This window comes from Thalassophryne amazonica, chromosome 8, assembly GCF_902500255.1.
Source record: "Thalassophryne amazonica chromosome 8, fThaAma1.1, whole genome shotgun sequence".
In the NCBI taxonomy this organism is placed as follows: Eukaryota; Metazoa; Chordata; class Actinopteri; order Batrachoidiformes; family Batrachoididae; genus Thalassophryne; species Thalassophryne amazonica.
The window spans coordinates 36,405,957-36,478,045 of NC_047110.1; the positions used below are offsets into that span (position 1 = coordinate 36,405,957).

General features: G+C 41.2%; 1 long non-coding RNA gene across 1 annotated transcript; it reads right to left on the reverse strand.

Moving 5' to 3' along the window:
• Positions 1-27,757: 27,757 nt before the first annotated feature.
• On the reverse strand, positions 27,758-34,573 carry LOC117515065. The gene is made up of 3 exons (XR_004562026.1): positions 34,453-34,573; positions 31,916-31,918; positions 27,758-27,768 (listed from the first exon to the last, which is right to left on the reverse strand). It is a non-coding gene; the product is annotated as an uncharacterized LOC117515065 (long non-coding RNA).
• Positions 34,574-72,089: the final 37,516 nt, after the last annotated feature.

Here is a 72,089-nt window from a genome sequence, read left to right on the forward strand (position 1 = left end):
CTTTGTGAACCCTTGGGAAATTGAGTTCCAGCAGCATTGTATAGCAGCACACAGAGTATCAAAAGTGAAAGTAAAAAAGAAAAACAGTTTGCAACATAAATACACAATATAAATACCAGACATATTGATCAATACTGGTTTACTGGCTTCTACTGTTCCTCTCATTCCAGGCCTCTGTCTTCCTGTTACTCTTCCTCCCCCTGAGTGAGACGTTTTACAGTCTGATGGCCTGACGGACAAAGGAGGTTTTCAGTCTGTTGGTCCTGCACTTGGGAAGGAGCAGTCTGTGGCTGAAGAGGCTCCTCTGGTTGATGATGACAGTGTGCAGAGGGTGACTGGCATCGTCCATAATGTCCAGCAGTTTGTCCATTGTCTCTGTCACTGTCATCAGAGAGTCCAGCTTCATACCAACCACAGAGCCAGCCCTCCTGATCAGTTTGTCCAGCCTGGATGTGTCCTTCTTGGATGCCACCCCCCCCCCCCCCCAAAAAAAAACCACCACATTGTAAAATACGATGCTGGCTACTACGGACTGGTAGAACATCCTCAGGAGTTTCCTGCAGATGTTAAACAGTCGCAACCTCCTCAGAAACTACAGCCTGTTCTGTCCTTTCCTGTACAGATGGTTGGTGTGGGTTAACCAATCCAGTTTGTTGTCCTTCGACAGCAAGAGGAACTTGTAAGAATCCACACCCTCCACCTCAACTCCCTCGATCAGAACTGGTCAAGGACTTGGTCTTGACTTCCTAAAGTCAATGCTTATGTCCTCCTCGCAATGTGTCAATTTTGCATACTGGATTGGTGCATAAGCCTCAACATGAACAAACAAATGTTTTTGAATAGTACACTTTATTTAAAAATTTTTAACTGTGTTAAATTTAGCGGAACTAAATTTAGTGGAAGCTAGCATTTTCAAGCATCACTGAAAAACTAATCTGCTGAAAAAAGTTAGCTTCACTAATGAACTGTACTATTTTCTGACATGGCTCGTTTGAGCATCAAGGGTCTCCAACTGATTCAGAGTTCTACCACTAGGTTATTAAGAAATATATGTCGGCATTGACTCATAGTCTCTGGCCCCCTCCCCTCTTGGGGAAATAACGAGATGTTTAGCAGACTGATATCTTTGAATAGGTGGCTGGCGCAGTTTTGCAGACAGCAAGGTTTTAGTTTTATTGATAACTGGCCCTCTTTCTAGGGTCGCCGTGGCTTTCTGATGCCAGGTAGGCTTCAGTCTACTTAGGAAGGTGCTGCCATCTCATCTGCGAACACAGAGTTCTATAGGAAAGGTAACACTCGGACTCTATAACAGGCCACGGAGTGGGTGATAAGAGAACCTGCAGGGACTCATATTAAACCTTAGCGGAGAAACTAGCACAGGAAATCCACTATGGTGACAGTGCGGTTTATGTGCCAGGGGGAAATTTTTCAAGTTGAGACCCTGGCATGTTTCCACAGAGATACAGTGGGGTAAAAAAAAGTATTTAGTCAGTCCCTGATTGTGCAAGTTCTCCTACTTAGAAAGATGAGAGAGGTCTGTAATTTTCAGCATAGGTACACTTCAACTATGAGAGACAAAATGAGAAAAAAAAATCCAGGAAATCACATTGTAGGAGTTTTAATGAATTTATTTGTAAATCATGGTGGAAAATAAGTATTTGATCACTCACAAACAAGCAAGCTTTCTGGATCTCACAGACCTGTAACTACTTATTTAAGAAGCTCTTCTGTCCTCCACCTGTTACCTGTATTAATGGCATCTGTTGGAACTCGTTATCTGTATAAAAGACACCCGTCCACAGCCTCAAACAGTCAGACTCCAAATTCAACCATGGCCAAAAGACCAAAGAGCTGTCGAAGGACACCAGGAAGAAAACTGTAGATGTGCACCAGGCTGGGAAGAGTGAATCTACAATAGTCAAGCAGGCTGGTGTGAATAAATCAACTGTGGGAGCAATTGTAAGAAAATGGAAAACATACACGACCATTGATAATCATGTGGTCAGATGAAACCAAAATAGAACTTTTTGGTAAAAACTCAACTTGTCGTGTTTGGAGGAAGAAGAATGCTGAGTTGCATTTCAAGAACACCATACCTACTGTGAAGCACGGGGGTGGAAACATCATGCTTTGGGGCTGTTTTTCTGCAAAGGGGACAGTACGACTCATCTGTGTTAAGGGAAGAATGAACGTGGCCATGTATTATGAGATTTTAAGCCAAAACCTCCTTCAATCAGTGAGAGCATTGAAGAACGTGGCTAGGTCTTCCAGCATGATAATGATCCTAAACACACCGCTCAGGCAACGAAGGAGTAGCTCCGTAAAAAGCATTTCAAGGTCCTGGAGTGGCCAAGCCAGTCTCCAGACGTCAACCCCATCGAAAATTTGTTGAGGGAGTTGACAGTCCATGTTGCCCAGTGACAGCCCCTAAACATCACTGCTCTAGAGGAGATCTGCATGGAGGAATGGGCCAAAATACAAGCTACAGTGTGTGCAAACCTGGTGAAGACTTACAGGAAATGTTTGACCTCCGTCATTGGCAACAAAGATTATGTTACACAGTATTGAGTTGAATTATTATTGATCAAATACTTATTTTCCACCATAATTTACAAATAAATTCTTTAAAAATTGTACAATGTGATTTCCTGGAGGCCGGAGGTGTTGCTTTTATTCATAAAACTGGGTTTAGCTTACTAACTCTTGGGGATCTAAAATATAACTCATTTGAACATTTGACCCTCTGCTCTGCTCAGGATGCCACATATAACCAAGGTCTGAGGAGTAAAACTGAAACATTTTACTTTGTCACCGTATATAGGCCCCCAGGCCCATATTCTGAATTCCTAGATGAATTTGGTGAGTTTATCTCTAATCTGGGAACAAGTGCCGATAACATTTTCATTGTTAGTGACCAACATTCATGTAAACAAACCTTCTGACCCCCTCTGCAAATCATTCATGGACATTATACGGTGCATCCAAAAACTACTCACAGCGCTTCACTTTATCCACATTTTATGTTATGGCCTTATTCCAAAATGGAGTAAATTCATCTTCCCCCTCAAATTTCTACTCACAACACACCATAATGACAACATGACTTTTTTTGTTTGCAAATGAATTAAATATAAAAACTCAGAAATAACATGTACGTAAGTATTCACATCCTTTGCTCAATACTTTGTTGATGCACTTTTGTCAACAATTGCGGCCTCAAGACTTTTTGAATCAAGCTTGGCGCACCTATCTTTGGGCAGTTTTGCCCATTCCTCTTTGCAGAACCTCTCAACCTCCATCACGCTGGATGGGGAGCGCCGGTGCACAGCCATTTTAAGATCTCTCCAGAGATGTTTGATCGAATTCAGGTCTGGGCTCTGGCTGGTGCGCTAACGAAACTTGTAGCTTTTGCCAGATGAACAAACTGTCCTTTTGACGTTATACAAATGAAAACGGTTTAAGGACCTGTGGCCTACATTTGGGCCTACTGTAATGGAAATTACTAACTTGTCATTAACCTCAGGATGTGTTCCGAAATATTTCAAATCTGCAGTTATTAAACTAATACTTCAGAAATCTAACCTTTATCCCAGTCTACTGAAAATCATTTTGTTCTAAAATTCTTGATAAGTGGTTTCTCTGCAGCTTGTGGACCACCTTTCTGAAAATAACCTTTTTGAGCCAGTGCAGTCTGCATTTATAATGCACCATTCCATGGAGACAGGTTTTACGAAAGTGATGAATAATGTCTTGTTTGCAGTGGACTCTGACAGCACCATGGTTCTATTACTGTTAAATTTTAGTGCTGTGTCCAATGCGGATCATTGTATTCTACTCGATAGGTGGAAGAATTACTTTAGGGTGCTGGGAATGCCCTTGCATGGTTAACATCCTACCCAAACCAGTTGTTCTCACTGTGTCCTGTATAATAATGTCACCTCAAACCTTGCTGCCATGAAACATGGGGTTATACAAGGGTCCGTCTTGGGCCCCCAGCTTTTCTTGCTTTATGTATCTCCTCTTGGGCATATACTGTGACGTTATGGGATCACTTTTCACTGCTATGCTGATGATACTCAGTTGTACATGCCAATAACTGCTGATAATCCCATAAACATAAAGACTTTAGAGAATTGCTTTGCGTCAGTAAAAAAAACTGGATGTCTATCAATTTCTTACTTTTAATTTGGGGAAAAATAAAATTGTGGCCCTTGGTCCAGTGAGGCATTGACATCAGTTTGACCAGCTAATTCTTAACTTAGTCTTGTGCATCATACATCACACTGTATTGTGTATGGGGTGACTTTTGATCCGATGTTGTCCTTTGACCTAAACATAAGAGAGATCACAAGCACTGCTTTCTTCTATCTTTGTAACATAGTGAAGATTTGTCCCATCCTGTCTATGGCTGATACAGAGACTCTGATCCATGCATTTGTCTCTTCTAGACTGGATTATGTCAATGTCCTATTCTCTGGCTGACCTCAGTCCAGCATTAAGTGTCTCCAAATGTTTCAAAATGCTGCTGCCAGAATTTTGACAAGAAGCAGAAGGTTTAACCACATTACACTGATTTTGGCCCCCTTCATTGGCTTGCTGTCTCTGTGAAGCCTGATTTTAATGTTCTGTTACTCATTTATAACATTATTCATGGATTAGTGCCTACATACTGAGGTGACCTAATTACACTGGCCCGTTCAGCCTGTCTTGTGGCATGACCTCCCCATGGGGATAAAACAGTCAGATTCCATAGAGACAATCAAGTCCAGACTAAGAACTCATCTATTCTCCCTCTTGTATGACTAACATATCAGTCTAGTATGGAACTATGTTTCCCCTTCTTTAATTCATATTATTTGCAACCAAACATGTTTCGGCCTTATTACATCTAAATTCTGGGTCTGTTAGTGAAGCACAGGGCTAGCTACCAGCAACCACCTTAGTAATATCTCTGCTTCCCTGTTGATTTACTGCTAGTGAAGAAATCCCTTATGGGCCTTTCACACTGGAAGCATCAGTCCGACGTGTCAACACCCCCCAACGCACTGTAACGTCAGAGGCTTCGCTTCCAAAGTGGCAAGGGGGCGGAGATTGAGGCCATGTCACACTTGCTGTTTTCACAACCCGGAAAAAGTCAAAGAGATTGGCATCTTGCATTTGCATATGTAGAACCACAAAAAAAAGCTTTACAAAACAGCAGTAGAATGATTCTCCTATCACCCTGCTGGGAGAAGCTTTGTTTCAGCTACTTTTAGGAGTGACGCCGACCGAGGGAGGACTGACGACTTGGTGGGATATCGATCGAACTGCGACAGTGGGCCGACCTGCAGGGAGAAGCCGGGCTTCGGCATCGTCCCTGGGCAGAGCGAGGCAGGCAGCCGGGGTGACAGGGCAGACCCACTCAGAGCAAAATTTCCCACTTTTTGGATATATGCGAAGTCCCAGTTTGACCAACGGAGTTCAGTTCTGCAGCATATTCGAGGTGAGAATAATATAAAAATAAAACTTGACATTTGCACTGCTGTGAAGGTTTAATGATCGGCTAATTTTAGCTTAGCCTTTTAGCACAGTCGATCTGAGTGAACACTTTAATTTTAAATGGTTCAGTTTTTTTAGTTTTTACCAAATAAAGCTACAGCTTTTTTCAGAGAGCATAAAAGCTCAACTTTAAAAAGTGTCTTCAGCAATACCACCAGAGGTCAAAGCTGCAGAAGAGACCTTCATCTGGTCCCGAGAATCCAGCATAACATCACCTGCTTCTAAATAAAAGGCTCTTTCAACAGCAACTATTTTATTATTTTTTAAAAAAGCTGTTTCATTTTATATTTTAACAATAAATGAATGGATCGTTAAAAATGTCCACGAAATCAAAGTCAAAGGACATTTGCACAGGTCAAAACTCTCCCCTTATTGTGCACAATTTTAAAACATTCACAGTCACTAGTCAAATTCATATACATTAAAGGCAGTCAAAAGTTTTGATGTAAATACAAGTTGAAATGACTCAATTAAAAAAAATAATCATGAGATTTATGTCACAGAAATCCTACTTTACAATCACACTGCAGTCATTCTTAAATTATCTCCTGTTGCATTTAAAATAAACATTTGTACTTATTTGCAGTTTCTGTTTTTCTGGTTGAAATGAGATATAAATAATCTACCAGACTTTTAAAAAAATGTACAAATATCCATGTTGTTTTATTTGTCTAAAAATAAATGTCCAAGGTTACAGGTGGTTTTAATTTACAGATGAAGAAAGGTTTCTAAAGAACCTTTTATTAATTTATTTAGCTATTTTAATTACAAGTGTTTTGTACAGATCAGTGGTTTCTGTTTCCGTGTTTTGGCTCAACGCGTCCTTCCTATTGGGCAGCGCGAAGCGACGTCACAGCTCAGAGTGGCGAAAGTTGGATTGGGTTGAACCATGACCGCCTCAGCTTGTCAACAAGCGGCAATGCGCGCTCCCATCAGAAGCGTCACTTTAGCTCGGCTTTTGATGCGACACTTCTAACGCCTCTAAAAAGCAATGCGTCTCAATGAAAATAATGCTTTTTAGACCGATTCGTGATGCCTCTGACGCTTCCGACGCGTTCGGTGTTAAAGGCCCTTAAGGAGCAGTTATTTCCAGCCGACTGATTGTGCTGTTTTTCTCTCTGTCAACTTTGACAGATCCTGGCTCTGCACCCCAGGGCTCTGGACTGAGATCAGGAGGCCCTGCCTGTTGCAGCAATGACTGGAAGCCATTCTTCCTATGGACCGGCCTGTGCTGAAAATGGGGACATGTGGATTAAAGATTGTTTTCTTGCTGTTGTTTCAATTAAGGACTCTGTTTTTGTTGCTCTTCTGTTTTTTTTTTTTTGTTGTTGTTGTTCTGTTCTTGTTTTCCGTTTCTTCTATTTGTTCAGAAATCCTTGCAAAATTTGTAAAAACCTTGTAACTGTTAGAATGGCCTAAGCAGTGGGTCAATCCTCTGAGTCTAGCCTGCTTGAGGTTTCTTCCTCATTTTCCTTACCACTGTTGCCTGTGTGTGTATGGTAAGGTTAAACCTTACTCATGTGAAGTGTCTTGAGGCAGCCTGTTATGATTTGGTGTAATACAAATAAAATTTATTTAATTGAACTAGGGCAGTACGGTGGCTTAGTGGTTAGCACTGTTGCCTCACAGTAAGTGTTGTGTGTTGGGGGGGGGGGTTTGGCTGGACAAGGATGGGTTGTTTTGTGTTTATTTTCCTTCCCAGGTGATTTGGGGCTGTTCTCTGAGGAAAATGTGCTGCAGAAGAGTCTCTCTCCTCTGTTACGATGATTGGCTGCACCTGTTGCATTCTCGTGCGGCTCTGTATCAGGACAGTCCACGACACCTGTGATGTTCACGTGCAGATCTGAGGACTTCCAGCTGGTACCAATGTAGTGATGAAGAACTACATTTAAACCAGCAGTGAGTTGGATAAGATTGCCGGAGAATACGACCTTGTGACGACTGTGTGGAGACGCTGAGGGCCGTTTCAGAGTCTGACATCGCGCCTGTGAAGGAGGACGAGGGTGAGAGGCAAACGTTGTCAGCACACGACAGAGGTGAATATTCTGAAAAGTTTATCCGTGAATGTAAATTGGCGTTTATACGCAGCTATAAGTAATTATTGGTGGAAATTGTTTGCCGTGCTCCTCACAGCAGTGGCGTGCGGATTAATGATCCTCCACTAGCTGTGAGCAGCAGCCTCTTTGAACTAAGTTTTGAAACCAGACCTAAACGTGTAGCTGATAAGTTTGCCTCTAAACAATATTTCGTAGGAATAAGTGTTGAATAATCTCATCTCTGTTCCTCCTTCGCAGAGTACAATCTGGGAAAATCACCTGGGGGGCGGTGTTGGCGGAACTCCTGAGTCCTGAACGTTCGGACTCCGACTGTTGAGATGCTGAGAGAGCGCGCCGCCTTTTCACCTCACCAGAACTGTAATTATTTAGTATTTCATGTATAGCACAAAGGGAGAAAATAAATGTGTTTTCTTTTTGGAACTGCTTCTGATTATTTCATGCTGGGTTCAGTCAGATACTGGACCGCTCCTCATTCCGCGTCTTATCCATAACAGTAAGAAGGCCATGGGATCAATTCCCACCTGTGGCCTTTCTGTGTATTTGCGTGGGTTCCCTCCGAGTGCCCTGGCTTTCACCCACTTCCAAAGACATGCAGGTTAGGTGAACTGGAAACTTTAAATTGTCTTTAGGTGTGTGTGCAAGTTCAAATGTGTTTGTTTGTCTATATGTGGCTCTGCAACAGACTGGCGTCCTCTCCAGGGTGTACTCCACCTCACAACCTGTGACTGCTGGGATAGGCTCCAGTACCCCTGTGACCCTGTATGGACAAAAGATGGGTGGATGGATGAACTGAATTGAAAGAAAGATTGATCACATTACTCTAGTTGTGGATTCCCTTCACTAGCTTCTTGTTGATGTGAGGTCTGACTTTAAGGTTTGTTATTGTTAAGGTAAAATTCTTCATGGAATAGCACCCTCATATTTGCTTTATTTATTTACACCATATGTAGCTGGTCGAGCTGTGGGTTTATTGTGCATTCTGAGGGTGAAGAAGTAGTCAGCTAATTATAGGACCTTTTCTTATCAGGCACCTTTTCTATGGAACAGTTTGCCAATTGTGATAAATCTAGATTGATGACTTACCTGTTTTCTGTTTGTTATAATTGGCACAGTGGTTTTGATTTGCATTTTACTCTTTATTTTAATTGTTTGAATTGTATTTTATTGAATTTTATTGTTATTTTTGCTTGTTTATTTGATTTGATTTTTTTTTTTCAGTTTTGCTTCACTGCTGTCAGTTGTAATCAAATCTTTTGTATTTTGTATCTCTTTCTGTTGATATTTTATAGTTATAGTTATAGTTTGGAGGTGAAATTATATACACACATGCATGTACACAGAGCTTTTGGTCTTTTCTGCATTCTGCCACAAGCAGGTGCTTTTATTTTTACACACCCACAAACAGAGACGGTGGCAAAAGACATCAAGCGCCCTACACTTTTCACTCATGGTAACGGCAACATGACACTTAACGAAACTAAACCAATTGAAATACAAAACACAATAAATCAGTAACACTAACAACACTGTTAAACTAACATGAGCCACAACAACAACAACATTTAAAACCACAAAACCTCAAACTCTTATGCCCATTGTTCTCTGTTGAAGCTAATATCGCTAATTTCTCAAAAAATATTAGTCCTATCAACTTTCTGTTTTCACTGCGTTCATCCTTGACCCAAAATACATTAGCATAACAAATGGCAACAGTTGTTCCCAGTTTCTCCGTGAGCAAAGCCATATTCACAAACGCACACAGAGGCCACTTGGCTATTATAATGCAGATGTTGGGGAGGTGATGGTCTAGTGGTTAAGGTGTTGGGCTTGAGTTCAGAAGATCATGGGTTCAAATCCCCACCTGACTGGAAAATCACTAAGGGCCCTTGGGCAAGGCCTTTAATCCCCTATTGCTCCCGGTGTGTAGTGAGCGCCTTGTATGGCAGCACCCTGACATCGGGGTGAATGTGAGGCATAATTGTAAAGTGCTTTGAGCGTCTGATGCAGATGGAAAAGCGCTATATAAATGCAGTCCATTTACCATTTATTTACCATTTATGTTGGATGAAGAAAACTATTTTTCACTTTCTCTTCCTCCAGCCCCCATTAGTTCCCCATTAGTTCAAACTTATAATGAGTACACCACATTGATGACACAACAAAGTATATATCTCCCTATACAGTATTTCAAAGAGAAATGTTGTAGAATTTGGTAAATTGCCCAAAACAAGGAATTAAACTCTGAGTTGCAGAAAGTGCTAATTAATACCAAAATATTCTCTCCTTAACCATCACATTTTATGTTTAGTGAAAAAGAGAGAAAATGACAGCTGGCGAGCACACTAAGCAAAGGGATTTGGTGTCTTCAGAGCATCTTCCTTCTTCCCACAGCGATCTGTCCTTTGGAGTCCCACAAACACAAAGAACTGTGTTTTACATCAGGACATCACTGATTACTGAGAGAGAGGGAGGGGAAGGAGAACGGGCTTAAAAGGAGAGAGGGAGGCCAAGATGTTGCCAGGAAAGGCGAAGTGCCAGCTCTTCCTCCTGCATCCACCTCAGATCCTCTTCCACCTTCTTGTCCCTCCTCCTCCTCCTCTGACCAGCTGGTCAATTTGTACCCCAGCAGAGAAAGACCTCTCTGATGGGGGACACTGAGACATCAGTGTATGTTTATACTGAATCACTATTTAAAATCTCACGTATCACCTCCTTTAACATCATCCCTTCTGTCCTACATCCTCACTCCCTGCCTCCTCTCGCAGCACTTTTTTTCATCCTCTCCCTCTTCTCCTTGCCCTCAACCCTCATTTAACTCCCCCGCCTCCCCTTTGTAAATCCATCCAGCCATGCATTTCTCCTTCCCTCTCTCAGACCAGCTGCCTCTCCTCTCTCTGGTCTCTCTGGACCATCCTTCCAGTCCAATTTTAATTGACTTGGAGTGATATACAGCTGGGACGATAGGAGCAGTCCTCCTGGGGAGGTAAATATATACAGATATGGAACGCTCCCAACACCAATCAGATTCCAAAGAGTCAACTGTGTCAGGCTGGAGGCAGCCAGACGTGAGGCACTTTGGAGATTTTCTTCAATGTATTTTCAGTTGGCCTTGCAGGAATGAGGCCACGCAGTATTAATAAGGTATTTTGTCCGTTTCATGAGCCCTGGCTGAAACACAACACACATGACACCAGTTCTCCCTAAATGCTTATGCATGCGTTGGACCTACTCATAGCATTAATAACAACAATGAACCATGTGCATCTATATTTCAGAAATACATGACCATAATGGCAATTTTTGGTGTCAGTCAGAACACGATTATTGTGTTTCCTCCACAATATTCCAGAATGTAGTGAATAAGTGATTAAACTATTCGCATATAGTGTACCTTCTATAACAAGTAGTAAGTCCCTTGTTTTCACTCGGGGTCGCCACAGCAGATCTGATGCGAATTTGCATGTTGAATTGGCACAAGTTTTACACCAGATGCCCTTCCTGACACAACTCCACATTACATGGAGAAACTGGCAGGGATGGGGTTTGAACTGGGAACCTTCTGCACTGAAACCAAGCATTTATTTCACTTTTTTCACAACATCTTTGGCAACCTCCTTGGAGGATACATGGGTGTAGGTGAAAACTTGTTGTTCCCCCATGTCTGCATATTGGGTCAGGGTCATCCGTCGCCTACTGGCCTGTGTTGATAGAACAGATTATGTCTCTCCGAGTCCATGAAATAATATCTGATTATGTCCCAGACTAACTGAAGGCCATGTTTGTATTATGGATTTGTTTTACGAAGGCAGGGGTCCTTAAAACGGCTCTCTGAGTTCCTACGATCAGAAGACTCTGTGTTTTACAGTAGTGTTCAGAATAATTGTAGTGCTATGTGACTAAAAAGATTAATTCAGGTTTTGAGTATATTTCTTATTGTTACATGGGAAACAAGGTACCAGTAAATTCAGTAGATTCTCACAAATCCAACAAGACCAAGCATCCATGATATGCACACTCTTAAGGCTATGAAATTGGGCTATTAGTAAAAAAAAAAAAAAGGAGAAAAGGGGGTGTTCACAATAATAGTAGCATCTGCTCTTGACGCTACAAACTCAAAACTATTACAACCCCTGGCAATAATTATGGAATCACCGGCCTCGGAGGATGTTCATTCAGTTGTTTAATTTTGTAGAAAAAAAGCAGCTGACAGACATGACACAAAACTAAAATCATTTCAAATGGCAACTTTCTGGCTTTAAGAAACACTTTAAGAAATCAGGAAAAAAAAAAAATGTGGCAGTCAGTAATGGTTACTTTTTAGACCAAGCAGAGGGAAAAAAATATGGACTCACTCAATTCTGAGGAATAAATTATGGAATCACCCTGTAAATTGTCATCCCCAAAACTAACACCTGCATCAAATGAGATCTGCTCATTAGTCTGTATCTAAAAAGGAGTGATCACACCTTGGAGAGCTGTTGCACCAAGTGGACTGACATGAATCATGGCTCCAACACGAGAGATGTCAATTGAAATAAAGGAGAGGATTATCAAACTCTTTAAAGAGGGTAAATCATCATGCAGTGTTGCAAAAGATGTTGGTTGTTCACAGTCAGCTGTGTCTAAATTCTGGACCAAATACAAACAACATGCGAAAGTTGTTAAAGGCAAACATACTGGTAGACCAAGGAAGACATCAAAGCGTCAAGACAGAAAACTTAAAGCAACATGTCTCAAAAATCGAAAATGCACAACAAAACAAATGAGGAACGAATGGGCGGAAACTGGAGTCAACGTCTGTGACCGAACTGTAAGAAACCGCCTAAAGGAAATGGGATTTACATACAGAAAAGCTAAACGAAAGCCATCATTAACACCTAAACAGAAAAAACAAGGTTACAATGGGCTAAGGAAAAGCAATCGTGGACTGTGGATGACTGGATGAAAGTCATATTCAGCAATGAATCTCGAATCTGCATTGGGCAAGGTGATGATGCTGGAACTTTTGTTTGGTGCCGTTCCAATGAGATTTATAAAGATGACTGCCTGAAGAGAACATGTAAATTTCCACAGTCATTGATGATATGGGGCTGCATGTCAGGTAAAGGCACTGGGGAGATGGCTGTCATTACATCATCAATAAATGCACAAGTTTACGTTGATATTTTGGGACACTTTTCTTATCCCATTAATTGAAAGGATGTTTGGGGATGATGAAATCATATTTCAAGATGATAATGCATCTTGCCATAGAGCAAAAACTGTGAAAACATTCCTTGCAAAAAGACACATAGTGTTATGTGTCGGACGCAGCTCGGAGAACCGACCAGCGTTTGAAGGACCCAGTATGAAATAAGCAGAGCACAGTACAAAGGCTAACTGAATTTAATACATAACAGTGATACATAAAAATACAAAAGAAAGTGCGGTCTGACGTGGTGCGCTCCCAGCAGCGCTAACGGTCCGGAGCCAGAAGCTGTTCGGACTCAAGGACCCCGCCGACACCCCCCAGGTGGCCGCAACAAACCGAGACTGTGAAAGAAGGAACCATTATGTGAGTCCACACTCTACACACAGAGAGAACACTTAAAGGTGTACAAACAGCAAACACTTCCTGGCTTGATTACTAATCAACTTCCCAACCTGCAGGCATGGAACATCCAGTTCACAAAACTCCACTGCAGTGGAAGTCGATACATGACTAACATACAGCTCAATATAAAAAGGTGTGAGGGACACCACATTTACTGACTGTATAAATGTTAGTCACAAAATCTAACGTACCTCAGGAAGTGTGCTGACGAGCGTGAGACCTCACCCCCTCCTCTTTCACAGACCGTGCATCAAGCCTGGACGGTCTCTGCATCCACTGATGATGAGATGGCTTCCGAGACGACGATCTCACCCGTCTGGTCACAAGGTCGAGTCTCTGGCAAATACACACTGTGCACTCCAGTCTTAAATGCCACCATGTTCCAATCCATGCAGATGCACCACAGCTGTGAGTCCTGATGAGCCGCAGGTGATCAGCCTCAGGTGATCAGGGTGAGGTCCTGATAAACTCAGCAACACAGCCACTCAGTTCCAAATGCAAACCACCTGGAAGGAAAAACAAAAGACAGAAACAAAAAGGCAGCCAGGCCCCCCAGCCATACAACACATAGGGTCAATGTCATGGCCTGCAAATAGTCCGGATCTTAATCCAATTGAAAATCTTTGGTGGAAGTTGAAGAAAATGGTCCATGACAAGGCTCCAACCTGCAAAGCTGATCTGGCAACAGCAATCAGAGTTGGAGCCAGATTGATGAAGAGTACTGTTTGTCACTCATTAAGTCCTTGCCTCAGAGACTGCAAGCTGTTATAAAAGCCAGAGGTGGTGCAACAAAATACTAGTGATGTGTTGGAGCGTTCTTTTGTTTTTCATGATTCCATAATTTTTTCCTCAGAATTGAGTGATTCCATATTTTTTTCCCTCTGTTTGGTCTAAAAAAATAACCGTTACTGACTGCCACAATTTTTTTCCTGATTTCTTATAGTGTTTCTTAAAGCCAGAAAGTTGCCATTTGAAATGACTTTAGTTTTGTGTCATGTCTGTGATCTGCTTTTTTTTTCTACAAAATTAAAGAACTGAATGAACATCCTCCGAGGCCGGTGATTCCATAATTTTTGCCAGGGGTTGTATGTTCAAACTGCTTTTTTAGCAATCCTGTGAATCACTAAACTAGTATTTAGTTGTATAACCACAGTTTTTCATGATTTCTTCACATCTGCGAGGCATTAATTTTGTTGGTTTGGAACCAAGATTTTGCTCGTTTACTACTGTGCTTGCGGTCATTGTCTTGAAACACCCATTTCAAGGGCATGTCCTCTTCAGCATAAGGCAATATGACCTCTTCAAGTATTTTGACATATCCACATGATCCATGATACCTGCTATGCGATATATAGGCACAACACCATAGAAGGAGAAACATGCCCATATCATGATGCTTGCACCACCATGCTTCACTGTCTTCACTGTGAACTGTGGCTTGAATTCAGAGTTTGGGGTCGTCTCACAAACTGTCTGCGGCCCTTGGACCCAAAAAGAACAGTTTTACTCTCATCAGTCCACAAAATATTCCTCCATTTCTCTTTAGGCCAGTTGATGTGTTCTTTGGCAAATTGTAACCTTTTCTGCACGTCTTTTATTTAACAGAGGGACTTTTCGGGGGATTCTTGCAAATAAATTAGCTTCACACAGGCATCTTCTAACTGTCACAGCACTCCAGTCTGCTCTCCAGACTGTCTTTGATCATCCTGGAGCTGATCATTGGGAGAGCCTTTGCCATTCTGGTTATTCTTCTATCCATTTTGATGGTTGTTTTCCGTTTTCTTCCACGCGTCTCTGGTTTTTTTTTTTGTCCATTTTAAAGCATTGGAGATCATTGTAGATGAACAGCCTATAATTTGTTGCACCTGCGTATAAATTTTCCCCCTCTCCAATCAACTTTTTAATTAAACTACGCTGTTCTTCTGAACAATTTCTTGAACGTCCCATTTTCCTCAGGCTTTCAAAGAGAAAAGCATATTCAACAGGTGCTGGCTTCATCCTTAAACAGGGGACACCTGATTCACACCTGTTTGTTCCACAAAATTGATGAAGTCACTGACTGAATGCCACACTACTATTATTGTGAACACCCCCTTTTCTACTTTTTTTTTTTACTAATAGCCCAATTTCTAAATCTACTGAATCTACTGGTACCTTGTTTCCCATGTAACAATAAGAAATACGAGGTCTATTAGAAAAGAAACCGACCTTTTTATTTTTTTCAAAAACCATATGGATTTGAATCACGTGTGATTGCGTCAGACAAGCTTGAACCCTCGTGCGCATGCGTGAGTTTTTCCACGCCTGTTGGTTGCGTCATTCGCCTGTGAGCAGGCTTTGAGTGAGGGGTGGTCCACCCCCTTGGCGGATTTTCATTGTCAGGAAATGGCGGAATGATTTGGGCTTTTTTTCCATCAGAATTTTTTCAGAAACTGTTAGAGACAGGCAGCTGGAAACCATTCGAAAATTTATCTGGCTTTCGGTGAAAATTTTACGGGCTTCACAGAGAATAAGGACTGTTACTACAGCTTTAAGGACAGCTTTAAGGATGGCTTTAAGGATGGCTTTAAGGATGCTCGGTGCACCGCGCTCCGTGCTGCCATCGAGAGCCACAAACCACGGGATCATTTCTAAACAGATGGCTCTGTGGAGCCGGGACCGTCGTGTGCACTTTCTCTGGTTATCACAAGAGCTGGACATCAACCATTTTCCGGCAGATTTCACTTTTAACAAGAGATTTTGTCATGGAAAGCCGAGCAGAGGCTTCGTGCGTCACGACCGATTTGCTGATGGAGCGAGACAAAGGAACACCTCCGTTTTGGTCTCACAGGACGGCTTTGAGATGGCGTTCAGACAGCTGTCGTTGGTTTTTCCATCGAGTGATTATCCGAGAAATTGTGGATGTGCCTGGACATGCCAGAACATGTCCCATGAGGCTTCATCACGGTGTTGCTGTGCGCCATGCGGCACCGCCGCGACGTGCAAAGCCTCCGCTCCTCTTTCCATGACAAAAACCCCTGTAACAGTGGAATGTGCCGTTCATGTCCAAACTGGATGCTGTGTTTTATCCGGCACGTCGTCTGACTAGCACAGGAATTGTGAAAAGACGTGGACATCAGCACTTTTTCAGCACATTGAGACAGACGTGCGGAGGAATTCTGTGCGTCGCGGCGGTGCTGCATGGCGTGAAGCAATGCCGTGATGAAGCCTCATGGGACATGTTCTGGCATGTCCAGGCACAGCCACAATTTCTCAGATAATCACTCGATGGAAAAACCACCTACAGCTGTCTGAATGCCATCTCAAAGCCGTCCTGTGAGATCAAAACAGAGGTGTTCCTTTGTCTCGCTCCATCAGCAAATCGGTTGTGACGCGCGAAGCCTCCGCTCAGCTTTCCATGACAAAATCTCTTGTTAAAAGTGAAATCTGCCAGAAAATGGCTGATGTCCAGCTCTTGTGATAACCAGAGAAAGTGCACACGATGGTCTCGGATCCACAGAGCCATCTGTTTAGAAATGATCCGGTGGTTTGTGGCTCTCAATGGCGGCACGGAGCGTGGCGCGCCGAGCGTCCTTAAAGCCGTCCTTAAAGCTGTAGTAACAGTCCTTATTCTCTGTGAAGCCCGTAAAATTTTCACCGAAAGCCAGATAAATTTTTCGAATGGTTTCCAGCTGCCAGTCTCTAACAGTTTCTGAAAAAATTCTGATGGAAAAAAAGCCCAAATCATTCCACCATTTCCTGACTATGAAAATCCGCCGAGGGGCTGGACCACTCCTCACTCAAAGCCTGCTCACAGGCGAATGATGCAACCGACAGGCGTGGAAAAACTCATGCATGTGCACAAGGGTTCAAGCTTGTCTGACGCAATCACACGTGATTCAAATCCATATGGTTTTTGAAAAAAATAATAAGGTCGGATACTTTTCTAATAGACCTCGTATACTCAAAACCTGGATTAATCTTTTTAGTCACATAGCACTATTATTATTCTGAACACTACTGTATGTTTGCATGCTTGTCCGTCGGGGTCTCCTGCATCTGTTGTGTGCATCAACTGCAATTAAATATCTGGTCTTTGCTCGTCAGACTCATTTCTCTGCTGACATCATAATGAAAATTCCACAACAATGGGTACCTCTGGAATGACTTTTTTAAACGAGTGGTTACTTAGGGAGACTAAGATGAGGCAGATCACTTGCATTGTTAGGGAGTGTCAGCTTTGACATTTTCGCCATGTAAAATGCTAAGACAAAAGACATTCCACTGTTAAAGGAGATTTTGTAATGAAAGACGTGCGGAAGAATTCGCGCGTCGGGACGGAGCCGCTCATGGCGCACAACAAAAAGCACGTCCGTGTTGGAAACCATTCGGAAGATTCAGACGGCTTTCGGAGGCTTTTCAGTCGAGTGAGTATCCGAGAAATTGTGTAACAGCTGGGCATGTCACAACTTGTCCTGTGAGACTTCCAACACGGACGTGCTTTTTGTTGTGCGCCAACGTTGTGCGCAAACGTGCTGATGTACACCTCTTCCACAATTTCTCTGGTAGTCAGACGACGTCCCGGATCAACACAGCCTTCACTTTGGAAATGATCTGGTCGTTTCAGCCGCTGCGCCGCTGTGGGTCATCTTTAATCCAGTTGTAATGATCCTTAATCTGTGTGACGCCCAGAGTATCTTCACCGAAAGCCGTCTGAATCTTCTGAATGGTTTCCACCTGGCTGTCTCTCACAGTTTCTGGAAAAATTTGATTCAGCGCTGCTCCAATCGCTCAGCCATTTTCCTGACAATGAAAATCCGACGAGGGGGGTGGACCAATGCTCACTCAAAGCCTGCCCACAGGCGAATGACACAACTGACAGGCATGAAAAAACTCACGCATGCGCACGAAGGTTCAAGCTTGGCTGATGCAAGCGCACATGATTCAAATCCATATAGTTTTTTAAAAAAATAAAAAGGTCGGATACTTTTTATACTTTTTTACTTTTTATTCACTGATTATTGTGTCACATTTGAAGATGGTATCACACCAGTTTCATGCATCACTATGACAAATTAAAGGAGACTTGCAGCAAATTACAACCCAGACTGTATTTTTAGATGTTGTGGGGTTCATCTTTTGACTCAGGACCAAATTAATTGGCTCAGTGAATAAAAGAGCACAGAAGAGAAGCTGTGAACAGAACAAGCTCCTCGTTGTCACTCGACTACACGTTTAGTTCTGCACCGAAGCAGTGTGTGTAACTGCACACTTCTCATGACATTTTCATCCATTCAGTGGTGACCAAGAAGCACTTTACATTAATTAACTGGCTATCTTTGCTTGATACGAGACTGTTTGCATTCTAAATGAATAATGTGCTGATTAAATTAATGTTTGACCAAAGTCAAAAGATGACCACCATATTGTCATTTTTTTCCACCTCTCCATCTCTCTATTTATGGGTTGCTTCCTAATATTGTTTTGAGGACACTTTTATTTGGTTTAATTGATTATACTCTACCTTCAAAAATAAAATGTCAATGAAAATAAAAAAATATTAAAAGCTGATGTTATTTATCACTTATTGTATTACCTCGGGTGGTGGAACCTTACACGTAGCCAAGGGTGGGCCTGGATGGGCCTGGGCCCGCCCACTTGTCAGCCAGGCCCGTCCCATCCAATGAGAAGGCTGAGTCAACACTCGACAGTCTCCTGTTGCCTCATTGTATTCCTATTGCATTAGCACTGAGCAACAATTAATAAATTTTGTCAAAAAAAATCTGATTCATCTGTGATTTTTATTAATTCATTTTCAGAGTACAGTGGTCCCTCGCTATAACGCAGTTCACCTTTCGCGGTCTCGAAGTTTCGCGGATTGTTTTAGTGCAATTTTGCATGCTTTTTTTTTAATGGCGCATTGTGTTCTGTGTCCTTATCAGGCGGGCCGTTCGCGGCACTGGTCGGCATCACCGCGATTGCTCTCACTGCCTCCGATGCGCTTTCTGTGGGCTCGGTAAATGCAGCAGCGGGCCACCTCCTCCTGTCTGCTGTGCGGAATTGCGCCAAATCTGGCAACAGGTCCAGAGATACACTCGCTGTTTTGATCCGGATGTTGATCGCAGCCGCAGAGCTCCGTGGCCACTGAGAGAGGACTTGGATTCTTTGCGGGTCCCGCATCCGTACCTCCGGAGGCAGTGAGCGAAGGGAGAGCTGCGCATTGTGTTCTACGTGTGTCTGTTTATAATCTTCTCGCCCAGAAGAAAAAAGAGAGTGTTTACACAGGAGAGAAAAGTGAGAAAATGTTAATGCCTGTTTGAGAAAAGTGTATAAAGTGTGTAGTGAGGGGTTTTACAGCCTTAAAACATCTATAATAATTGTAAAAACTAACGCTGACTACTTCGCCCGATTTCGTTTATCGCGGGTTATTTTTGAACGTAACTCCCGCGATAAACGAGGGAGCACATTTTTCCTCAAATAAATAGGCTTCTGCGGGCCCTCATCACAATGCCAATAACAACATGCACTGTTGAACGGCTGTTTTCTACTGTTAAATGGATAAAAACGTCCACCAGAACATCCATGTTGACTCACAGACTGAATACACTCTCCGTGCTTTCCCTTGAAAGAAAACTGACTGAATCATTGGACTATGATGATGACGTGATAAGAGAGTTCAACAAAAAACTCCGTCGTCTCTTGCTGTAGCATACATTAAAAGGATTCGTCAAATGTAAGTGTGAGACCATTAATTACTTGTTTCTTCTAAATAGGCCTAATTGTTAATATTATATTGCAACTGCCACGAATCATGTTGGTGTCCGTTCTGATGGTTTTTAATTTGGCCGCAGAGCCATGGTTTCCATTGTTTCTCAATTTCATAATTTGGCCGCCTAGCCAACCTGTTTTCATGTTGCGGATATATTTTGAATTTTTATTTTAAAGGACTTTACATGACTAAGCATTGCGTTGCTGCTTGCATTGTCTATGGGATGCTTGTGTCTGACACTTTGCGTCTGTGTAACTGTGCACACAGCATCTGTGCAGTTGGCTGAGATGTGTTCATCATTAAACTTGGAATTCATTTTTGAAACAATACCTTATTTAAATACCTATTGACGTTTTGGGTTTAGGTCGAGCCAAGCAGGCTACCAGACTTGCACTGAATGTGTGTGTGTGTGTGTGTGTGTGTGTGTGTGTGTGTGTGTGTGTGTGTGTGTGTGTGTGTGTGTGTGTGTGTGTGTGTGTGTGTGTGTGTGTGTGTGTGTGTGTGTGTGTGTGTGTGTGTGTGTGTGGCGCTGCACTACAGCTTGCATTATCCATGAAGAGTACTTGTGTCTGACGTGTAGCGTCTGTGTGCTCACTTTGCCATTGGTGTAGGCTAAGTGATATCGTTGCTTGCGATGTCCAAACGAGGCACACTTTTTCAAACGGTGTATTATAATACCTACACCTTACCTACAACCCCAAAGGTTGGGCCCGTCTGATTTTTTCTGGGCCCACCCGTTTTATGATTTCTGCCTACGCCCCTGGGTGGAACCAGCTATTACTTTTGCATTCTTGTTTTAAAATTATTGCATATTCATGGTAATATTTTTAGAAAAAAATATTTATGAGGAATAACTGTGTTCTGTTTATGTGTGTCAAGTAGGTTGAATTTGCCCAGTTAAATAATAAAGTCACTTTTTACAACCCTAGTCATGGCTGTATTTTGAAGAAGAAGGAGTACAAAATGAGGTATTAGAGTGGAGGAAGGTGTACACAGGTGAATTATATCCCATGTAAGATTGAAGACTGTAAGTTGGTGACGGGAAAAAGTAGGTAGACACCATCAGATGGTGGATTGTAGGATACTTTGGAGGTGAAGAAAAGGAGGAGTGAAGTCTGTTTTAAAGGTCAGATAGTGGCAGCAAAAAGAATAAGACTGTTGTCTGAAATTCAGAGTGAAGGTAAGACAGGCACTGGGTGGATCTGAAGAGATGCTGGATGACTGCACAATTACTGCTGAAATAGTAAGACACCTAAGAAGGTACTGGATGTGAGCTCAGGTGTAAGGTACAGGAAAGCATAAGTAGGAAGAGGGTGACAGGAAAGAATAGGGTGAGGCAGAGAGATTAAGAAAGTGGGCAGGAGTACAAGGAGATGCAGGGTAAGGCGAAGAGTTGTGGCAAAAGCTAAAGGCCCCTACACACATAACATGATTGAAGTCGAATGGTGCACAAAGGAGGAATTACATGCCATTCGTAAAAAATATGAGCCACCTCAAACGCCTCGTACAGCTGTCGCTACATCATTCGCACACACAAGCAGCCAAAAGACAGCGAGTGCCCTGCGCGTGCTCATTGGATCCCCCTCTCGGCAGGTGTCGGCCAAATTCCAGGTGTCACACATGAACATCTAACACTGCTCGCTTGACACTTAGAAAATGTGTGGCCATTTGCACTGTTAGCACGAAAATAGTGAGCAGACAACCACTTTCAAGCTGACTGTGAAATTTGTCTCAGTGCCCCCACGAGTGTGGCGTTGCAAAATAGCAACACACATGTGGCATGCCAGTGTTGGCTCCCGCCGCAACACATGTGCCGATGTGCAAGGCCGGGGGGGAGTGCACTTGCATGAACTGCTGATATAGCACACACAGCACAGCGAGCCACCACCCAGCTCCTGACCAGAGACTCACTGACAGCTAAAAATGAATGACAGCTCTTCCACTGTTAGAGAATGCCCTAAACTAAGTGCCTTTACAAAACATCTGAAGGGCTGGATGGCTGATGTCCATCCACACTTGCCATCATAGGCAATAGAACCTAGGACATTAGGAAAGGGTTGGGAATGGAAGTGTGATGCAGTCTGTGTTATAGCAGCGTTTCGGAGTGTACTGTTTAAAATGATCTCGTGTTTTTTTTATTTATTTTTTATACAATTTTATTACGTGTTTTTTGTTTCATTATTCTAGGAATTTGCCTGTACCATCTGGCAGGGGGACTAACAATTGAATGAACAAACGTTCATTAATGTACATTGTCCCTCTTATCGAATATAACTGAAATTGAAATTGACAGCTCAGTGCACATAACATCTCACATTAGAAACACAGAGACCACAGCCAGGACAGGTATATTAATAAGTACAACACTACCTACATACACAATTACATAACAAATTACTAAAAAGAAATGATCACATAACACAGACACAGAGTGACACGTTGGTGTGTGTGTGCTGGACTGACAGGGGGTGTGGCCACCGACAGCAGCAGCTGTTGAGAGCTCTGGTTCTGGACGTCCCAGCTAGGGACGTACCATGTTTGGATGGACATGAACTAACAGCTATTCACTGTGATGCGTGTGTGTCTGTTTGTTGTCCTCACATGGACATACATAAAAACATATATCGCTGTTGCAACAGGCTGCAGCGAATGAGCACATGCCGCGCACATTGACAGGCTGCCCCAGGTGAAACGGACCATCAGATCATAACATGCAGCGGGCGATCTGAATGTCACATGACCCACTTGAGCTCTGTTCCACATGACAGGGTGTCTGTCCTGCGGTGCACCATCCACAGGACACAGGTGTCAGGCCGGACATGAGTGCAGGGCCAGCTTGCCATATGGACACGCCGGGCCAGCAGATGTGGACATGATAAGAGAGCACTGCTCCATTCATGTTATTTCATGACTGTACATCTGTGACCGTGGGTCATCTACACAGGAACAGACGGGGTCATACTTGTATTGTCCGCATGATAAGGGGATTCAATAAAATACGGCTTTTTTATGGTGTGTGGTTTTATTTTTTATGATACATTTATCTCCTTTTTGATTTCAGGCATTTTACGCACCTTTTATAGGACAGTGATGGTAGTGCAGTGATAAAGTTTCTGTTTGTCAATCAGAGCTTTTGTAAATTGCAGGTTCAAATCTTGCAGGTAGCATGTATTTTTTATTTTTATTTTTTGCCACAGCAGCTGCACAATATCATTCCATAAGCTCCAGCTCCTCGCACTGTGTTCCCACTGAGACAGTTTCATGCACATTGGTGCGCGTGCACAAAACCGTCACGGCAGGATCGTTCACACCTGCTTGACCACGTGTCCCTCCCGACGTCGGCTCGATGGTTTGTGGTTCACTGATTCGTGCTGTTTTGCCGTAATTCACCCACATTCGTACTGTGTGTGAAGGGGCCCTAAGAAAATACATATAGTGAAGTTTAACACTAAGAAAGGAGAAAAGGACTTGTACTGACTGGCCAGACAGAGAAATCAAGAAAAATGGTAGTAAAAACAAAAGTGTTGTATTTATATTTTTGTTGTAGTAGAAATGACAGATAATTTTAGAAGGTGGACATGATGAATTTAAATTACTTTTTTAAGGTGGATGTAAGAAGGAGCAGATGGTCGCCTGAGGCATTACAACAGAATTGATGGACAACTCCATAACTTAAAAACTGATGAAGAAGACAGTGTCTGTCACTAAATTATATATATATAATTATTTATTTATTTGTTTTTGCAAGGCAGCACAGTGACTTATTGGTTAGCACTGTTGCCTCACAGCAAGAAGGTCATAGGATCGATTCCCACTTGTGGCCTTTCTGTGTGGAGTTAGCATGTTCTCCTCATGTTTGCATGCGTTCCTTCCGGGTGCTCAAACTTCCTTCTACATCCAAAGATGTGCACGTTAGGTGAATTGGAAACTTTAAAATTGTTTATGGATGTGTCCAGGGAGTCTCATGCCCATGCCTATGACTGCTGGGATAGGCTCCAGCCCCCCACTTAACCCTTAATTGGAGTAAGCGGGTATAGAAAATGGATGGATGGGCATCTTGCGGTTAAGAATGTACATCTCACGGTAAAATAAGAATGCTTTAATTATAAGCCTGCCATTTTTAGACCTGAAAAGTAAACTTTATTTGAAAGAGTCTTCGTCTACTACTGTAAACTGGCCAGAAGCCTTACCTCGAATAATCTCTGGGTGCAAGCATTTACGTGACTTTTGGTTTCATTGAGCATGCCCCAAGTCACATGTTGATTTCAGGAATAGTTCAAAGACGAAGCACCACAGAAAAAAATTCCTAGTCTTCAGCTGCTCTGTTCTGCTGTTTATTTAACTATTTCACTCCTGTTTACTATGCTCATTTTTAACTCAGAAAATTAATGTCAAGCATCCATGGCACTGTATGTTGCCCTTAAATCTGTTCAGAATGGAAATGGTTCATCTTAAAAAGGAGCAGGAGTAGAAATGTCTGACTTTGCCAGTAGGAACCAACCAACAGACGGAGGTGAGCAGGTCATCCAGCAGCATGTTGTAGCAGTGCTGACAGTGAGGTGAGGCTGAATGTCAGTACTCGATCAGCGCTCAGCAGGTGCGAGCCCCAATGGATGACCAAACAACAAAAATGGAGGCTATCACAAGGTTACCAATCTTGTGACCCTTGCCACACCACTCAACACGGACCCTTTTCAGAGCAGCCTGTATTTGAAGTCAAGAATGCTTCTGTGATGGAAAAACATCAGGGGGTCTTAGAAATCCACATCCAAATCTACAAACACTGGAGCAAATTTTGCTGGGGTCTTGAGTCACATTTTGTTGTGATGTTGCTGGAGGCCACATTTTAGTGTCCAAAACAAGTCCATTTTTGTACAATGTTGCCACCTGTTGCGTTTTTAATGTTTCTGTTTTAAGTCTCTGTGATGATGTCAAGTTTTTCATGTTCCCTGAATTGCCAATCCAGTATAATCTTAAAATCTGTTCCCTATCAAATCAATTGGTGTGTTAAAAGTTCTTTTTTTTTCTCAAAATGGTAAGTTTAAAGCAAGGGTCTAACATTAGTGGCTATCCATTCCAGTGGCTAACACAATGAAACCACACTAGTTCTCAAAAGGAGTGGACTATCATTGATAGCACGTGTCACGTTGACGCATCACGTTGACTGTTTTAATTATCCTGACACAAGAAGGGTGTTAGTGCAAGTACAGCCAGTGTGCACCACAATGAGGTGCACAGAAGTTTTACCTTCCGTGCTTGTTCAGTGCTGTGTCGCATGTATTCCAAAAACAGGTGGTTTTCTGTTTTTTTGCATAGCGCAGCAGACAGAAGCAAGTTATGTGACATTAAAAATACACCTCTTCACTTCCACACACACACACACTCTTTCATGACAAATCCAGTGCATCAGATGTGACGCGTCAATATGATGTATGCTTTTGGTAATAGCTGAAGGTCCTTTTCACCATTATCTGGGCTTGTTTCACAATAATAATGAACAGAAATGAAAAGTATCGATAGCTGCATCCCAAAATGATATAAGCGTATACATACATGGGCCATTAAAAACTTTCAAATAACTATGTTTTAAGTAGCAAATTTACTTTATAAGGATCAACATTTTACAGGGAATAAACCTAACTCTAAAACCTGGATGTACCTTTCAGCATTGATGGTGCCATCACAGATGTGTAAGTTGCCCATGCCATGGGCACTAACACACCCCCATACCATCACAGATGCTGGCTTTTGAACTTTGCACTGATAACAATCTGGATGGTCTTTTTCCTCTTTTGTCCGAAGGACATAACGTCCATGATTTCCAAAAACAATTTGAAATGTGGACTCATCAGACCACAGCACACTTTTCCACTTTGCGTCTGTCCATTTCAAATGAGGTCAGGCCCAGAGAAGGCGGCAGCACTTTTGGATGTTGTTGATGTATAGCTTTCGCATTGCATGGCAACTGATAACTTGCACTTGTAGATGTAGGGATGAACTGTGTTAAGTGACAATGGTTTTCTGAAATATTCCTGAGCCCACGCGGTAAGATCCTTTACACAATGATGTTGGTTTTTAATGCAGTGCCACCTGACGTGTAGAAAGTTCTCCAGATTCTCTGAATCTTCTGATTATATTATGGACTGTAGATGATGGAATCCCTAAATTCCTTGCAAATGAACGTTGAGAAACGTTGCTCTTAAACTGTTGGACTGTTTTTTCACACATTTGTTCACAAAGCGGTGAGCCTTGCCCCATCTTTACTTGTGAACAGCTGAGCCTTTTGGGCATGCTCCTTTTATACCCAGTCATGACACTCACCTGTTTCCAAGTAGGTGTTCTTTGAGCATTCATCAACCTTCCAGTTTTTTTTTGCTCTGTCCCAATTTTTTTAAAATGTGTTGCGGGCGTCCATTTCAATATGAGCAAATATTTGCACAAAAACAATAAAGTGTATTCGTTTGAACATTAAATATCTTGTCTTTGTGGTGTATTCAACTGAATATAGGTTGAAAAGGATTTGCAAATCATTGTGTTCTGTTTTTAAGTAACATTTTACACAACATCCCAACTTCATTGGAATTGGGGATGGAGATTGCGATCAGATGGTGTACAGACTGCACATAGATCACCGTCAGATGTGCATCCCATCTCGACAGCACCGAGTGTTTTGAACTGTGCAACACACTCGAGATAGTCGCGCGAATGGGAACTATGAAGACTACTCTCAGACTGCTGTCAGTTCATCTTCAGGCCACACCTCAACACTTCCCGACTGTGGCCAGATGTTGTTCTGACACCATTCGGCCTCAAACGGCCTATGTGTGACAGGGTCTTACTAGAAGTATGTAGTCTAATATGGATTTTCAGACCATCTTTTTCAATGGATTCACAGTTGGATGAAAGACATCTTAACATTCAGATGTTTGGGGTGGGAAAAAACATCTCCAGAAGCAGATCAGGTTATATTTGTATCATTTGTGCATGAGCCATTCAAGATGTGTGCATTAGTTTTTTCCTGACAGAAATGATAAAACCACAAATTTGCAAAGAAAGTGATGACTAAATGTATAATCTGCATCTGGAGCATCACTAAATTGACTGGGTTTGCTTCTAAAACAACAGACATACATGTAAGGCGATGTACACACTGGATGACTCTGGTTTACAAGGCTCTAACTGGGATGTTTTCCACTTATTAAGCCAATTTCCTTCAGAGATCTGAAAGCCATTATGCTCTACACTCGAATAATATGTTGTACTTTTGTGTATCTCATGTTCGAACTGAAACAGGAAAGAAAGTTTTTAGCTTTTCTGCTCCCTCTGGTTGGAATGTCCTCCAAACTGAACTGAAACTGTCAGGGTTGATTTCTCTAAACCCTTTCCACTCTACGTTAAAAAATCAAGAAGAGAAATCTTTTGAACAGTGCCTGTCTTTTAAATTTAAAAGACAGGCACTTAATAACTTACATTGTTATCATGACTAAAATGATGATGTTTTATTTATTAATTGCTTGTTTTACCCGAGGCCATCAATTATGGCCATCGGGTGTTGCAAAGGATTTCCATCCGTCCGTCCATCTGTCTGTGCGCAGCATAACTCCAGTCCAATTACTGTCAGGGAACACTGTTGGGACACAGCCCTTGGACAAGTTCAAAGATGGCTACCCCTGACCAATTTTAAGAGGTTAAAAAGTCACATTCTGTTTCAATCTGTCCGGTTTTGTATTTGAGTGGCGGGGTTGACAGCCAATCAGAGTAGAGCTGCACGGTGACATCACAGGTTGGTCTCTAGCTGCAAACTCTGTTTCGTTTGTGTGTAAATATAACCTCTTTGTCATAGCTTATGTTAAAGCTAGCGAGAAATAAATACTTCTAAAACTCGAAGCGCTGTTTTTGGAACCTAGTAACACCTCTTTTTAGGGTCCGGTTGGGTTGTTTTGGGGGTTCTTTGTGGGTAGGGTCTCTGTCTTTGTCTATCTGTCCTGTCCTGTCTTCTGAGTGGTCAGTGTCACAGTTTTCTGTTGGATGAGTTCTCTGTGTCCAAGGTCTCTGTCTTTGTCCATCCGTCCGGTCTTGTCTTGCGTTAGTCAGTCTTAGTTCTCTCTCTGTTCATTTGTCCTGTTTGTGAGCATCTGTGTGTGTGGGCGTGTCGTATGGATGAATAAGTGTGAGGCATGACTGGGAGTCGTGTGCGTGTGTGTGCGGAAGTATGGAGGAGTGTGTGGGTGTATATGTCTTGTCTTGGGCACTCCTCCCACACCTCTTATCTGGATCTCTCTGGTCCTTGGCATTTGTGTCTGGGGTTCCAGTCCTTGTTCTGTATGTCTGCACTGCTGTCTACCTCAACTTCAACTTCAACTTATTTTCATTTATATAGCGCCAAATCACAACAGAGTTGCCTCAAAGCGCTTCACACAGGTAAGGTCTAACCTTACCAACCCCCAGAGCAACAGTGGTATGGAAAAACTCCCTCTGAGGAAGAAACCTCAAGCAGACCAGACTCAAAGGGGTGATCCTCTGCTTGGGCCATGCTACAAAACATAAATTACAGAACAATTCACAGATCAATTCACGGACGAATATACAAGAAATGCAATTGGCGTACAGGACAGGAGGATCGCCAACACGAACACAACTCCCATCTCGGGATGGAGCTGCACCTTAAACAGAGAGAAAAAACAGAATCAGGCATCAGAAAGACAAGAAATACTGTATAATTTGTCAGCATTAAACAACAAGAAAAACAGAGAAATACTAAGGTGATCACTACCCCTAAACTTCACTAAAAGACCCAGAATTTAGGTAAAGTTGAGGCCGCGGCCCGCTCCAATTACTAATAAAATGAATTAAAAGAGTAAAAAGCGTAAAATAAAACTGTACCAGTATGCTAGCCATATGAAAGGGAAAATAAGTGTGTCTTAAGTCTGGACTTGAAAGTCTCCACAGAATCTGACTGTTTTATTGATGCAGGGAGATCATTCCACAGAACAGGGGCACGATAAGAGAAAGCTCTGTGACCCACAGACTTCTTATTCACCTTAGGGACACAAAGTAGTCCTGCATGCTGAGAACGTAAATCCCGGGCTGGTACGTAAGTTTTAATTAGGTCAGCTAGGTAGGAGGGTGCCAGTCCATTAATATATATATATATATAGGTTAGTAGCAGAACCTTAAAATCTGATCTCACTGGGACAGGAAGCCAGTGAAGGGATGCCAAAATGGGTGTAATGTGGTCGAACTTTTTGCTTCATGTCAAAAGTCTGGCTGCAGCATTTTGAACCAATTGGAGACCCCTAATGCTAGACTGTGGTAAACCAGAAAATAGAACATTGCAGTAGTCCAATCTAGAAGAGATAAATGCATGGATCAGGGTCTCAGCATCAGCCATAGACAGGCTGGGACGAATCTTCTCTATATTTCACAGGTGGAAGAAAGCAGTCCTCGTAATGTTTCTAATGTGGAGGCCAAAGGACAACGAAGGATCAAAAATTACCCCAAGGTTCCTCACTTTGTCAGTGTGATGTATGACACACGAGCCGAGACTGAGCTTTAACTGGTCAAATTGATGCCGATGTCTCACTGGACCAAGAACCATCATTTCAGTCTTATCAGAGTTTAAAAGTAGGAAGTTTCTAGACATCCAACTTCTCACTGCTGCAAGGCAATCTTCTAAGAATTTTATGTGAATGAGATTACCAGCAGTTATTGGCATGTATAACTGAGTATCATCTGCATAGCAGTGAAAGGTAATCCCAAAACGCCGCAATATGTGCCCAAGGGGTGCTATATAAAGGGAGAAAAGCAGGGGGCCTAAGACAGACCCCTGTGGAACCCCAAATTTCATGTCACTAAGGTTAGAGGTAGTGTTACTGTACAAAACACAGTGAGAACGACTGGTCAAGTATGACGTCAGCCATGCAAGGGCACTCCCAGTAATCCCAAAATGATTTTCCAGCCTATCAAGTAGAATATGATGATCCACTGTATCAAATGCAGCACTGTCTACCTGTGTCCATTTCCTTCACATGCTCATTGGCGTGGCTGCTCCTCGCTGTGGGCATGGTTTGTTCTGTCCATCATGGTTAAGTCGTGTCCTTTGGCTCATGTTGTACAACCCCAATTCCAATGAAGTTGGGACATTGTGTGAAATGTAATTAAAAACAGAATACAATGATTTGCAAATCCTCTTCAACCTATATTCAATTGAATACACCACAAAGATAAGATATTTAATGTTCAAACTGATAAACTTTATTGTTTTTGTGCAAATATTCCCTTGGATTGGATGCCTGCAACGCATTTAAAAAAGTTGGGATAGTTGATGAATGCTCAAAGAACACTGGTGTGTGTCATGACTAGGAATAAAAGGAGCATCCCCAAAAGGCTCAGTTGTTCACAAAGATGGGGCGAGGATCACCACTTTGTGAACAAATGTGTGAAAAAAATAGTCCAACATTTTAAGAACAATGTTTCTCAATGTTCAATTGCAAGGAATTTAGGGATTCCATCATCTACAGTCCATAATATAATCAGAAGATTCAGAGAATCTGGAGAACATTGTACACGTAAGCAACAAGGCCGAAAACCAACACTGAATGCCCATGACCTTTGATCCCTGAGGCATTCAAAACCAACATCATTGTGTAAGGGATCTTACCGTGTGGGCTCAGGAAAACTTCAGAAATACATTGTCAGTTAACACAGTTTGTCACTATATGTACAAGTGCAAGTTAAAACTCTACCATGCAAAGTGAAAGCCATATGTCAACAACATCCAGAAATGCCACCGCCTTCTCTGGGCCCGAGCTAATTTGAAATGGACAGACGCAAAGTGGAAAAGTGTGAAAAATTCCAATTTGGGTTTAGATCGCAACACAGCACTGAGTCGGCTCTTTTAAAAGTTCATAATGACATCACTTTGTCGGTGGATGCAGGGAATCCTGCTGTGCTGGTTCTGTTGGACCTCACAGCAGCCTTTGATACTGTGGATCACACAGTACTTGTTTCCAGGTTAAAACATTTTATTGGCATTCAGCGTACTGCACTTAAGTGGTTTAGATCATATTTGGCGGAAAGGAGCTTTTCTGTCATGATTGGGGACCTCTCCTCATCAACTGCTCCTCTGTGTTGTGGAGTGCCGCAGGGTTCTGTTCTTGGGCCTATTCTATTTTCTTTGTACATTCTACCATTGGGGTCAATTATAACCCAGCACAACTTGTCCTTTCATTGTTATGCAGATGATTTGCAAATCTATCTGCCTATGAGGACTAATGGGAGTGATGCTTTGTCATCACTATTTAATTGTATTTGCGATGTAAAGCAGTGGCTGTCCCAAAACCTCCTTTACCTGAATGATGGTAAAACTGAGATCATGGTGTTTGAGCGCTCTGGCATACTAAATGTAGTAACACCAAATTTTGGTGTCCTGGCCAATTATGTAAAACCAGCTGTCAAGAATTTGGGAGTGATATTTGACAGCTGTTTGAGATTCGATCAACAGATAAATTCTGTTGTCAAAGCAAGTTTTTTTTACAGCTTCATCTTTTGGCTAAAATACAGCACTTCCTCAGTAGATGTGATCTTGAGACAGCCATTCATGCTTTCATCAGCTCCAGACTTGATTATTGTAATGCACTTTATTCGGGCATTAATCAGTCGTCTCTTGCACATCTCCAATTGGTGCAAAATGCTGCTGCTCGTCTTTTAACAAACACTTTTAGACGGGAGCATATTATGCCCGTCCTGTACTCACTCCACTGGCTTCCAGTTCATTTTAAAATTGATTTTAAGATTTTAGTGTTTGTTTTTAAAGCTATTTATGGCCTTGCACCTCCCTACTTGTCTGAAATTTTAACTTTGCATACTTACAGTAGGACATTACGGGCATCTGGCCAGCTTTAGTTAGATGTTCTGAGGTCAAGATACAAACGCAAGGGTAATCATGCTTTCGCGGTAGCTGGCCCCAGACTGTGGAACAAGCTACCTCTTGAATTACGTACTATTTCTGACCTAGCACTTTTTAAATCTAAGTAAAAGACTTATTTATTTAAACTGGCTTTTAACACTTAGTGGGGAGGTGACATGTTCTGTTTTTATGTGCTGTTTTAAATTTTATTGTATATGTGTTTTATTTTTGTGAATTTGTGTTTTTAATGTTAAGTGTTTGGGACACCAGTTGGTGCTGTAAAGCGCTCTATAAATAAATGTTGATTGATTGATTGATTGATTGATTGATTGATTGATTGATTGATTGATTGATTGATTGATTGATTGATTGATTGAAAAGTGTGCTGTGGTCTAATGAGTCCACATTTCAAATTGTTTTTGGAAATCATGGACATCGTGTCCTCCGGACAAAACAGGAAAAAGACCATCCAGATTGTTACCAGCGCAAAGTTCAAAAGCCAACATCTGTGATGGTATGGGGGTGTGTTAGTGCTGGATTACGGTCGCAAATATCCGTTTTACTGGCAACACATTAGCAACTGTATAACCAGCATGAACATCCGCAAATCATCAGACACAACAGGGTTATTCCCTAAATATAGAGAGAGAGTGGGGAGTTCTAGATCATTATTGAACATGTACAAATTATACGTAAGACAATAGTATCTTAATAATTAACAACTGCAAATTATAAAGAACACAGTGCTCATACTCCCGTGGGTATTTTAGCATTGCACTGTATGTCCCTTCGGCTGCTCCCTTGTTTGCACTCGGGGTCGCCACAGCAAATCCAAGGTGGATCTGCATGTTGAATTGGCACAAGTTTTACGCCGGATGCCCTTCCTGACGCAACTCCACATTACATGGAGAAATGTGGCAGGGGTGGGATTTGAACCCGGAGCCTTCTGAACTGAAACCTAGCGCATTAACCACTTGGCCACCACCCCTTATTTTAGCATTGCATTATATTATATATTTTAATGGTTATCTTGATGTTGCTGAGTTGTCTATTATGACGTGTGCTGCTGCCTTTCTTGGCAAGGTCACCCTTGCAAAAGAGGTCTCAATCTCAATTTCTCTTATCTGGTAAAGTAAAAGTTATGGCATTCACAAGACTGAGAAAAAAAATCACAGGTTTTTAGATCATAAGTGTGACTATCCATCCATCCATCCATCCATCCATCCATCCATCCATCCATCCATCCATCCATCAATTTTCTGTACCCCCTTACTCCAGTTAAGGGTCACAGGGTGCTGGAGCCTATCCCAGCAGTCATAGGGCATGAATCAGGGTACACCCTGGACAGGATGCCAGTCTATCACAGTGATTGTGAAGACAGGGAAAAATACAACAAGAAACACTAACCCATTTGTAGGTGGATACAAGTTCTGCTTTTGCAAACAAAATTTATGTGTTTGACCTCTTTGCAAAACTCGTGATTTTGGACCAAACTTCCCAAACAATAAGAAATGGCATGTGCACCTATGCTGCACTGTGTTTGTATGAATGTGTGCTATATCTCTGGAAAGATCCATGAATTCATACTGGCTCATTAACCTAAGGTTCAGAGAAAGGTCTGTCATTGTGTGCTACTGCATATTTTTTTTGTCATATCCAGTGATCCTTATGGAGCAAGTAAAAGAATGTATAAGGAAATAATCAGTTTGTATTTACTTCTCTTTCTCATACATGCTGTTAGCCTGGAGGAAAGAATTTTGAGCACAACAGTAAAGAAACATAAAACCACTTTTTAGCTCTGCAAATACTCACTGAATACAAATCAAATGAATATGGACTTATTCAAAGCCAATATGTTGACGTTCACAAAGCGCGTGACTCGGTTGACTATGCTGCTTTGTGGCACGTTATAAAATTCAAAAGTATTCCCAATAAACTGCCGGTCATCATGCTGTCACTGGCCTATACACAGATACTGGGTGTGCTGTGCAGAGTGACTTATTCCCAGTAAATACTGGGAATATGTAATAAGTCTTATTATTCATCATCCATTTTTTATACCTGTTTACTCCAATTAAGAGTCACGGGGAGGTGGAGCCTATCCCTAGCAATTTTTGGGCTTCAAAACAGCTATTCACAGTCTTTTCGGTAAACCAATGGGTGACGTCATGCAGGGTTTGTCCAGTATAAATGCAGTCTATGGAAGCCTCAGTCCTGTACTACAGATGGTCTACTTTCAACAGACTGCAACTGGCCCTAAAATTACTGCAGTCACACCATATGACCAAACCTAGTTTTCACAGTTGAATCAACGAAGCAGTTGTACTGGAACTGACTTTACCATGAGAAGACAAAATGGAAGAGGCAAACAAGCAGAAGAAATCAAAAGAACTGGTTGGACAATACAGGCATGGTCGCTGGAAAAGCACTTTGATCCAAATTAATTTGGATACTGTGACTTTGCTAGCTGTCATTAATTGGACTCTGAAACTGTTACATTTAAGCTGAGTCAAAGTCAAAAGAAAGGGGGGTCCAATGCAGAGTACAAGTTTTGTTGTATGTATATATGTGCAATGATAATAAAGTTTCTATTCTATTCTATTCAAACACATAAAACCAAAATACAACATCAAGTACACAAAATGCAAAAACAACCATGGAACTAAAGTGTAAGTGCAACAAAGGACAAACTGACATGAAGGACTCAAAATAAACAAGAAGGCAGTCAGAACATAAACATCAAAAACAAGAACTAAAATAATCAAAAACTAAATCAATGAACACAAGCAGTAAAGAAACTTGGAACTCAAAAGGGAAACAGAGTGAAAAATGAAAAACCTAAGAACACATAATGAATGCAATGAGCAAAACCACAAAGACAAGATGAACTCAAGACAGGGGAAACATAATGACAACACAGACAGAGGATTGATCACAAAGACAAATACAAATGACCGACACAGACAGTTGAGGGAATACAATGGAGTATAAACACACACACGAGGCACAGACACTAACCACAGGCACACACACACACACACACAACAGGGACCCACATGAATGACAGACAAGGGAGGACACACACACACTGAGGGCCGCGGATAGAACACAATAACACATAACCGTATACAGAGGACTGAATACAAACTAATAAATAAAAGGCACAGACAGATACACATACAACAGAAATTCTTTCAAGTGAAAGACAACAAAGCAGAAGCACCACCAAATGCATCCTTTAAACTGCTGAGAAAACCTCCCAGGTGTTTGGAGACCAGAAGAGTGGAACAGTGGTTTACTACACGACTTGGACACAACCCAAAACCAATCACCCAACAGTGGTATGTCTGATGACCAAATGCCTAATGACCTCGGATTTGGAAAATGTGTCAATGGTCTACCACATTAGGTTTATTATCGAAGTGAGTTCAAGGTACGATGGGCGACTGAGAAGTTTTGAGCCTGACCCAGGAAAAGTAGAGTGTGGTTCTCCATTTTTTGCATTCTGAGAAACCAATATTTCTCAAGAACATTTAAATTTCCTACTCACTGGGTACAAGAACGTGTAAATATTTACTCACTGGGTGCATTGTTGAGAAATGTTGGTTTCTCGGAATGCAAAGGATGAAGACCCATGCCCTACTTTATCTATGTCAGGCTGAAAACATCTCAGTCTGTCCTCGTAGGCCTTAAGGCCCATATCAAGCTCGTCCAGTTGATGTTAACAGTCAGTAATGGGCAGCACAGTCTCATATGATGCATATGATGTCATTTCTCTACTTCCAGGACAGAAACCCGCCACTTTCTCTGAGTTTTTAGGCAAATTAGACACAAGCAAAATGAAAATGCAAAGAAAAGGTGACAGTGCGGTGGAAAGTGGACATATGTTGCGGTTTGTTTATGACTCAGAGCTCAAACGTGTTGAGGCGGCTGCAATCACTGATTTCAACCGAAAACAAACAGTACACCATTTTCCCATATGAAGTTATACTGTGTGCAACGGGAGCAGCTGTCAAATCCTGCGATATCACACAGGGTTCAAAAGAGACTGCACTGCCCTATTCAAACTGTTTTCAAAATACTTCATCAATGTAAAAATTAGGGTGTCAATTATGATGCAAAGATGATTCAGGCAGCAATGAGATCTCGTGATCCATAATTACAAGCTTTCACATGCTCATGTACAGTTTACATTTCCAAGTAAGACTATAAGTTTAGTAAGTCACAATAAATTATTGCTCAAGCCCGTGGCTTTTTTTTTTTTTTTTTTTTTTTTTGCATGTGTGAAACAGTGGCACTGTTTCACAACAAAAACAATGCCATGGGGCAGAAAACAAGGACTTAACAACATTTTTTCTGCTTCAACAATTATGAAAGAGCATCACTTTAATGTAAATAAAAAAACTATAGAGAGGAGCTAGCCTGATATTAAACACTGCTGAGTGGTCAGTGAATTTTACTGAAATAGGATTGTTGTTGTTTTCTGTTTTAATTTTAGAATAACAAAGATAACAGTCTTGGAAATGGCCACAAAACAAAAACAAAAAGAACAACCTCTGCCACAGTAGTCCCCTTTAAATTATATTAAGCCCTGAACAGTCACATTTCATCCTGATCACTCATCTTTGATCACTGATCTTTAACACTGATTGGTGATGTTTGATCTTGATGATCTGAATTTGTTTGTGATGTCATACCAGAGAATATTAGGTTTTCTTTTAGGATGCCATGGAACAAAAAACATGAGGTTTTCCTTTGCAATGTCATACGGTACCAAATGTTATGGTTTTTTCTGTGTTTGGTTTATGATTTCATAAGGCAAAAATGCGGTTTCCTTGACAGTGTCATTAGGGTCGAACATTCGGTTTTCTTTTATGATGTCATAAGGCAGAATGACTTATCAGGTCAGATCAAAGAAGTCTTTTAAGTTACTCAACTACAGAGATTTGGTTAATTGTTGTATGGCTGGGGGGCCTGGCTGCCTTTTTGTTTCTGTCTTTTGTTTTTCCTTCCAGGTGGCTTGCATTTGGGACTGAGTGGCTGTGTAGCTGAGTTTATCAGGACCTCACCCTGATCACCTGCGGCTCGTCAGGACTCACAGCTGTGGTGCATCTACATGGATTGGAACATGGTGGCATTTAAGACTGGAGTACACAGTGTGTATTTGCCAGAGACTCGACCTTGTGACCAGACGGGTGAGATCGTCGTCTCGGGAGCCATCTCATCATCAGTGGATGCAGAGAACATCCAGGTTTGATGCATGGTCTGTGAAAGAGGAGGGGGTGAGGTCTCATGCTCGTCAGCACACTTCCTGAGGTACGTTAGATTTTGTGACTAACATTTATACAGTCAGTAAATGTGGTGTCCCTCACACCTTATTATATTGAGCTGTATGTTGGTCGTTTAAATCAGCTTCCGCTGCAGTGAGTTTGTGAACTGGATGTTCTATGCCTGCAGGGTGGGAAGCTGATTAGTAATTAAGCCAGGAAGTGTTTGCTGTTTGTGCACCTTTGAGCGTTCTCTCTGTGTGTTGAGTGTGGACTCACATAATGATTCCTTCTTTCACAGACTCGGTTTGTCGCGGCCACCTGGGGGGTGTCGGCGGGGTCCTTGGGTCCGAACCAGTTCTGGCTCCGGACCGTTAGCGCTGCTGGGAGCGCACCGCAATCCACCACGCCAGACCACGCACTTTTATATTTTTCATAGCACTGTTATGTTCATTAAACTCTGTTATCCTTTGTACCGTGCTCTGCTTATTTTATACTGGGTCCTTCAAACGCTGGTCGGTTCTCCGGGCTGCGTCTGACACATAACAGTTAATGTTAGTTACTCACAGATAAACCAGTTACAATTACTTATGGGGCTATTATTAGCACCTTCAACTGCACCACAGACTAAAACAGTTAAATGTGGTCTATTAAGCATTAGGTCTCTCTCTTCTAAGTCCCTGTTAGTAAATGATATAATAATTGATCAACATATTGATTTATTCTGCCTTACAGAAACCTGGTTACAGCAGGATGAATATGTTAGTTTAAATGAGTCAACACCCCCGAGTCACACTAACTGCCAGAATGCTCGTAGCACGGGCCAAGGCGGAGGATTAGCAGCAATCTTCCATTCCATCTTATTAATTAATCAAAAACCCAGACAGAGCTTTAATTCATTTGAAAGCTTGACTCTTAGTCTTGTCCATCCAAATTGGAAGTCCCAAAAACCAATTTTATTTGTTGTTATCTATCGTCCACCTGGTCGTTACTGTGAGTTTCTCTGTGAATTTTCGGACATTTTGTCTGACTTAGTGCTTAGCTCAGATAAGATAATTATAGTGGGCGATTTTAACATCCACACAGATGCTGAGAATGACCATAATAATTATATATGCCTAAATTACCACAAAACTCAGTCTTTTACATAACTGACTATGATGAACACAAAGATACAAAATAATTTCAGTAATTCCCAGTTTTAACAGATTAACACTCATTTGAATAACACATGTCTGGAGCAATTTTTTTTTTTTTTGGGCGATCTAGAACACTGGAAAACATGATACTGGGATGTCAAACAGCCTCGATCAACATCATTCATCACCTTTAGTCATGTCAGAGAGCTTTCTTCCATGGCATTAACTCTGCAGAGGAAACCCATGAATAGAAACTTAATTTTCAGTCTTTTCTCCTTGTTGTTTGTGTGAAAAAACAATGCAACCAGTAGCACAACATGCAGTCGCTCCATAGTTTAGACCGAAAGGAACAGTAGTGCATGAACAATTGGATGACTCACATACACAAGACACGCAGCACAATATCTCATTACGTCACAAGTTGATACGAGTAAGTTTTACCAAAGAGAATGCAATGACATTTCCAGCAGCAGTTACCACTTTTTCAAAGAATTTTGACATTATAACAGAAGAATGTAGTGAGTATATATAGTATAAAGTGGTATGTAACGTTTGGGCACCCCTGATGATTCTATGGTTTTCCTTTATAAATGACTGGTTGTTTGGATTAGCAATTTAAGTTAAATATATCATATAGCAGACAAACACAGTGATATTTGAGAAGTTTATAGGATTTATTAAAAGGATTATAGGTTATATTTAGTTGAGAAGTTTATAGGATTTACAGAAAGTGTGCAATAATTCTTTAACAAAATTAGGCAGGTGCATAAATTTGGGCACCCCCAACAGAAAAAAAATACATCAATATTTAGTAGATCCTCTTGTGCAGAAATAACAGCCTCCTAATGCTTCCTATATAGTCTGGATTCTGGTTGAAGGTATTTGGAGGATTCTTCTTTACAAGAGAGTTGTTTAGAGGCTTCTATGTGCCACTCATTAAAAGAGATGCAAAGAGGAGAAACATTTGCAAATGACCACCTTAAATACCCTTTCTCATGATTGCATTCACCTGCGTAAGGAGGTCAAGGGTCAATGAACTTACCAAATTACTTACCAATTATTGTGTTCCAATAATTAATGCTAAATGCATTCAAATTAATAAAATGAAAAGGGTGCCAAAATTTATGCACCTGCCTAATTTTGTTTAAATAATTATTGCACACTTTCTGTAAATACTATAAACTTCATTTCACTTCTAAAACATCATGTTATGTGTCGGACGCAGCTCGGAGAACCGACCAGCGTTTGAAGGACCCAGTATGAAATAAGCAGAGCACGGTACAAAGGCTAACTGAATTTAATACATAACAGTGATGTGATACAAAACAACAAAAGAGTGTGCGGTCTGGCGTGGTGGTGATACGGTGCGCTCCCAGCAGCGCTAACGGTCCGGAGCCAGAAGCCGTTCGGACCCAAGGACCCCGCCGACACCCCCAGGTGGCCGCAACAAACCGAGTCTGTGAAAGAAGGAACCATTATGTGAGTCCACACTCTACACACAGAGAGACCACTCAAAGGTGTACATAAACAGCAAACACTTCCTGGCTTAATTACTAATCAGCTTCCCAACCTGCAGGCATGGAACATCCAGTTCACAAAACTCCACTGCAGTGGAAGCCGATACATGACTAACGTACAGCTCAATATATAGGTGTGAGGGACACCACATTTACTGACTGTATAAACGTTAGTCACAAAATCTAACGTACCTCAGGAAGTGTGCTGACGAGCGTGAGACCTCACCCCCTCCTCTTTCACAGACCGTGCATCAAACCCTGACATTCTCTGCATCCACTGATGATGAGATGGCTCCCGAGACGACGATCTCACCCGTCTGGTCACAAGGTCGAGTCTCTGGCAAATACACACTGTATACTCCAGTCTTAAATGCCACCATGTTCCAATCCATATAGATGCACCACAGCTGTGAGTCCTGACGAGCCGCAGGTGATCAGGGTGACGTCCTGATAACCTCAGCAACACAGCCACTCAGTCCCAAATGCAAGCCACCTGGAAGGAAAAACAAAAGACAGAAACAAAAAGGCAGCCAGGCCCCCCAGCCATACAACAGTACCCCACCCTCACGGGGAAGCCTCCCGGCGACCACACAAACCTGGCCAGGAGAGAACACCCCCCCTCCAGGGACTATGCTGGAAACCCGCATCTGCATTCAGTCTTCCAACAGAATGGTTGATTTCCTCTCCTCTGGCTGCATCCTTGCCTTTGTTTCAGTCAGTCACTTAGCACAGGTTTGGCCAGGGTTTCTTAAACCGTGCTGTCAGCCTTTATCCAACCATGTGCGGATCATTAGTCATAAACACAAAAGACAAACACAAACAACCAAACCACCCCCCCCCTCCCCAGGGACCGCCTATCAAACCCCGGGAAGAGGAGAAAAGAAAAACCCCCAAACTTAATCTACAAATAAAGTGCTAAAACCACCCCCCCCCCCCCCCCCAATGACATGTAGGGACCAACACCCCCCAGAGGACTTCCCGCCAGCTCCAGGAGTAATAACCACAGCCGAGGTCCCTCTGGGATCCAACGTCACCCACGGGGACTCCCAGCGCCTCCCAGAGGACCACTCGTCAACCCCAGGAGATGCCTCCCCTCATGACCAATGGACCCAGCCCCGGCCGTCTATGGCTAGATGGACCCACAGCCCTTTCCCCCCCAGAGGACACCACAGTCAAACCCTGAGGGTGGAAACTGGGGGGAAAAACAAGAAGAGAGGAAAAAAAAAACATACAAACAAAACAACCCCAACCCCACCCCCTTGGCGCAGTGGAAACTGGAAGCACGTCCAGTGTCACCAACCGTGACTATACCCCAGAAGCCAACCGGGAGGAGTGGAACAGCGGTTATGGCAAACGGCACAAAACGGCGCCACTCCTCCGACTTCTACACCAGCCACTAGCTGCGGGTATATCCCACTGCCCCAAACCTCAGCCACGCCGATGGCAGATGGCCAAAGGCGTGCTGAAGCCGGAGGTGGAACAGGGAATCAAAAAACACCCCCCAGGTGCAGAGGTTACCCGGGAAACGCCCAGTATAACCAAACTGCACCACTCCAGCAACGCCAACACTACGGCTCACCCTGCTGGAGCCAGAGGAGAAGAGAGGGAAGAAAAAGAAAATACCCCAAACCCCCCCCCCCCCCCCTCCTGGTGCAGAGGCTACCTGGGAAATGCCCAGCAAACCAAACTGCACCCTCCACAACGCCGACACTACGGCTCACCCATCTGGAGTCAGAGGAGAAGAGAGGGCATAACAAAAACAAACAAAAAAAAACCCAGTACCACTCCTCACCCCCCAGGTACCGTCCCTCAAACCCTGGGGAGGTGAAACAAAAGAATAAAAAGAAAGACTACAGACCAACATACAGTTGTTTGGGCCCCCTTTTTTTTTTTTTTTTTTTTTTTTTTATTGACAGGCTGCAGGGTCACAACCCCAGACACAAACAGTGGGAAAAAAAAAAATAATCCCACACAAAAACCAACTCAAAAAACACCCACACGAAATGAACTAACACAAAACAAATCAGTGACGTATACCATTAAGCTCAAACAAATCGAACTCACCTGTTCTAACTTAAGAGCTTAACGGTAATGTGCTAAGTCACCAAAGAGGGAGCCAAAGTGCTAAAAATGAAAAAAAACCCCTTTGGTGACAGAAAACAACGAGCTGCATCTCCGTGCGCAGCTGTGTGCAAACACACAAACCAAAATGTGCTCCAACTAAATAACGCCGGAGCTGATACAACAGACGCAGTAGTTATCTTTATCCGGGGAAACGGGGCTACAACTGTAAACACAGAAGCTCAGCGACCCGTGCCACAGAGACTCCGCCGTGCGCGTGCACCCATTACAGACACACTCTTGCAGCTCCCGTTTAAACCTCTTATCCGGTCGGAGCGTGGACGCGAAGCCGTCGCCAGTCCAGTCCACCACGACCCACGGATAAGGCACAACACAGGAACACGTGCTGCAAGAGAGCACAAATCAGTATTCAGCAATGGGTCTCAAACACGCACCATCCGGCGGAGAGCACCCACAACTGATCCGGATAACTACTGACGTCTGCTGCCGCCTTCCCGGCGCGTTACCGTCTCTGCTACCGCTGGGTCCGTGATGTTTGGCCAGAGACTACTGTTATGTGTCGGACGCAGCTCGGAGAACCGACCAGCGTTTGAAGGACCCACTATGAAATAAGCAGAGCACGGTACAAAGGCTAACTGAATTTAATACATAACAGTGATGTGATACAAAACAACAAAAGAGTGTGCGGTCTGGCGTGGTGGTGATACAGTGCGCTCCCAGCAGTGCTAACGGTCCGGAGCCAGAAGCCGTTCGGACCCAAGGACCCCGCCGACACCCCCCAGGTGGCCGCAACAAACCGAGTCTGTGAAAGAAGGAACCATTATGTGAGTCCACACTCTACACACAGAGAGACCACTCAAAGGTGTACATAAACAGCAAACACTTCCTGGCTTAATTACTAATCAGCTTCCCAACCTGCAGGCATGGAACATCCAGTTCACAAAACTCCACTGCAGTGGAAGCCGATACATGACTAACGTACAGCTCAATATAATAAGGTGTGAGGGACACCACATTTACTGACTGTATAAACGTTAGTCACAAAATCTAACGTACCTCAGGAAGTGTGCTGACGAGCGTGAGACCTCACCCCCTTCTCTTTCACAGACCGTGCATCAAACCCTGGACGTTCTCTGCATCCACTGATGATGAGATGGCTCCCGAGACGACGATCTCACCCGTCTGGTCACAAGGTCGAGTCTCTGGCAAATACACACTGTATACTCCAGTCTTAAATGCCACCATGTTCCAATCCATATAGATGCACCACAGCTGTGAGTCCTGACGAGCCGCAGGTGATCAGGGTGAGGTCCTGATAACCTCAGCAACACAGCCACTCAGTCCCAAATGCAAGCCACCTGGAAGGAAAACCAAAAGACAGAAACAAAAAGGCAGCCAGGCCCCCCAGCCATACAACACATCAGTGTGTTTGGCTGCTATATGATATATTTAACTGAAATTGCTGATCCAAACAACCAATGATTTATAAAGGAAAATCATGGAAATCATCAGGGGTGCCCAAACTTTTACATACCACTGTATATATGATTGTGATGCGATTGCTGCAGCTGCATTTTATTGAAGGTGAAAAGGTATTTTGGCTAAATAACATCCAGACACAATCCACAGAAGAGATGCATGTTAATGCTTAAGAAAAGACTGGTCTCCCTGACACCTACACGCGACCGGCTGTTGGATCAACTGTCTGAGTAGCTGAACATCCATCACTGCTTAATGAGCAAGCCGTCTTGAGGATTGGAAATGTCGCGTAGCATTCAGTAACCTTCAGCGGATATCACTCTTATTCAGTCACATACCATCCTGACATTCAGATGCAGCCTGTTGCTGCAGGAGCCTCATTACCACGATGGATGATTTTGATTTCTACATATTATTGGATGTTAGATAGTGGTTTCATCTTGTGTTGTCTCACACAGATATGAATCCCAATTCCTCAGTGTGTGGGATCTGCAAGCCAAATTCACCTGAAGCTCAAATCTTGATTACCAAACACCAGTGGTTTCAGAAGAAACCAAGATGTGCCATGAATCAGTTGCCCCGTTTACATGCACATAAAAATCGGGTTGCTAGCTAATTATTAGCCCTTATCTGATTATTAAGTGGTCATATAAATGACAAAATACAATATGCTTTATCCAATAATGACTGTTATCTGATTATGAGAAATCAGCACACCTGGATTTATCCCCAATACTCTTATTTCTTAGGTGTATATAAACCATTAATCACATTTCATTGTTTTACATCTGCGCATGTTTAAAAGCAAACGCGACTCAGATTTCCAGAGGTTCAGCAGGAGAGCCTACTGTCGTGTTACGACTCGTAACATCCTTCATTAGACCTTCATCAAAGTTCAGAGACTCCATTGTGTGTACAAAAAAAAAAAAAAAAAAAAGTTTGACAGGACGTCAAAGGGTTCTTGATTGTCCCTGTGTTGTTTCAGCATTCTAAAGAGCAAATTTCTTGGTGATCGATATGGTTTATAGACAAATATATATTAAAGTTGAGCAGAGGGTCCTAAAATCATGACATCATGTTTCAGGCATGAGAGAGAGAGCGAGAGTGCTCTTTTTCAGTCTATGCTTTTGGAGCTGCCCTTTCTTCTTTCTCCACTTCCAAAGAAATCCAGTTAACGAACTGAAATCATGCAAACCTGTTTTTTCCAATTATCAGATTACTGAAGTGTATGTAAACGTGAGAGATCAGAATATTACAGTTATCTGGTTACTAACACTTATCTGATTGTCATGGTATATGCAAAATGGGGCCAGTGACGGATACAGCTAACCTAAATGTTAGCTTTGGTAACTATTAATATGCTTACTGAAAAGTTAACTATTGAGTTGAAGCTGCATTTTATATATATGTGTGTGTGTGTGTGTGTGTGTGTGTGTGTGTGTGTGTGTGTGTGTGTGTGTGTGTGTGTGTGTGTGTGTGTGTGTGTGTGTGTGTGTGTGTGAGAGAGAGAGAGAGAGAGAGAGAACACTTGTGTCCGACAGTTTACATATCCAGGCAGAATTTTTGATTTTTAGCCATTTTGCAGAGAATATGAATGATAACACAAATTTTTTTTTCACTCATGGTTAGTGGTTGAGTGAAGCCATTTACTGTCAAACAACTGTATTTACTCATTTTAAATCAAAATGACAAGAGAAACTACCCAAATGACTCTGATCCAAAGTTTACATAGCCCTGTTCTTAATACCGTGTGTTGCCCCCTTTAACATCAATGACAGCTTGGAGTCTTTTGTGGTAGTTGTGGACGAGGCTCTCTGATGATAAAGCTGCCACTGAATATAAATAATGTCTTGGACTTTATTTACATCAATTACGAAAAAATACAAACAGTATGGCAGTTTATGATAAATCTGTGTGGAGTAGACAGTTCTCAAAAACTGAGTGACTGTGCAAGAAGGAGAAGAGCAGTGTTGTATAGGAACAAAGTAAAAATACTTCACTACTGTACTTAAGTACATTTTGGGAGACTTTGTACTTTACTTGAGTTTTTTTAATTCAGCTTACTTTCACTTTTACTTCACTACATTCCCGACCTTAATTGCATACTTCTTCTCCGATACATTTTCTATTCGCCATGCTGTTACTCGTTTAAAAAAAATACACACACACACACAAAAAAAGTTGTGTTTTCACCCAGAGACACCACTGATTATTAGTGACTGCAACGAAGTCAGGCCGATTTGTCATGAGGCATGTCCGGTAGGCTTTTTTTTGCAGTTGTGCACTTGGGGGGTGCTTGTCAGGAAAATGATAATTTCTCTACATTGATTACAGACCTGCAGCGGGTCTGTAATCAACTTTTTGGCAGCGCGGCTTTGCTTTGAACCTTGAACCAATCGAAGCAGTGATTCGCAGGTTGAAGCAGTGCTTCGATCTACGATTCGTGGATTGACTGTTTTATTTCACTTTAACCTAATTTTTCCCTGCTAAAACCCTGAAGAGCATATGTCTGTGAGTAATATTTAATATTTTTTATGTTAAACCGACCTGTTATGGTCTTCTGAAACGGTTGATAGACGTATTTTATAACTTAAAAACGGGACCGATGCTAATGTGTTAGCATGTCTATGGCGTTTTCAGTGTTAAAGTTAGCAATAAGCTGTTCGCATCAGCACGTTTGTGTGATTTGTGTTCTGTATAATTAATGGCTCAGCGTTCGTTGTCGTAAAAGAGTCAAATTGTAATTTTTTTAATTTATTTTTATTCATATATTATAGCAACAACAATAATAGTCTACATAATAGACAATAATAGTCAATAATCAAATCAAATCAACTTTATTTATATAGCGCCAAATCACAACAAACAGTTGCCCCAAGGCGCTTTATATTGTAAGGCAAGGCCACACAATAATTACGGAAAAACCCCAATGGTCAAAACAACCCCCTGTGAGCAAGCACTTGGCGACAGTGGGAAGGAAAAACTCCCTTTTAACAGGAAGAAACCTCCAGCAGAACCAGGCTCAGGGAGGGGCAGTCTTCTGCTGGGACTGGTTGGGGCTGAGGAAGAGAACCAGGAAAAAGACATGCTGTGGAAGAGAGCAGAGATCAATCACTAATGATTAAATGCAGAGTGGTGCATACAGAGCAAAAAGAGAAAGAAACACTCAGTGCATCATGGGAACCCCCCAGCAGTCTAAGTCTATAGCAGCATAACTAAGGGATGGTTCAGGGTCATATGCTCTCTCCTTCTAGTCCCTGTCAGTACTCTAGCTGCAGCATTTTCAATTAACTGAAGGCTTTTCAGTGAACTTTTAGGACAACCTGATAATAATGAATTACAATAGTCCAGCCTAGAGGAAATAAATGCATGAATTAGTTTTTCAGCATCACTCTGAGACAAGACCTTTCTAATTTTAGAGATATTGCCTTTAGAGATATAACCTTGTGGAACTCCATAATTAACCTTAGTCTGTGAAGAAGATTCCCCATTTACATGAACAAATTGTAATCTATTAGATAAATATGATTCAAACCACTGCAGCGCAGTGCCTTTAATACCTATGGCATGCTCTAATCTCTGTCAACAGTATCAAAAGCAGCACTGAGGTCTAACAGAACAAGCACAGAGATGAGTCCACTGTCTGAGGCCATAAGAAGATCATTTGTAACCTTCACTAATGCTGTTTCTGTACTATGATGGATTCTAAAACCTGACTGAAACTCTTCAAATAGACCATTCCTCTGCAGATGATCAGTTAGCTGTTTTACAACTACCCTTTCAAGAATTTTTGAGAGAAAAGGAAGGTTGGAGATTGGCCTATAATTAGCTAAGATAGCTGGGTCAAGTGATGGCTTTTTAAGTAATGGTTTAATTACTGCCACCTTAAAAGCCTGTGGTACATAGCCAACTAATAAAGATAGATTGATCATATTTAAGATCGAAGCATTAATTAATGGTAGGGCTTCCTTGGGCAGCCTGGTAGGAATGGGGTCTAATAGACATGTTGATGGTTTGGAGGAAGTAACTAATGAAAATAACTCAGACAGAACAATCGGAGAGAAAGAGTCTAACCAAATACCGGCATCACTGAAAGCAGCCAAAGACAACGATATGTCTTTGGGATGGTTATGAGTAATTTTTTCTCTAACAGTTAGAATTTTATTAGCAAAGAAAGTCATGAAGTCATTACTAGTTAAAGTTAAAGGAATACTCGGCTCAATAGAGCTCTGACTCTTTGTCAGCCTGGCTACAGTGCTGAAAAGAAACCTGGGGTTGTTCTTATTTTCTTCAATTAGTGATGAGTAGTAAGATGTCCTAGCTTTATGGAGGGCTTTTTTATAGAGCAACAGACTCTTTTTCCAGGCTAAGTGAAGATCTTCTAAATTAGTGAGATGCCATTTCCTCTCCAACTTACGGGTTATCTGCTTTAAGCTGCGAGTCTGTGAGTTATACCACGGAGTCAGGCACTTCTGATTTAAGGCTCTCTTTTTCAGAGGAGCTACAGCATCCAAAGTTGTCTTCAATGAGGATGAAAACTATTGACGAGATACTCTATCTCACTTACAGAGTTTAGGTAGCTACTCTGCACTGTGTTGGTATATGGCATTAGAGAACATAAAGAAGGAATCATATCCTTAAACCTAGTTACAGCGCTTTCTGAAAGACTTCTAGTGTAATGAAAGTTATTCCCCACTGCTGGGTAGTCCATCAGAGTAAATGTAAATGTTATTAAGAAATGATCATACAGAAGGGAGTTTTCAGGGAATACTGTTAAGTCTTCAATTTCCATACCATAAGTCAGATCAAGATCTAAGATATGATTAAAGTGGTGGGTGGACTCATTTACATTTTGAGCAAAGCCAATTGAGTCTAATAATAGATTAAATGCAGTGTTGAGGCTGTCATTCTCAGCATCTGTGTGGATGTTAAAATTGCCCACTATAATTATCTTATCTGAGCTAAGCACTAAGTCAGACAAAAGGTCTGAAAATTCACAGAGAAACTCACAGTAACGACCAGGTGGACGATAGATAATAACAAATAAAACTGGTTTTTGGGACTTCCAATTTGAATGGACAAGACTAAGAGTCAAGCTTTCAAATGAATTAAAGCTCTGTCTGGGTTTTTGATTAATTAATAAGCTGGAATGGAAGATTGCTGCTAATCCTCCGCCTCGGCCCGTGCTACGAGCATTCTGGCAGTTAGTGTGACTCGGGGGTGTTGACTCATTTAAACTAACATATTCATCCTGCTGTAACCAGGTTTCTGTAAGGCAGAATAAATCAATATGTTGATCAATTATTATATCATTTACTAACAGGGACTTAGAAGAGAGAGACCTAATATTTAATAGACCACATTTAACTGTTTTAGTCTGTGGTGCAGTTGAAGGTGCTATATTATTTTTTCTTTTTGAATTTTTAAGCTTAAATATATTTTTGCTGGTTATTGGTGGTCTGGGAGCAGGCACCGTCTCTACGGGGATGGGGTAATGAGGGGATGGCAGGGGGAGAGAAGCTGCAGAGAGGTGTGTAAGACTACAACTCTGCTTCCTGGTCCCAACCCTGGATAGTCACGGTTTGGAGGATTTAAGAAAATTGGCCAGATTTCTAGAAATGAGAGCTGCTCCATCCAAAGTGGGATGGATGCCGTCTCTCCTAACAAGACCAGGTTTTCCCCAGAAGCTTTGCCAATTATCTATGAAGCCCACCTCATTTTTTGGACACCACTCAGACAGCCAGCAATTCAGGGAGAGCATGCGGCTAAACATGTCACTCCCGGTCCGATTGGGGAGGGGCCCAGAGAAAACTACAGAGTCTAACATTGTTTTTGCAAAGTTACACACCGATTCAATGTTAATTTTAGTGACCTCCGATTGGCGTAACCGGGTGTCATTACTGCCGACGTGAATTACAATCTTACCAAATTTACGCTTAGCCTTAGCCAGCAGTTTCAAATTTCCTTCAATGTCGCCTGCTCTGGCCCCCAGAAGACAAGTGACTATGGTTGCTGGTGTCGCTAACTTCACATTTCTCAAAACAGAGTCGCCAATAACCAGAGTTTGATCCTCTGCGGGTGTGTCGCCAAGTGGGGAAAAACGGTTAGAAATGTGAACGGGTTGGCGGGGTACACGGGGCTTCTGTTTAGGGCTACGCTTCCTCCTCACAGTCACCCAGTCGGCCTGCTTTCCCGGCTGCTCGGGATCTGCTGGAAGGGAACTAACGGCGGCTAAGCTACCCTTGGTCCGCCACCGACTACAGGGGCCTGGCTGGCTGTAGAATTTTCCACGGTGCGGAGCCGAGTCTCCAATTCGCCCAGCCTGGCCTCCAAAGCTATGAATAACCTACACTTATTACAAGTACCATTACTGCTAAAGGAGGCCGAGGAATAACTAAACATTTCACACCCAGAGCAGAAAAGTGCGGGAGAGACAGGAGAAGCCACCATGCTAAACCGGCTAAGAGCTAGTAGCTGCGCTAAGCTAGCGGATTCCTAAAAACACACAAAGTGAATAATGTGTAAATAATTTAGAGGTGATTCAGCAGACGGAGTGCTTTAGTTAAGGCACATGAAGATTACACTGTGAAACAAATCGTTATCTAGATCAATCTAACTGCGCAGATTAAACAGCTAACTGATACAGCAAAACACTGCTGTGCTCTGGAACAGGAAGTGATACAATACTGCAGTGAGAGCCAACCACCAGTAGAGGCAAGCAAGACTAGACTAATAATGTTACAATACAATTTTAGAGAAAGAGACAAAAAAGAACCTAATGAAACAAAACACAAGAGAAAAGATAAAACCATGTAACAATGAAAATAAATAAATACATATAGAAATAAATAACTGTTTCCTGTGAACACCTAGTGAGTAGCCTACTCTCGTTTATTTTTTGAAACCTTGTTTCTGAAGTGTTTTTGTGTGATGTGCACAATTGACAGTATTTTGACTAGTACTATCTAGGCTTGTAAATGACTAATACTACCAGTCATTTACAAGCCTAGATAAACTTTAATATTAAAAAAATCAGTCCGTTTTTGATTATTAACATTTACTTGTACTTTTACTTTCAATACTTGAGTACATTTAGTTGTACATTACTTGTCATACTTAAGTACAATAAATACTAGATACTTTATGACTTTTACTTGAGTAGCATTTCAATCAATGACTTGAACTTCTGCCAAAGTAATTTTTTTAATGGGTATCTATACTTTTACTTAAGTGTGATTTTCCGGTACTTTATACAACATTGGAGAAGAGTGAGAAAAGCCACCAAGACCCCAGACAACCCAGAAGTTAGAGGCTTATGTGGCTGTGAGAGGAGAAATGGAGAAAAGTTTTTGGCTAGTTGGCAGGGGCCTTTTGAGGTAATTGAAAATGTTGGGGACTACAAAAATCTACACAAAATCTTACAAATGGGTAAAATTAAAGGTGAGCAATTCAATCATGTTCACGTGTTAAAGAAACAGCATGATCGAGAGGCTGGGACTGGACCATGACCCTCACCAACTTCAGCAAGCAAAGGAGTGAGTGGAAGGTAATCAAGATGTATTCTCAACCCTTCCATGATGCACCCACCTGGTAGAACATGAGGTGCATAACTCAACGAGGGAAAAACAGTGACACAAAAGCCATACCTGAGACCCACAAGAAACTAATTGAAGTGGAGATAAGGAAAATGTTGTAAATTAACATAATTGAAAGGTCCCAGAGTACTTGGTCTAGCCGTATCACCCTGCCTGACAAGCCTGACAACACGGTACATTCTTGCAATGTTTGTAATGATTTCATACACTCACAGAAATATTTACCCTAACTGTTAAGATTTGTGTAATTTTATTACATGACAAATTCCCATTTAATTTTTTTAGATAATTTTAATACAAACCTACCAAATAAATAATAATAATTGTTATCTATACATAGGTAACATAATTATTATGCAATTCAAACAATATACTTTATGTATTTTAATAAAAACCGTCATTATTATTGATTTACTGTAATTATATTTTATTAATACTAAATACATAAAGCTGAGGATTATGCATTTCAAATAAGTAGGATTAATGAATATGCATCATGTAAAGTTTACTTGGTAGGTTTGTATTAAAATTATCTAAAAAAAAAAAAGTAACTGGGAATTGGTCATGTAATAAAATTACATAAATCTTAAAAGTTAGGGTAAATATTTCTGTGAGTGTAAAAGTGAATGAAGTATCGGAATTTGATGCCGATCCCATGCCCGCTGTTGATGAACTAAATGAATGTCTTGGTATTGCCCATTTCATAACCACACATGATCTAACAAAATGATCTTTGCAGGTCCCCTTGTCTGTAGAATTGAAAGATAAGACGGCCTTTTCTATGCCAGGAGGACTGTGGCAGTACCGGATTTAGATGATGTAGTGATTCAGAGCCCTGACTGGGAGAGCCATTTGCCCAGAGTAGCAAAAGTCCTGGAGAAGTGCAAGCTGTCTTGAAGTGAGACCAATTACTTTGGGTACACCATCTGAAGAGGCCTTGTGAAGCCTCAAGATGCCAAACTGAGTGCCATCCAGAATTGGCCAAAACCCATGACCAAGAAGCAGGTGAGATAATTTTTGAGGCTTGCAAATTATTCCAGTTTATTCCTGACTTTGCCATGGTACTGCTCCCCTTACAGAACTGATGATGAAAAAGCACTCCAGGATGGTGAAATGGACACAGGCAAATGAAGAGGCTTTCATCAATCTGAAGAGGGTTCTATGTTCCAAACCAGTCCCTATGGCCCCCAACTTTGATAGACAGTTTTTGGTTCAAGCAGACGTCTCAGAGGTAGGTCTGGGTACTGGCGCAAGTCAATAGAGGAGAGGAACACCCTGTTCTGTATTTGAGCTGAAAACGACTGCAGAGAGAAATTATGCCACAATGGAGAAAGAGTGCCTTGTCGTAAAATGGGCCCTGGACACCCTCAAATATTACCTGCCTGGAAGGGAGTTCACATTGGTTAACAGATCATTCTCCCTTACAGTGGATGGCTAAGAATAAGGAGACAAACAGAGTGATGAGGTGTTTTTTTAGGCCTTATAACGTCTCCGTAGTTCACAGACCAGGATGGTTGACAGATGCACTGTGATGCCTTTTGGTTGTCTTGTAACTTACCGAAGTTGTCAGACCCAGGGAGAGGGATAGTGGCATCACCAGGGGACAGGTGATACAGGGACGCTACATTCCCAGCCTCCAACATGTGTTTGCTCCCAAAATGGCCACCAAGGGAAAGACTACAATTCCCAACATGCATCACACCACTGAGGACAGGTTTAAGTCTTTAAATTACCTGATTGCAACAGGGCTGGAGAGCTGGGGGAAACAGAATAAAAGGAACCCACAAGAGACAAGAGCGGGTGGCTGGGAGGAATGAGCACTGAGGAGTGTTCTAAAGGAAAGTCCTCTGGACAGTGAGTGAACTGTGAAAAGAGAGTTTGAAGAGGATGGGGGGTGTTTTCTGACTACTGACTTTATGAAACCTGAGTTTTCCTGCAAGGCTTGTTTTATTTATTTATTTATTAATGTTTTTGGACAATATCTAAAGAGTTTTTTTCCCATCAGTACCCTGTCTAATTTCTCCCGGTGCAATGCACCACCCCCTTTTACCTGAGTCAAATGTGTTTCGACATCACTATATATATATATATATATATATATATATATGAGGTCTGTTAGAAAAGTATCGGACCTTTTTATTTTTTTCAAAAACCATATGGATTTGAATCACGTGTGATTGCATCAGCCAAGCTTGAACCTTCGTGCGCATGCGTGAGTTTTTTCACGCCTGTCAGTTGCGTCATTCGCCTGTGAGCAGGCTTTGTGTGAGCAGTGGTCCACCCCTCTCGTCGGATTTTTATTTTATTTTATTATTAATAAATGGAGCTTTGCTGCATCAATTTTTTCCAGAAACTGTGAGAGACCTCCAGGTGGACACCATTCGGAAAATTCTGTTGGCTTTCAGGGACGATTTTATGGGGATTACACAGATTAAGGAGTGCTCCAGCCGGTTTAAAGACCGCCCACAGCTGCTGAGAGCACGCAGAGTGTCGATCGACAGGCTGAATCAACCAGATAATTTCCAACGTGAAGGCTTTGTTGATCCGGGACGTCGTCTGACTTACACAAAAATGGCAGGAGACGTGGACATGAGTACTTTTTCGGCACGTTCCACTGTTACAGGAGTTTTTTTCATGGAAAGAAAAGCGGACGGATGCGCCACCATGCCGTTCATGGCGCAGCACAAAACCACCTCCGTGTTGGTCTCACAGGACGGCTTTGAGATGGCTTTCAGATGGCTGTCGGTGGGTTTTCAGTCGTGTGACTAACCGAGAAATTGTGGATGAGCCTGGACATGCCAGGACATGTCCTGTGAGGCTTCATCATAGCGTTGCTTTGCGCCATGCGGCTCCACCGCGACACATGGAATTCCTCCGCTCCTCTTTCCATGACAAAAACTCCTGTAACAGTGGAATGTGCTGTTCATTTCCAAACTGGACGCTGTGTTTTATCCGGGACGTCCTCTGACTAGCACAGGAATTGCGGAAGACGTGGACATCAGCACTTTTTCGGCACATTGAGACAGACGTGCGGAGGAATGCAGCGTTGTCTTATTTATTTATGGTGTTTTTGTAGTTCAATTGGTTTAGTCAGTTTAGTTAAGTGTTATGTTGGTACCATGACTGAAATGTGTATTGCTCTTAATGTCTTTCATCACCAATTCTGTTTGTCAAATTAAGAGTACCTACTTACAGCAGAATGCAGTAAGGACAAATGTGCATGCATGCATGCAAGTTTGATCATGCACAAACAGGGGAGAGTTGACACTTGCCGTTTGGTATTCTTATGTATTTTGGGTCAAGGATGAATGGCACCAAAACTAAACATTGGTAAGAGTAATATTTTTAGAGAAGCTACATATATTAGCTAACAACACTGAACAATGGACATTGATATTTACATTCTGGATTTACATGCCAATCCAGCAGGGGGCGGTAAATCATTTATATATTAAAAGCGTGCGTGTGTGATTTTATTTAGTAAGTTTGACATTAGTACAAAATATAATTGTAAATACGTTAAAAATAAATGGATGACAAAAGAAAGTGAAAACACTTATTTCCATTGTGGTCTGTTTAAAAATCAAATGACAAAATAGAAGTAAAAATAAAATAATAATTATAATAGTAATACTGATAATAGTAGTAGTAGTAGTAGTAGTAGTAGTAGTAATAATAATGTGTATATGATAAGAAGAACCTAAACAATTTATAAATACATTAAGACAAATTACCATTTAAAAAAAATGATGTAAGTAAAAGGGTTGAGTTCTTCTTCAAAAAACTGTTGAGGTCTAAGGTTTTAAAAACATTCTGGAATCACACTCCATTCCAACTCATTATATAAGCTTTGCGCAATTTCTTACCACCCTTGAAGAATAAACACTATCCAATCTAGAGCCCGTGAATGCCCACAGGCAACACGCGAGTTTTAACTTTAAAATGATCAGAAAATGACAATACCACTGGGTTTTCATCTCAGCTGTGTCTCTATGCACTTGGTCTTTGAGGTGCACATTGCAAATTCACAGTGATGCCTCAACGCGTCATCACTTTGATAACCAAGCTGCCTGATTTACTAAGATTCTAGGTAATGAGTGCTAAATTGAGTGGACATTCCCAACTTTTACGCATTTGGCCTGGAGACAGTTTCACGGATGATTTACCAAAACTACTTGCACAACTATAAATTAGGCTTTTGTGCGTGTTAATGGCCTTAAGTAAAGTCCCTTTGGCTGCTCCCTTGTTTTCACTCTCGGTCACCACAGCAGACCCAAAGTGCATTTGCATGTTGATTTGGCACAAGTTTTACGTGGGATGTCCTTCCTGACACAACTCTATATTACAGTACATGGAGAAATGTGGCAAGGGTGGGGTTTGAACTGGGAACCTCGTGTGTGAACCATTTGTCCACTACCCTTGCCACATTTTTATAGCCCTAAGGTCAAAATAAAATTCAGCTACTTGCAGGTATGCAGCTTGTGCTTTGTTATGCACGACCTCTGCTACAAAAATCTGACCATGTTCACATGCTGCCTATTTGTTTAAGAAAAACACAAAACGTTTAATTATCAAAATTAAATTATGCTGCATTCTCCACTCAGGTAACACAGCATAATTATTCACCAGTTTGCTTAAATACTGTTGATTCAATGATTACATTTCTGAAATTGGCAATTGTTTTCATTTGTTGTCATAGCAAGCATATGAGCGTGTTTACGCACTGTGTGTCCTGTGTATGCAGCTGTGATAGCTCACACAGACTTGGATATGTGCATTTGTGTCTAAGAACACATTTGTTCTTAAAGAAACAAGCGCAATATAAACCATTTACATTTTAAATTGCCCAACATTTACAATGAATGATTTTATCAATTCTGTGGACAAGCAGGCGGCAGCCTGTGTGCTGCGGGAACAGTAGCCTGTCAAGGGCAATAAGTTTACACCATGATTCCCAATGTGCAAAATTAAGATGCTCTCAGGACCCGCTAAATGTCTTTTTGATCTTGAAAACTGTGTTGCCTGTGCAAACATCACCTGTTAGCATTTTGCCTCTCAGAATTGTGGGCGCTCTGGTGGACATACCCCAAATTCCATTTGAAAGATGCAATCCTCGTTAGTAAATCAGCATACACAGGGTTTTTGTTTTTTGTTTGTTTGTTTGTTTGTTTTGTTTTGTCAGTGCTATGGTGTTTGTTCATTACATTGCCGAAGTGGCCAAGAGGAGAGCAGCATTCACGGAGGCTAAGCAGCTCCTACAGAACTGTCAGGGGATCAAATTTGGGATAGTCTTTTCCGTGCTTCTTTGCACCACCCTGTGAACAGGCCAATAAAAATGATGTGACAGCTAACCGGAGTTAGCGGATAATGGCTAATGTTGGTAGTTTAAGACATTGAGAGGAGATGTTTCCAAATTTTTTTTGCTTTCTTTTCTTTTTTTTCAATACGGGACTAGTATGTGACCTTTATTTATTTTTATTTGCTTGTATGTGGACTCCTGGGGGCAGCTGAACATTGCTGCGCACGCGGCCCGGGGCTTCCCCCTCTCTCGTTGGCTACCGGCGAAGGAGCCGCTGGGGGCGGGCCTCATACATTGCGGTCACGTTGTTGGTCAGATGTGATGTTGCTCCGTGGGTGTCAATATGAAAAAAACAAAACAAACAAACAAAATAATAATAGTGGTAATAATAATTATGATATAATTATAATATATTATACTATTAGTTCATTAATTATTATATTATTGTTATATTATTATTATAATAGAAATATTATAATAAAATAAATCTAATGTAAAAAATACAAATAAATAAAACTACCCAATGCCCATTTATATGCATCTACAGTGGGGTAAAAAAGTATTTAGTCAGTTCCTGATTGTGCACATTGTAGGATTTGCTGTGGCAACCCCGAGTGCAAACAAGGGAGCAGCCGAAGGGACTTACTATTTGTAAATTATGATGGAAAATAAGTATTTGGTCAATAACAAAATTCAACTCAATACTTTGTAACATAATCTTTGTTGGCAATGACAGAGGTCAAACGTTTCCTGCAAGTCTTCACCAGGTTTGCACACACTGTAGCTGGTATTTTGGCCCATTCCTCCATGCAGATCTCCTCCAGAGCAGTGATGTTTTGGGGCGGTCACTGGGCAACATGGACTTTCAACTCCCTCAACAAATTTTCGATGGGGTTGAGGTCTGGAGACTGGCTTGGCCACTCCAGGACCTTGAAATGCTTTTTATTGAGCCACTCCGTTGCCCGAGCGGTGTGTTTGCGATCATTGCCATGCTGGAAGACCCAGCCACTTTGCATCTTCAATGCTCTCACTGATGGAAAGAGGTTTTTGGCTTAAAATCTCATGATACAAGGCCATGTTCATTCTTCCCTTAACACGGATCAGTTGTACTGTCCCCTTTGCAGAAAAACAGCCCCAAAACATGATGTTTCCACCCCCATGCTTCACAGTAGGACCTGGACATGTACTGGCTTAAGCAGTGGGACATGCCTGGTACTGCAGGATTTGAGTCCCTCTCAGTGTAGTGTGTAGCCTTTTGTTACCTCCCAGCTCACTGCAGGTCATTCACCAGGTCCCTTCGTGTAGTTCTGGGATTTTTGTTCACCATTCTCATGATTATTTTGACCCCACGGGATAACATCTTGAGGGGGAGCCCCAGATCGAGGGAGATTATCAGTGGTCTTGTATGTCTTCCATTTTCTTACAATTGCTCCCACAGTTGATTTATTCACACCAACCTGCTTGACTATTCTAGATTCACTCTTTCCAGCCTGGTGCACATCTACAGTTTTCTTCCTGGTGTCCTTCGACAGCTCTTTGGTCTTGGCCATGGTTGACTTTGGAGTCTGACTGTTTGAGGAGGTGGATAGGTGTCTTTTATACAGATAACGAGTTCCAACAGGTGCCATTAATACAGGTAACAGGTGGAGGACACAAGAGCTTCTTAAAGAAGAAGTCACAGGTCTGTGAGAGCAAGAAATTTTGCTTGTTTGTGGGTGACCAAATCCTTATTTTCCACCATAATTTACAAATAAATTCTTTAAAAATCCTACAATGCGATTTTCTGGATTTTTTTTTCTCATTTTGTCTCTCATAATTGAAGTGTACCTATATGTTGAAAATTACAGACCTCTCTCATATTTCTAAGTAGGAGAACTTGCACAATCAGGGGCTGACTAAATACTTTTTGGCCCCACTGTATGTAGCTCATATCATCTGATAAGCTTATTGAATTGTGACTATAAAATCCTGACAGAAATCCTGGCTATGTGTATGGAAACTGTTCTTCCAAATATTATTAACCCTGATCAAAACTGGTTTTATGCTGGGCAAACAATTTTTTTTTATGATATGCGGCATCTAATTAACATATTGTATAGACCTCATTCAGAACAGTCAGAGGTTGTGATATCCTTAGATGCTGAGAAGGCATTTGACTGTGTTGAATGGCAATATCTTTTTGCTGTTTTGGAAAAGTTTGCATTTGGGCCTTCCTTTTTATCATTGATTAGAATCTTATATAGTTCCCCAACAGCCACAGTCCAGACAGACAAACGTTACGGTCTCTGACTATTTCCAACTTCATTGGGGCTGCAGGTTGTAGTCTCTCCCCTTATCTCTTTGACTTGGTGAATGAGCTGCTCACAATAGCTGTTAGAGCAGAGGGCAATATTACAGCGCCCAGCACAATCTATACCAAAATTATTACATACTCTAGATCAGTAGTATTCAACTCCAGTCCTCGAGGGACAGTGTCCTGCACCTTTTAGATGTGTCCCTGATCCAACACACCTGAATTAAAGGGTTGAATTCCCTCCTCAGTATGCAGTCAAGTTCTCCAGAGTGCTACTAATGACCTCATTCATTGACTGAGGTGTGTTGAAACAGAGAGACATCTAAAACACACCGGCCCTTGAGGACTGGAGTTAAGAGCCCTGCTCTATATGATTTTGGTCATCTGTCAGGAAATAAATTAAACTATTCAAAGAGCTTGCTTTTTCCAGTTAAAGATATGGACAACAACTATTCTATTTTTCCATTCAAACTGAAAAAAATGAGTTTACATATTTAGGGCTCAAAATTACTCGCTCGATGGGAGATTTGTACAATAATAACTTTAAGACATTACTAGACAGGACGACTCAAGATTTTAAGAAGTGGTCAGCACTGCCAATTTCTTTAGTAGGCTAAATCAACATTGTGACGATGACAGCGCTACCCCAATTTCGCTGTCTTTTTCAGATGATCCCAGTATTCATACCAAAGACAACATTTCAACAATTAGATAGGTTAATTGTGTCATTTATTTGGAACAATTCAAACCCCAGAATGAAGAAAATATATTTAGAGGTGCCTAAAGAGTCAGGGGGTCTCAGATTGCCAAGCTTTATTTTCTATTACTGGGCTGCAAACATTGTAAAACTTTTGCATTGGGTATTTACATATACAAATAAACATGACATAGAATGGGCAGAAATGGAATTATTATGCAACCCACTACCTATACTCACCTCCCCACTGCCATATAGTCAAAATATAGAAATAATAAATCCAGTGGTTAAAGAGTCACAAAAAAATTGGCTCCAGTTCAGGAGACATTTTGGATTAAAACAGACAGTTGTTTTTTTACAGTAGCAAACAATCCCTTCGTTCCCCTGTCTGTGTTGGATAATGCATTTCAATATTTGCATAGAAAGGGACTAACATTTTACAGTGACTTGTTTACAAATGACACATTGTCCTCATTTGAGACACTCAGGAAAGACCACAATTTATGCACCACTCTTTTTTTTAGATATCTTGAAATACGTAGTTTTACTAAGAAAGTGTTCCCCTCATTTCCTTACCTACCACCTAAAAGCAAATTAGATAACATTTTAGAGCTCGACCCCTTTGAGAGGAAACGGGTTTTGGTGATATACACTTTGATCAGGGGTTTAAATCAGATATCCAGAGAGAAAACTAAAACTGCATGAGAGAGTGATTTGGGGGTGGTGCTGTCAGAGGAGACGTGGAGGGACAGCCTTTCTTGAGTACATGCCTCTTCATTGTGTGTACGTGTAATTCAATTTAAGGTACTTCATCATCTCCACTACTCAAAGGACAAACTTGCCAGAATTTTTCTCACAACAAACTCTGCCTGCTCGAGATGCAGCCCAGCTTCAGTGGGACACGTTTTGGGTTTGCTCCTCTCGAAATAGTTATTGTGTAAAAAGACCATAGCTCCTAATTTCCACAATTCCCTGAATTGTAAGGTCACAAACTTACAGGCAAATCCTTTGGCATTTGTTTCATTACTTGCCTGCAGACTGATTCTTTTTAACTCGAAGGCAAAGAAACCCCCATCATTTCTACAGTGGTTGAAGGAGGTGCTTTGCTTTTTGCCTTTGGAAAGGCTCAGATATAAGACAAGCAAAAGATCTGCAACCTGGAGTTCTTTTATAGACTATATTGAAGGTTCCTTCTTACAATAAGAACTCTACTCATCTAGAGGTAATTGCTCTTTTTATTTCTAATCCTCTATGTGGGAATAACACTGTTGTATTAAAAAAAACACACACACAGATTAAAAGTAAGAAGACTGTCCAGTCTTGTGGCTTCTAAATGGCTTGCATTTGTATTTTTTGCTGTGTGAGAGTTGTAATGTTATGTATGTTCATTTAAAGTGTGAAAAGAGAAAAGTAAAGTATTTTTTAAAAAGAAGCTGAAAGAGCTGTCAAGGTGACTGGGTTTGCAGTTGTCCTTGATCAAGACTTCACTGACTTAATGGACGTGACCATCAGAAGTATGTCTGTATGTGGTGATAGTGTTAAACTTGTTGATACACTTATCTTGGTACTGAGAATTTAAATGTTAGAAAAATGTTAGAAAGAATTTAATAGTTACATTTATAAACAGTGTAGGTTAGAAATTGCAAGTTTTACTGTTACAGTGCTGTCAACGGTTAAATATGAGGTCAAGAAAGAGGTCTTTATTTTACTTTTTATAAAACAAGTATTTATTTTCATTGAAGTCAAGAAAGGGTGACTATAAAGTGAGTTTTGGCAAAACAGGTATCATTGTCATGTTGAGGTGGCAGAGGGTTGTTGTCGGCAGCTGGGGAAAGTAACTAAAAAGTAACTAGTAATCTAACTTAGTTACTTTTACAATTGAGTAATCAGTAAAGTAACTAAGTTAGTTTTTCAAGGAGTAATTAGTAATTGGATTACTTTTTCAAAGTAACTGTGGCAACACTGATCAAGATCTGCTAAGCCATATTGAATGCCATAGCATAGCCACAATTTATTGTGCACCAGGCCTAGGACTGGCCTGTAAGACCACAACAAACAGCTCAAATAATACAGTCCTTAATTCAAGTTGGAAAAGTTGTTCCCTACCTTAGTGGGACTTCTGGCACTGAGAGGAGGCAGCTAGTAACTCAGACAGTAGGAGTTGAGTGCCAGCCGTAAGTAGGCCGCAAGGTGGTCATCTGTCACGGTGGATCTGTATTTTGTCTTGATGATTTTCATGTGTGAAAAGGCAGAGTCACACAGATAAGTTGATCCAAAAAGCGCAGTCAAACTCTATGCAGTTTGTCTAAGGTTGGGGTAGTTTCTCTTTCTGCATTAGATTCCAGAATTGGACATTTAAGCCAGGTGTTGTTCTGGATTTCATCTCAATGTCATTTTGCAGTGTGAGGATCTCATTCTCACGAGCAAAGCTATCCAGGTTGAACAGTGATGCTTTTTTGAATGTTATACAGTCCACATCAATATTTTCCACAAATGGAAAACAGAGAAAAGTGAGAACAGGCTCAATGGAAGCAAAATCAGTAAAGCACCTCTCAAATTCTAACAAGATGCTCTGCACTTGCTCAACATAACGTGCACTCTCAAGCTCTCCACAGTCTTTGCCTTGACACTTAAGTTCTGTGTCCATGTGTGGAAAGTTTGGTAGATCACACTGTTGCAACCTGCTTGATAGCAGGTGTAACTTGTTTTTAAATGTGTTCACGGAGCTGATCATGTTGATGATGTGTTTGTCTTTACCCTGCAGTTCTAGATTTAAGTTATTGAGCTTGTCAGTCAGATCAGTAAGAAAGACTAAATTGAAGAGCCACTGACTGTCTTCTAGCTGTGCATATTCAGCATGAGTTGACTGTTTCAGAAATTCTTTAATTTCAGGCAAGAACTGAAAAAAACGTTCCAGAAATTTCCCTCGGCTGAGCCATCGGACATCTGTGTGCAGCAGCAGATCTGTGTGTTCTGCACCTGTCTTCTCCAGCTGTCCACGAAATAATCACCTCTGCAGACGTCTGGCTCGACAGAACAAGCAGCTTTGTTGGCCACATCCATAACATCTTCCATATTTAAAATCTTCCCGCACAACGCTTGCTGGTGAATTATGCAACGGTAATTCAGGAAGTCTGGGAAAGATTTACACTGTGTGCACAATCCGATGAACCCAGCAGTACATCCAACCATCGCTGGAGCCCCATCGGTGGTAATGGAAATGAGTTTGAAGAGGAGCAGCTGGCTCTTATTAACAAATTCCATAAAAACTTGAAAAATACGAGGTCTGTTAGAAAAGTATCGGACCTTTTTATTTTTTGCATTAACCTTATGGATTTGAATCATGTGTGATTGCATCAGCCAAGCTTGAACCTTCATGTGCATGCGTGAGAATGCGCATGCTTCACACCTGTCGGTTGCGTCATTCGCCTGTGAGCAGGCTTTGAGTGAGCACTGTTCCTCCCCCCTCATCGGATTTTCATTGTGAGGAAAATGTCTGAACGGCTGGAGTAGCACTGCATCAAATTTTTCCAGAAACTGTGAGAGACAGCCAGGTGGACACCATTCGGAAAATTCAGATGGCTTTCAGGGACGATTTTATGGGTATCACACAGATTAAGGAGTGTTACAGCCAGTTTAAAGACGGCGCACAATAGCAGAGGGCACGCCGCGCTCTGTGCGGCGATTGACAGGCTGAAACGACCAGATCATTTCCAAACTGAATACTGTGTTGATCCGGGACGTCGTCTGACTACCAGAGAAATGGCAGAAAAGGTGGACATCAGCACTTTCCCGGCACATTCCACTGTTAAAGGAGATTTTGTCATGAAAACAGGAGCGGAGGAATTCGCCACGGAGCCGCTAATGGCGCGGAACGAAAGCACCTCCGTGTTGGTCTCACAGGACATGTTGTGGCATGCTCAGCTCTTCTACAATTTCTCGGATACTCACTCGACTGAAAAGCCACCCAAAGCCGTCTGAATCTTCCGAATGGTGGAAGAGCTGGGCATGTCCCGTGAGACTTCCAACACAGAGGTGCTTTTTGTTGTGCGCCATTACGCAGCTCCGTCCTGACGCACGAATTCCGCCGCACGTCTTTCATTACAAAATCTCCTGTAAAGTGTAATGTGCCGAAAAAGTGCTATGTCCACCTCTCTTGCCATTTCTATGGTAGTCAGACGACGTCCCGGATCAACACAGCCTTCACTTTGGAAATGATCTGGTCGTTTCAGCCTGTTGATGGCCAATCGAAGCGCGGCACGCCCTCAGCCACTGTGGGCCGTCTTTAATCTGGTTGTAATGCTCCTTAATCTGTGTGATGTCCATAAGATCTTCACCGAAAGCCATCTGAATTTTCCAAATGGTTTCCACCTGGCTGTCTCTCACAGTTTCTGAAACAATTTTGATGCAGCAAAGCGGCAGTCGCTCGGCCATTTTCCTGACAATGAAAATCCGCCGAGGGGGCTGGACCACTCCTCTCACAAAGCGTGCTCACAGGCGAATCACGCAACCGACAGGCGTGAAAAAACTCACGCATGCGCGCGAAGGTTCAAGCTTGGCTGATGCAATCATATGTGATTCAAATCCATATGGTTTTTGCAAAAAATAAAAAGGTCGGATAGTTTTCTAACAGACCTCGTATCTGTGCCTCTCGTATGCCCTTTAAAAGGCGAAATGGTCAGTAGCTCTTCTTTTACATGCATGTTGATAAAAACCATTCTAATAAAAACACATAGCTGAGTTACGTCCACAGCATCAGTGGATTCATTGAATTTCAGAGAAAAACACTCACATGCCTCAATATCATTCCTCAGTTGCCGATCAGTATCCTCCGCCATTAACTCACATCATCGTGTAACAGAATTTCTGGAGAGCTGCACATCCTGAATAGCAGACACAATCTCCTTTCGATTTTTAAAATCGGCAAAGAGCACATCTGCAGCTTCCATGAACGCTTCTTTCATAATCTCATCATTCTTGAAAGATTTCTTTTTGCCAGAACACGGCAGACACCATAAGAAGCTGTGGTTGCAGCCTTACTTGTGGTATTTGGCCGGGTGAAAACGGCCTGTTGTGCTGCAAGCTGGGTTTTCAATTCCTGCACTTTTCAGGCATGAAGAGGTGATTTAGCCGGGAAGGTAGCATCGTAGCTCTTGTGGATCATCTTAAAATGTCACTCCAAATTCCCTTTCTTCGGTAATGCCACGTTTGCATTGCAGATAAGGCAGACTGATTTGCCATTTGAATAAACGAAAAAATAATCTTCCTCCCACTCTGGATGAAAATGATAAGTTTTGGATTTTTCTTTGCCTCCGCCATTGTACGCTCGCCTCATTCTCCACTGTAGCTCCTCACGACCTCTTGACCACCCCCATGCAATCGACTGGAAGCTAGCCCACGTTATGAGACTTGGACCTACGGCGACGGCTGGATGTCTTTGGTACTGTCTCTATGGAGGATCTTTGAGCATGGCAAAATCCTCAGTCACACGGTGAAAGCTGGATGAAGGATAAAAAGTCAAAAAACATCGAGAAAAGGTGGATGCAAGATCCTGCACACGTCCCATCACTGAAAAGCCTGTGAATCAAGCGAACTCAAACAGAATGAAACACACAAAAGAAAAATGAAGCGAACATTGACCTTGACGCTTTAAACAAAATCACAACAAAACATTCATGATGATGTGACCAAAAGCAGCTATAAAACCAAGTGCAGCCAGCTTGTCCAAATTTCCGCAGTACTTGCAAATGAGAGATTTTGTCTGTGTTCACAACAAGAAGTTTTGTTTGTCTTCACATTCTGAGTTCTTGCGAAGTGTCTGTACCTTGTTGTACACTTTATCTGTGAGAGTACTTGTCCTGACGAGTACCTTTGAGTCCGTGGCATCAGCCATGAGGAACTGAAGGCCCCTCCCGAAGACACACACACACAGGCAAGCCACAAACTGTTGAAACGTGCATAAATAGTTAAAGTAGTTGATAAAACGTTTTTAACTCTATTGCTTCTATATGAAATTGTCACTTTTTTGTCCCAAAAATGAATGATTTATTAGCGATACAAGGATGTTTCATTCATCTCATCGAAGCTTTAGTTATTGATTCGTTCAGATATCGTTGTGTTCGTCAACCTTCATTCAATATGTCGGACTTGGGAGGGTGAACCAAGTTGGATGAAAGTCAAACAAATGCTGACGTTAGAAAAACTAAGCAAACGATAACAAACCATAAAGAACAAAAGCAAAATGAAATACAAATGAATTGAGGATGTCGTTGGCATTCGTTCAAATTTTTCAACAGTTTAAAAATTCTGACCAAGCGCCAGCTGCAGGAACGAAGCTGAACAAAGGTTAATTGATGCCTCCAAAAGTTCAGATTTCTTGTTTCGTTTTGGGCTTCGTTGTCCTTCATTAGTTCCTTGTGGCCAGACCTTAAAGTGACTTTATGTCAAATTAACAGTTACTTTTTAATATTCAGATAAGGAGTGCCAATTGCATTCTGAGAGACTGTCAGTTGCTACATGATCTGTTCACAGGTGCTGAGGTCTGTACTGAGGTCCCCGGGAACTGGAATACACCAAGAGAAACCCTAAGGAACTGGAACGTCTTCCACATGGCTGAGGTAGCTATATGGCAAGCTTTGAGAGGCACGAACGGACCCATTGTCAGTCTGGGTGACTGCCATCAAGGACACAATGTGGTTCCACTGTGTTGCCAACGTGCGGCACCAGCACATGTTCCAAGACGTCACCCCTGCTCTAGCGGTTCCGCCCCATCAGTCCGTTTGGCTGGGTTTTTGAGTTGTCTTTATTTGTATTTAGGTTTGATCATCTGTTATTGCTTTCTTGGTGTTTCTTATTTGTGTTATTCTGCTGCAATTACCTCTTAGTTGTTCTTTATTTCATGTGGTTTTTCTTTTGATGTTTATGTTTTTGGGGCTTTGGTATTTGTTTCCCTTGCATCTTTTCGTGATGGTTTTTTTTTTTAACTCACCATTACTAACCCTACTCCTACCCCCCAACCTTAACTATAACCTAATCCTACTCCTTCCCCCCATCCTAACCATAACCACCCCAACTCCCCCCGCTTCACTTTTAATTTCGTGCAGCCATCACGGAATTAATTAGAATGAATTTGTGCTGCCGTGATGCAAATGAGGCGCTTTTCATCACAATATCACAAACCAATAGATTATCAGTTATCAAGTTGTTCAGCAATGAATATGGCTTTATACACCCTGAAGAAAACCATTCAACCTGAGGCTGAAGCCTCAGGGTGAATGTATATTCATTGGTAAACAACTTTATAATGATTTTATCATATGCCTATAAATGATAAATGTTGTATGGTTTTCTGAAGGGTGTAAAAAGCCATATTCATTGGTGAACAACTTGATAACGATTTTATCATATACAGTGGTCCCTCATTTATCGCGGGAGTTACGTTCTAAAAATAATCCGCGATAGGCGAAATCCGCGAAGTAGTCAGTGTTATTTTATACAATTATAGATGTTTTAAGGCTGTAAAACCCCTCACTACACACTTTATTCACTTTTCTCAAACAGGCATTAACATTTTCTGACTTTTCTCTCCTATGTAAACACTCAAAGTTCAAACCTTAGTAGAAAAAAAATAGCACGTTTTCCTATAAATAATTATGATGGCTTTTAGAACTAACAAAATTAATTTTAACGATCAACCTATGAGGTTGGACACGTAAGAAATGATTAATAGTGACTCACCAGTATTTCACAGTTCCTCTGACCGCGCCTCTTCGTCGTGGCGCCGCTCCACCGTCCAGATTGGTTGATTACCAAGGCGACATTCATTTTGTGGGTTTTACTGGGGTAGTATGAAAAATATTACCCGTCCGCGAAAAGGGGGTATTGCTATTTATTCTTTAGTGTTTTATCCAATCATATTGGCGTATCATTTATAGGTATATGATAATAATGTATATTTCGTGCTGCTGAATCATGTTCATCATCAGTTCTGTACATTATTTTCTGTACATTGATTCCTGATATTATGGGGTTTCTGTTGTATTAGTTCTGAGAGTATTTCTTGTATTAGCTCTGGTTTTACACTGGATTAGTCTACGTTTGGTTCTGTTGTCTTTATCTGGATTTTTATGTCTTTTTTGTTTGTTTGTTTTTTCTTCCTCTGCTGTGGTTTGGTTACTTTAATACTTTAGATAGACTTATTTTCTATTTAGTCTTGAGCTCAGGTTTTACTTTTGGTCACCTTATGTTCAGTGTTTCACATGCTTTGTCGTTCTTCACCTTCCTTAGTTACCACACCTGCACTCAGTAGATTGTTGGCTATTTATTTCCTCACCTGTTCTTGGTTCCATGCTGCTTGATTCTCACCCATGCTCTGTGATCTCTGTGTCTCCACGTTTGTCAATATTTTGTGCAATTATTGCTATTTCAGCCCCTCGTCAAGGTTTCGTCTTTGTTTTATTAAGTGCTTTCCCTTCATTGGTGTTGAATTCCGTTTTTCTCTGTGTGGATTTTTGGCAACTTGGAGTTCACCTGTAAATATATCACCTTGGACCGGAACATACCTTTGAGTTTGGTTGCCTGCATTCCGGATTTACAACCAAGTCAACTTTGAGTACAAACCTAATCCTGTCAACTCCATAGCAGTACATCCCTCAGTTATCATGTACCAAAAGTTGTACCAAAATACAAATAAGTGATAGAGTGAATTTTAATTGATTTTCTTGTACAGTGTGTTCATGAAATACAAAAGCACTTTTGAGGGGATTTGTGTTGCTTCATGCTTTCTATGTACAGTAGTACTCAAATTCCCTCTGAGTATTCTTTCCCAGCATGAGTACCAGAGCATACAGGACTAAGATTGGCCTCCTTGTGTGTTAATGTTACCCCACATCTCTGGGCATGGCCGACAGCAACAGCATGTTTCCACGCAAGATAATGAGAAGAGAAATCTTTGATGCTTATGCAAATGAGAGCAGCACTGCCCACAAACCATTCCCTCTCCTCTCATAGTTTTTATCCTTTGTGCCCAGGGCACATTTTTTTTTTTATGTTTTATAGAGTATTACCTCAGGTTCTACCTCTCCACCTTTCTACTGTATATACATATAGCTCATGTTGAGACCTTTAATAACTGAAGGTAGTGTTACATTGTTTGGGGGACATACAGTAGAAATACAGCACTGTGCTTTGTGTTTTCATCGCTGTCCTTCAGTAGAGACCCATTCTTCAATCATATCATTTCTTGGGGACAAGCAGAAAAATATAATAAGTCAGAAGCCGCTCATATATGAAGAGGATTTTTTGCTCAGTGCCAAAGGTTTATTAGATTTCACCGTCAACGCCCCATTTCACTGTTTAGACCACTTAGTTCATTATTATCATGCATTTTCTGTTCCCATGGTGGCTATTTTCTTTTCAAGATTAAATCCCTTTAATAAAATAAAGTTTTATTTTAGGAGTGAATTTGGGTCCATGTTCTGCGTTTAATACCGAATCATGAAATTCAAGCAGTTTCTCAGAAAACAACCTGCTTTTAAGGTGCTAGAATTTACTGTGAATAGATGCAGGTGCTAGACCAGCATCTCGAACCAAAACACTGGTTTTAGGCACCTTGATACCAGCTATACTAAAATATGAAATGGAGCCTAATAATCACAAAATGGGGGTAAAAAGTAAAGAAATGGAGCAGACTGATTCTAAATATGATTCGCTTAATTACTTTAATTATTTTTAAGCAAAATGGAATGAAATGGAGACTGATAATAATGAAACGGGGGTAAAACGTAATGAAATGGAGCAGACTGACCCAGACCAGACTGACTCCAAATATGATTCACTTAATTACTTTAATTATTTTTAAGTGAAATGGGGACTGATAATAACAAAACAGGGGTAACACATAACAAAACGGAGCAGACTGACTCCAAATATCATTCAATATGATTCAATTAAGTACTTATTTTTAAGCAAAATGGGACTGATAACGGAACAGGGGTAAAACGTAGCAAAATGGAGCAGACTGACCCAGACTGACTCCAAATATGATTCATTTAATTACTTTAATTATTTTTGTGAAATGGGGACTGATAATAATGAAACAGGGGTAAAATGTAGCGAAATGGAGCAGACTGACTCCAAATATGATTAAATATGATTCAATTAATTACTTATTTTTAAGCAAAATGGGACTGATAATATTGAAACGGGGTAAAACGTAGCGAAATGGAGCAGACTGACCCAGACTGACTCCAAATATGATTCACTTAATTACTTTAATTATTTTTAAGTGAAATGTGGACAGATAATAATGAAACAGGTAAAACGTAACGAAATGGAGCAGACTGACCCAGACTGACTCCAAATATGATTCACTTAATTACTTTAATTATTTTTAACTGAAATGGGGACTGATAATAATGAAACAGGGGTAAAATGTAGCGAAATGGAGCAGACTGACTCCAAATATGATTAAATATGATTCAATTAATTACTTATTTTTAAGCAAAATGGGACTGATAATATTGAAACGGGGTAAAACGTAGCGAAATGGAGCAGACTGACCCAGACTGACTCCAAATATGATTCACTTAATTACTTTAATTATTTTTAAGTGAAATGTGGACAGATAATAATGAAACAGGTAAAACGTAACGAAATGGAGCAGACTGACCCAGACTGACTCCAAATATGATTCACTTAATTACTTTAATTATTTTTAACTGAAATGGGGACTGATAATAATGAAACAGGGGTAAAATGTAGCGAAACGGAGCAGACTGACTCCAAATATGATTAAATATGATTCAATTAATTACTTATTTTTAAGCAAAATGGGACCGATAATATCGAATCAGGGGTAAAACGTAGCGAAATGGAGCAGACTGACCCAGACTGACTCCAAATATGATTCACTTAATTACTTTAATTATTTTTAAGTGAAATGGGGACTGATAATAATGAAACAGGGGTAAAATGTAGCGAAATGGAGCAGACTGACTCCAAATATGATTCAATATGATTCAATTAATTACTTATTTTTAAGCAAAATGGGACTGATAATAACAAAACAGGGGTAAAACATAACAAAACAGAGCAGACTGACTCCAAATATGATTAAATATGATTCAATTAATTACTTATTTTTAAGCAAAATGGGACTGATAATAACAAAACAGGGGTAAAACAAAACAAAACGGAGCAGACTGACTCCAAATATGATTAAATATGATTCAATTAATTACTTATTTTTAAGCAAAATGGGACTGATAATAACGAAACAGGGGTAAAACATAGCAAAATGGAGCAGACTGACCCAGACTGACTCCAAATATGATTCACTTAATTACTTGAATTATTTTTAAGTGAAATGGGGACTGATAATAATGAAACAGGGGTAAAATGTAGCGAAATGGAGCAGACTGACTCCAAATATGATTAAATATGATTCAATTAATTACTTATTTTTAAGCAAAATGGGACTGATAATATCGAAACAGGGGTAAAACATAGCGAAATGGAGCAGACTGACCCAGACTGACTCCAAATATGATTCACTTAATTACTTTAATTATTTTTAAGTGAAATGGGGACTGATAATAACAAAACAGGGGTAAAACGTAGCAAAATGGAGAAGACTGACCCAGACTGACTCCAGATATGATTCATTTAATTACTTGAATTATTTGTAAGCAAAATGGGACTGATAATAACAAAACAGGGGTAAAACGTAACAAAACAGAGCAGACTGACTCCAAATATGATTAAATATGATTCAATTAATTACTTATTTTTAAGCAAAATGGGACTGATAATAACGAAACAGGGGTAAAACGTAGAGAAATTGAGCAGACTGACCCAGACTGACTCCAAATATGATTAAATATGATTCAATTAATTACTTATTTTTAAGCAAAATGGGACTGATAATAACGAAACAGGGGTAAAACATAACAAAACGGAGCAGAATGACTCCAAATATGATTAAATATGATTCAATTAATTACTTATTTTTAAGCAAAATGGGACTGATAATAACGAAACAGGGGTAAAACATAGCGAAATGGAGCAGACTGACCCAGACTGACTCCAAATATGATTCACTTAATTACTTTAATTATTTTTAAGTGAAATGGGGACTGATAATAATGAAACAGGGGTAAAACATAACAAAACGGAGCAGACTGACTCCAAATATGATTAAATATGATTCACTTAATTACTTATTTTTAAGCAAAATGGGACTGATAATAACAAAACAGGAGTAAAACATAACAAAACAGAGCAGACTGACTCCAAATATGATTAAATATGATTCAATTAATTACTTATTTTTAAGCAAAATGGGACTGATAATAACGAAACAGGGGTAAAACGTAGCGAAATGGAGCAGACTGACCCAGACTGACTCAAAATATGATTAAATATGATTCAATTAATTACTTATTTTTAAGCAAAATGGGACTGATAATAACGAAACAGGGGTAAAACGTAGCGAAATGGAGCAGACTGACCCAGACTGACTCCAAATATGATTCACTTAATTACTTTATTTTTAAGTGAAATGGGGACTGATAATAACAAAACAGGGGTAAAACATAACAAAACGGAGCAGACTGACTCCAAATATGATTAAATATGATTCACTTAATTACTTATTTTTAAGCAAAATGGGACTGATAATAACAAAACAGGAGTAAAACATAACAAAACAGAGCAGACTGACTCCAAATATGATTAAATATGATTCAATTAATTACTTATTTTTAAGCAAAATGGGACTGATAATAACGAAACAGGGGTAAAACGTAGCGAAATGGAGCAGACTGACCCAGACTGACTCCAAATATGATTCACTTAATTACTTTAATTATTTTTAAGT